The sequence below is a fragment of the Trachurus japonicus genome, chromosome 18 (assembly GCF_045865225.1).
Source record: "Trachurus japonicus isolate A0001 chromosome 18, Traja_1.0".
Classification (NCBI taxonomy): Eukaryota; Metazoa; Chordata; class Actinopteri; order Carangiformes; family Carangidae; genus Trachurus; species Trachurus japonicus.
Window position 1 is genome coordinate 4,708,876 of NC_140924.1, and position 70,909 is coordinate 4,779,784.

The window sequence follows — 70,909 nt, forward strand, 5'->3', positions numbered from 1 at the left end:
ATGACTGGTTATTCCAGATCATTTGACTATGAGATATGGGCAGGGAGTTAGATTAGGATGAGCCAACATTCGAGGGAGTCACGCTGTTTGCAGGGAAACTGGATTGATCAAAGAAATTCCAGCACTTCACATTGTTACTGTAGATTCTGACACTGAAGCTTCTGAAAAGGTAAGATGCTTTATTTCAGTCATTAATAGATACACATTTATTAAGACAAAAAAAAAACAACAGAATGAATTGACATTGAAACTGAGGGCTACTAACTTCCCGAAGTTCCACAAATTACAGTGAATAATAAAAATGTCATTATTAATGATTATATATATATATATGAAGAGACTGTCTGATCACATGTTAACATGATCAAATATTTTTGTTTTTAAAATTTTAAATTCAGTGTTGTCCTTTTCCAATCTACATCAGTCACATGTTATTGATTCAAAAAGAACAGCGACACAATGAAGTACAGTTTTCAGTTATTTTCAGGACATGCACTGTAGGCTCTGGCCCTGACTGAAAGTATAACACTGAACATAAACTGCATTTTATTTTTGAAAAGATACATATTTTTTTAATGTTTTCCCTAAATGAGCTTTTGTGTTGTTGAATCCATTCTGTGTTTGTTTGAATAATAGCATCAGTAAATGGCATCGAGTGTAAATGTGTCTGTGAACCTCAGTAACACACGTTGAGAGAGAAGTCAGGACTTTCTAGGAGCTCTGATGTATTTTTTCTCTTCCTCCTCATGACACCAAACAGCGACGGTTTGGGTCACACGTACTGTTGGAGCAGATGGAGGTGAACCACAAATTCTGTAAGTATTTTACAATTTCGATGTTTATATATTTATCTTTACATTAACTTTGGAATCATGTGAATGTTTTGAGTGAGTTAGAGCTGGAGCAGCTGTGAGGTCGCACATCAGTCTGATCAGTGAAATCTGACAGTGTTTGTAGGAGCCATAATTTATAGATGTAGAAATATGTTGAGATTTAGATTGAATTTCATTATTTCATAGTTTGTATTTTTGATCTATGTGTTGTATATCTATAGTGTAGAATTTGAGGGAGATTACGCCACCCACAGCCTGAGTTGGACGTGAGAGCTGTGATAGGGAGAACATAGTTTTTCTAAGGAGTGATGGATGTAAATTGATTTTTCTTGAAGTAAACTTTTGTTTTTAGTGGAGTAGATAACAGAAAAATCATGCAAATTATGATACAAGCATGAAATTTGGTTTGGTTGTTCTCTAGGGCCTATTGATGAAATCTGTCCGATTGGACATGTGAAAATCCAAGAACCATTTTTCAAGATGGCTGCCAAATTAGCCTCCTGAAGTTTATTTTTTTCATAAAAAATGTGTGTAGTTGACTAATTTGAATGACATAAGTGATACATTGTATTGTATTTGTATATAGACACATAGATGACATCATTCATGGAAAAGGAGAAAAAAGAATATATAACTTTATTGGAAAAGTAACGAAAAAGGACACCAAACCTACTGTGTAGCTTCACACTAAACACAAAAGTTAATCTAGCTGCTACTGTTCACATATGCAGCTGCAGAGTGCTGTGCAAGGAAGCCCTGATTTGAAGCTATTGAACAATATTTGATTTATTAAAAATAAACTTTTCCCGTAGGACAGTCTGAGGACAGAGAGCTTTCAGGTTGAAGTTTAATAATGAAATGCACTGATGAGACTGTGCTAGGTCTCTGCTGTACGTCTTGACCACATGTCAGCTGTTCAGCTGTAGTAGAGGAGAACTTAGCTTGTGCTCCAGTCATTTAAAACAAACAAAAATAAAAACTCTGGTTTAACGACCGGGCTAAAATGTATGTGGAAGGACGCTGTACTACTGGTCCTGCTGCATACCTGACAAGGTGCGACACAACGCTCAGCAGCATACCTGACACTCTTATTTTTTTAACTGGAATAGTTCCACAGCCAACGTAGTGCTACATTCAGCCGAGCCTGAGACCAACATAGCCTACAACACGTAACAGTGTGGCATTGTTGCCTTCTCTTTTCACTGACAGCCCCATCCCCCTTTGTTTGCATGACAAATAATACTAGAGCATAATCGCAGCCTGTGTGTAACAAAATCGCATTTGATCATATTGCAATATAATTGCAAATGCAATTAATAATTTAGTTCTTTTCTTTTTTTCTCACGTCGTGCCCCCCCCCTTTAAAAACTCTGGCGTCCCCCAAGGGGAGGCGCGCCCCACAGTTTGAAAAACACTGTTTTACTAAATTAATTTGTTGGGCGCTACCCTGTATACAATCACAAAATCCAACTCAACAAACTTGAAAAAATAGGAATTGACACCAAGATCAATAAAATTAACTACACACATTAATATAAAAATGGTGATTTATAAGGCTAATTTGGCAGCCATCTTGAAAAATAGCCGCCATCTTGGATTTTCAAATGTCCAATCAGACAAATTTGATCAGAAGCCTCTCAAGAACAAATATATCACATTTCATGCTTGTATCATAATTTGCATAATTCCACTCAAATTTAGCTTTTATCTGCTCCACTATTTTGAAACCTTATATATCTCGTTGTTCATTCTTGTAAGAAACCTTACCTTTCATTCCTCTCATGTGGCTCATGTGTGGTGTTAATTCTGTATATATTGAAAGTCATCACTTCCTGTTCCCTGTCTGCGGTTAACACCCACTCAGTTGGGTTTTACTTCTGCTTTATCACCCTGAGATTTACACTGGTACAGTTTAAATTTAATGACTATGTGATGAAATCAGGAGAGGTCAAATTTATTTATTAACCTTTTTTTTTTTTTGCTGAACCTCACAGAAACTTGAGTGAAACTGGAGGAACTGAATATCTTATTCCTATTCCATTATTCTCCTTATTCACATATTGACAGCATCAGTTAAGTGTCTGTAATTGTGATGCAGAGAAGACCAAATACAGGGTAACACTTTATTTTAAGGGGTCCTTGTTCCTGTGTATCTACCTAATTAATTACAGTGTAATTACCTATGTAACCGTATGTAATAAAATGTACTTACATTGTAAATACATAGTGTATTTTGGTGTACTTACAGGTCCTTGTTACACTTGTAATAAGAAATACCAAAGTGGCCTCTCTCTTTGCACAAGCATTTCTTATTACAAGTGTAACAATGACCTGTAAGTACACCAAAATACACTATGTATTTACAATGTAAGTACATGTTATTACATACGGTTACATAGGTAATTACACTGTAATTAATTAGGTAGATACACAGGAACAAGGACCCCTTAAAATAAAGTGTTACCAAATACAGTGTGTTTGTCCAGACTAAATATTTGTGCATGTTCGACAGTGTAAAGTCTTTTGGTACAAGTTCCTTGTGGCAGTAAACAGCATGTTTTCATTTCATTGTCCCTCCAGTTGCAGTTGCGTTACTGCTGCTGCTGCTCACAGTGCACCATGGTCACTCTGTGTGCATGAACGAACATCTGGCTGATTGTCTAGAGGACAAAGATTACAATGATCTGCTGAAGACGATGCAGCACGGCCTCCCACACATGAACACATCTCATCATGTTGTTGTTGTTGGAGCTGGCATGGCCGGACTGACGGCCGCTAAGCTGCTGCAAGACGCAGGACACAAGGTACAAGCCAACAGGGCAGTAGGAGAGGGTTAGCCTGAAGATCACATAAAGAGGACAGAAACTAGATGACAAACACCACTAGACTGGACTCACTTGTAATCCGTTGTATGTACCCATGTGTTTTCATAAGGTAACCATAGTAGAGGCTGATGATCGCATTGGAGGTCGTGTGGAGACCTACAGGAACGAGAAAGAGGGCTGGTACGCTGAACTGGGTGCCATGAGGATCCCAAGTTCCCACCGGTGCGTTTAATCGTTCCACAGAAACACATAGTATATATGTAAATGATCTGTCACCTCTATTACTAATAACATTATTGATCTCCTGAGCAGGATCGCCCTTTGGTTGGCTCAAGAGCTTGGGGTCAAGTTGAATGAGTTCATCATGTTTGACCCTCAGACCTTTTACCTGGTCAATAGACAGCGGGTGCGGACGTACGCTGTGCAATCAAACCCTGACGTCCTCAAGTACAAGGTAGATAAAAGCGAGAAAGGGAAGTCGGCCGACGAACTGCTGCAGCGAGCTCTGCAGAGGGTACGTAAAACAGATCAGGAAGTTTCTGTTCTGAGTCACAAACCATAGAAACACTCAACACAACTACAATAGTGTGTCATCAGCATAGAATAGTTCATTTTTAATTTTGCCGGTTCAGTATTTTGTGTGTTGCAGATGTCATTTCGATACTGCACATGGACATTTTCAGCTGATAAGATAAGTGACTTCATTATCTCTGTTGAAGGTGAAAAATGAAGTGGAGGCTAATGGCTGCTGGGCTGCATTCAAAAAATATGACCGGTACTCTGTAAAGGTAAAACACAAAGTGATCTCATCATTCAATAAACATTGTATGAATAGTCTCTGGTATTTGAAAGCATTAAAAATAAGATCTATATACTAATGTTAACCAAGTAACAGTTAACCTGACAGACATAATAAGCGACTCCTTTGGTTTACAGCTTTGCAGTTTTTCTTGCAGGTATATTTTTAATGAAAATCAAACTTAGAAATAAGATCAAACAAGTAAATATGCTTCCAATATTGTTATTGGAAAAGAAAGACAGTGTCCTATATCCCGTCATGTCAAATGTCCATAACACCCTGTCAAACATTTTAAACCAGTTGAGCAATAATATGTGTTCAACAGGAGTATTTGAAAGAAGAAGGAAATCTGAGTTCAGGGGCGGTGAGAATGATCGGAGACCTGCTCAATGAACAGAGTCTGATGTACACAGCACTGACGGAGATGCTCTACGACCAGAGTGACATCAATGACAACACCACGTAATTCACACCATGACCTTGTCTTCAGTCTTATCATCAACATATATCAAAAATAGATCATTACAGTAATAGCTTTGTCTTTCTGTTTTCAAGGTACTATGAGGTGACCGGCGGGTCGGACCTTCTCCCCAAAGCTTTTCTCAGGAAACTTGACGTCCCAATACTCCTCAGCTCCAAGGTCAAACGTATCAGCCAGTCAGCTAAAGGTGTGACTGTGTCATATCAGACTGAAAACCATTCCTCTTTGACGGACCTTCATGCAGATGTTGTCCTTGTAACAACCACAGCCAAAGCAGCTCTCTTCATAGACTTTGACCCACCACTCTCCATTCACAAGATGGAGGCTCTGAGGGCGGTGCACTACGACAGCTCCACTAAGATCATCCTCACCTTCAGTGAGACGTTCTGGGAGGAGGACGGCATCCGTGGAGGAAAGAGCATCACTGACGGACCCTCTCGTTACATCTACTACCCCAGTCACAGTTTCCCAAAGAACAAGACCATCGGCGTCCTCCTGGCTTCCTACACCTGGTCCGACGACTCCCTCCTCTTCCTAGGAGCCAGCGATGAAGATCTGAAAGAACTGGCTCTGAGGGATTTGGTGAAGATCCACGGAGAGCGTGTCAGGTCTCTCTGCACAGGAGTGGTGGTGAAGAGGTGGAGCTCAGATCCTCACAGTTTGGGCGCCTTCGCTCTCTTCACACCTTACCAGCATTTAGAGTACTCTAAGGAGCTCTTCAGAAGAGAAGGCAGGGTGCACTTCGCCGGCGAACACACGGCCTTCCCTCACGCCTGGATCGAGACGTCGATGAAATCAGCGATCAGGGCGGCTACAAACATTAACGAAGGAAAGCTACTGAATTCAGACTCAGGCAGTTGTGCAGTCCGGGAAAAGTTGTGTGAATGAGAGAATAGCACCTTCAGTTTATACCAATGTAACCTGTTTGAGTGATTTGAAGTGTTTGTTTCAGTAGAAATGTCACTGTTTAACCTTCTTACTTGTAATCTGACAATCCTTTCTTCCTGCCCTGATCATATGTGTTTAATAAAGAGGAAATAAAACTTAATGGTCTTATTTTTGAGATGTGTGTATTTTTCCTAAGGATGAACCAACTGTCTGCCTGCAACATTCTCACTCTTCACACAAAAAAAGTGTTCAGCATAAATGTTATGACTATCAACAAATGTACACTGCTCAAAAAAAGAAAGGGAACACTTAAACAACACATCTTAGATCTCAATTAATGAAATATTCCAGTTTAAAATCGTTATTTAATATATATTAGAGTGTGTTGAGAACAAAATAACATAGAAATGATCATCCCAGGTTGATTTCACATGGGTATGATATACTTGGAGTTGTGTATTAAACCAGAATTTGTGCAGTAATGATGACCCAAGCTTGTTAATATTATATATACTATATGTGTATCTCACAACAGATGTTGCAACCAAGTATTACAGTTGACCAGTCCTTCATGACTTTTCCAAACACTAAAACAAAATGTCTTCTTGAGAATCATAATGAACAAACATTGAACTGAATGAATTCAGTCATGTGTCACTGCACCAACAACAGCAGCGCTCCATGCATTATCAAAGAATGTCTAATATGCAGATTAAGGTTGCATGTGACACTGTAATACAGTATGATGGAGCTGGTTCCTCTGTGTGGTGCAGACTGACGATCAACCACCATGGGAAAGACAAACATGTGGTTTGCAAAAAATGCACAAGACAAATGAATGATTTAAAAAGAATCCTCCCTTTCCCTCTGAGCAGTTTTACTTTGGGCAAAGTTCCCATAAAATGACCCAAAATTGCGTAACAGTAAACTTTTTATATGTGATCATGAGACCTGAACAGTGATTTACACCTCACTGCCAGAGACAGTGAGGAATAATGAAAGCAAAACCAAAGCCATGGTTTAAAAGAAGGAAGGAAGTCATGCCTTTGGTGGTCATGCCAGTCAGGTGAGAGGAAATCTCCCGGTCACAGAGCTCTATAAGAGAGCATGGTTTCATATCAGGTCACTGAGACATCACAGAAGGTAGGAATCTGCAATTCATCCAATTAATTGAATTACATTGAATGAATATAAATGTATGGAAACACTTAACGTGAATTAACGTTAGTTAGTACATTATTAAGCATTATTATATAAACTAATGTGTTAAATGATGCTGAGTAATGCATACATAATGATAACTAATTACATTATTATTAATTACTTAATAATTTATTAACTAACTTTGAGTAGTAAATATTAATTAACTGCTTATTAATTAACATGTTTCCTAATCCTAAGTAATACATAATAATGATTGTTAATATATCTTAAAACAGTTCATTAATGCTTAATAATGTACTAACTAATGTTAATTAAGGAACCCTTGTTGTAAAGTGTTACCAAATTTATAAATTATGAATAAAAAATGTCAATGTTATATTTCTCTTCCTCTGCAGAGAATTTTCAAAATGTTATATTTTCTTTCTTTTTTTTTTACAGAATGTCGCAAAATTTGTATTCGCATGTGTTCATTACACTGTTACTTAGTTTTTGCATATAACTCTTCACTGCTGCTGTACCTACTGAGTTTGAAGAATTTCATCCATTTTCTTTCTGTGTGTTTTTCTCTCTCTCATCGTCCTCCTTTGGCCACCAAAGACAAAAAGAAGCCGGGTCTTCAAACTGAGATGGAGCTACGTGTGGTGAACTGGAAATTATGTGAGTATTTACAGAAATATTGTAAATGTTTTTGTTTTTGTTATAATCTGGTTTGAATCCTTGTGTCACTTCTCTGTGATCAGACTTGGATCATTTTCCTCCGTCCTTGGTTTGACCCAAAGTTTTATTTTTTGCAGTTCTGCTTTTGATTTGTCAGAGATTTTATTTGACTTACATCACTGAGTGATGAAACAGGGTGTGACCAGTCTGTACAGGAACTGTCAGTCATGGGGGTGACACACTGGCTAAAAGATGGGAGGGAAAGCAGGAACTATTTTTCACCACCTAGTTTACGGAACTGAAACTCCCTTGTTCCATGGATTTTACATAACACGTTGTAGTTAGAGTTCAAATATTAAAGGCTATGCAGGGCATACAAACATTGTTCAGACCCGTTAGACCTTATTCTGCCTATTTTTGTTTTAGTTTTAACGCTAAAATAATTTACATTCATTTTCCTTAAACTGTAGCTCAGATTCATTACATTCTCTTGATCTCCTGATGTTTCTGCACATTCCTTTGTCATTTCATTTTCAAAAGAATCAAAAGTGATTTTCTCTGCTTTGTCATTTAGGGGGTCTAAGTATAAATGAATGAGTAAAAATAATTGATTTAATGATTTTTAAATATCCATCGTCTCCACTCGGAAATTTGCTGAATTTAATATCCCAAGATCAACAGCTGTTTTCATGTTGCTGTGCCTCCAGTTGCTGTCAGCATGATGCTGTTCACCGTGAGCTGTGGCCACACTGCTGCTGCTCTCAGTGTGAAGGAACATCTGGCCCACTGTCTGGAGGACAAAGACCATGAAGTGCTGTTGAACACTGTGAAGACCGGACTCACACCCATTAACAAACCTCATCACGTTGCTATTGTTGGGGCGGGCATGGCCGGACTGACGGCTGCAAAGCTGCTGCAAGACGCAGGACACAAGGTACAAACAACAGGTCGATACAATGAAGCTGTAGGAGATGTTTGTTCAGCCACTAGGGGGCGACTGAACACTGTGGAACTACCTCATTTAGCCTCCTAACTTATTTAACAGAAAACAAATGTATTTAGAATATATTGTGTTTTTGAGCTTGAATTAACTCACAATGATGAGACATAAATAAACTATACAGAACTCTGGATGACATCATGTGTGGTTATTCATGAGGAATGTTATTGCACAGATTTTCTAAATTCACATACTGCTTGTTTGATTGATGCCTTCTCTGACAAAAATATATTTTGAAGATTAGATACCTCTGGCTTATTATGTCATTGTTTTATCTCTTTGATCAAGGTAACAATATTGGAGTCTAGTGAGCGGGTAGGTGGACGTGTGGAGACCTACAGGAATGAAAAAGAGGGCTGGTATGCTGAAATGGGAGCAATGAGAATCCCAAATTTTCATGAGTGAGTCACAGTTGCTCTTAATTTTGTAACTTTTCCCCTTAAAGCAATTCCAATGTCCATTTATCTGCATTGCCGACGTTACACGCAACGTGTTGCTAGTCCAAAATGCTGTGTTGGTTAGTTGGTGCCAGCAGCAAATAGCAATATTCAGAGAATGTTTTAGGAGAGGACAGTTTGAACAACTCTTGTTCACATTGGTGTTTAGTAGCTTTGCTCTCAGAGGTTTCACAGTCTCATGATTTTCTGTCTCAACAGGATTGTCCGCTGGTTTATCAGTAAACTGGGCCTCAAGCTAAATAAATTCAGAATGGAAGACCTCAACACGTTTTACCTGATCCATGGTCAGAGGAAACGGACCTACGCAGTGAAAGCAGACCCCGACATCCTGAAGTACGATCTGCCAGAAGGAGAGAGGAATAGGTCGGCCGAGGAGCTGCTACAGCAGGCTTTGCAGAAGGTAGACTGGCATGAGCAGGGAATTTGAAGTCTCTTGTTTTTTACTGTATAAATGATGGTGATATGGGTCTACAGTAGTGTGTAGTTGTGAGTGTAACTTCTAACTGTAATTAATCTCTTCTGTAGGTGGAAGATGAAGTGGAGGCACACGGTTGCTGGGCAGCGCTGAAGAAATATGACCACTACTCTGTGAAGGTAAAGCCCAGTGAGATTCATGAGAACGTCTTCCAGCACAAACTGAACACTGAATTGTTTCAGTTTGAGTTAACAGATAAAGTACAATTCAAGGAGAGAATTAGACTCCACAAAGACATTTTTGTGTTTGATTTTACAGGAATATCTGAAGAGCGAAGGCGGCCTGAGTGCAGAGGCAGTGAGCATGATTGGAGACTTGCTGAACGAGCAGAGCCTCATGCACCTGGCTCTTACTGAGCTGATCTACCTCAACGCTGACGTCAGTGACCAAACCCAGTAAGATTATTGATTTACTATATTTTTACGTCTTTTAGCAAAAAGGACATAAAACTAGACAAGTCCTGTCAGACCAGTTTCTGCTCCAAAGTGTTGCACTCATTTGAGGACAAGGGATGGTTGTTGAAATCTGACATTCTGGCTTCTGCACTGGATTGTTTGATGCTTTGAGGACCATCAGTTTTATAGTTTTGGGTGTGACAAGTCTCTGTGGTTACTTGGCTTTATCAGAGCAAAGATAAGTCATAGGAGGCAGGTCAATCTTTGGCTAACCTGCATGTATCAGGAAGCACTGCATTTTTTGTTGTTTTTCTACTTTTTATTCCACCCTCACAATGTCTGCCAAGAACCAAAGGAAACGGCAGCCATGGCTTGACTTGCTGTAATTGCCCCAGGCTGAATGGTTCAGTACAAATAAAGATTTGTCTTTTTCTTTTGAAGGTACGATGAAATAACTGGTGGGTCAGATCTTCTGCCCAAAGCTTTTCTCTCCGTCCTCGACGGGCCCATCCTCCTCAATTCCAAGGTCAAACGTATCAGCCAGTCAGCTAAAGGTGTGACTGTGTCATATCAGACTGAAAACCATTCTTCTTTGACGGACCTTCATGCAGATGTTGTCCTTGTAACAACCACAGCCAAAGCAGCTCTCTTCATAGACTTTGACCCACCTCTTTCCATTCACAAGATGGAGGCTCTGAGGGGAGTCCATTATGAAAGCTCCACTAAGATCATCCTCACCTTCAGTGAGACGTTCTGGGAGGAGGACGGCATCCACGGGGGAAAGAGCATCACTGACGGACCCTCTCGTTACATCTACTACCCCAGTCACAGTTTCCCAAAGAACAAGACCATCGGCGTCCTCCTGGCTTCCTACACCTGGTCTGACGACTCCCTCCTCTTCCTAGGAGCCAGCGATGAAGATCTGAAAGAACTGGCTCTGAGGGATTTGGTGAAGATCCACGGAGAGCGTGTCAGGTCTCTCTGCACAGGAGTGGTGGTGAAGAGGTGGAGCTCAGATCCTCACAGTTTGGGCGCCTTCGCTCTCTTCACACCTTACCAGCATTTAGAGTACTCTAAGGAGCTCTTCAGAAGAGAAGGCAGGGTGCACTTCGCCGGCGAACACACGGCCTTCCCTCACGCCTGGATCGAGACGTCGATGAAATCAGCGATCAGGGCGGCTACAAACATTAACAAAGGAGTGCACAAGGAACCAGCTAAACAGCGAGATGAGCTCTAGGCTGTAGAATTGGTTTTGTAGGAAAATCAGTGTTATGGTAACAATGAAATGGTAGGAAATGTTAAAAAAGAAATGACAGCAGAATTGCACTTTTTCTCGTTGATTTCTTATTTTTTAATTATTGATTAATCCACAGATTATTTAAAACAGTTAATTATTTGTTCATCACAATTTCACAGAGCACAAACTGGTGTCTTCAAATGGGCTAATTTATTACTTATATATCTAAAACATTATACTAATCAGATGCATTCCCTGATGTTCTACCATGGTCAAACGTATTAAAGCCTTTGGAAACATGACTTTAAATAGTAAAAATGCTTATATTATATCAAAGTCAAGTGCCTCATTAAACATCCACAAAAGTCTGAGTGACAATAACTATTCAAAACAATAACAGTGTGGGCGTGGCAGATAATGCTATGATTGACAGCTCCCTCGTTTTGATTGACAGCTGGCTCCGCTCACTTAAACACGGCAATGGCGACCGTAAAAAAAAAAAAAAAAAAAGAAAAGTCCTCACTGGAGGACGTGCATTGATCGATGCTATCGATGCTAGTTAGCTAGACTATGACCAGCTTTCGTTTGGGAGCGTCATAACCGTCTTGGTCATGTCTCACAGAAAAAAAAACTGCTTTTAACCGTCACTCATGTCTGTGTGTGAGCGCGACGAGGGACTGACTGACACAGACAGGTCGCACTGGAACGCAAATAAATGCTAAACGCTAATCGCCGATTTACACACACGCACGTGGATTTGGTTTTCCAGGGGCTTTAACTAATCTAACCACTGTTGGTGCAGTGAGAGCAGGACAGTTTCCCCGCTCTGTGCAGGAACAGCAGAGGTAATGTCAGACTCACCGGCAGAGTCAGCCAGTTTGCAGCCATCAGCACAGCACACCCAACATCGTAATTCAGCAGTTTAGATTTGTCCAGAGCGAGACTCACGATCAACGCAATAAACCACAACCAAAGTGCTCCCGTAATGGCTGCAATGGTGTAGAAAGCTCTTTTCTTTGATTGGTCCACCTGCACCCTGTCCCTACCCACATCCCCTGGTCCTGGACGAATCAGAACACGGAGAACACTGAGGCTGCAGAAAGAGACGGTGACTAAGAACAAGGCCACATAGCAGAAATATGGGATGTAGGGCATCTCAGGGGCATAGGTAGCTGTTACACTAAGCCACGAGAAGGTAAACAGCCAGCCGCACCCAATGCTGACATTTCTGATCCTGACCCCCCCTGACTGCTTCAGCCACAAGTAGGTGACAGGTCGAGCAGCGGCCAGGTATCTATCCACACAGGTGAGAGTTTGAAAGAATATCTGTCCAGGGTAAGTAAGACTAGATACATAAGCCCCCAAGTCAATCAGCACGGAGGAACCAACATCCAAACCCCAGAAGTAAAAGACAGCCCCAAACATGTAGATCATCTCCACAGCAATCGTGTTGTAGGTGAAGATGTCCGAGTGGCTCGTCGTTGCAAAGGAGCGCCGCTGCCGCCATCGACGGTGACCCAGGTAGAGGACGAAGGTGGAGAGCGGGAGAAGGAGGGAGATTCTGGTGACGGAGTAGATGATGGAGATGATATTCGCAGCTTCATTGTCTGAGCAATGGTACGTGGTACTGGGAGAGTTGGGGGAGTCTTGAGTGGTGTTGCTTTGTTGGTGGAGACAAAAGATTAAACAGGACAACAGTATTTAGGGACTGAAAACAAAATCACAACAGCTCTTTTTCAGTTGTATTAACGTGTGCCTACATTCACAGATACATTTCATTCAGCATTATTATGTACAGTATATACTACCAATGGCTCACTGGGTTCTTCAGATAAATGCTTATTAGGTGATAAAATATAACATTTGGATTGTCACATGTTACATCTATTTTTATTCACGATTTAAACAGGCATAATATTTCTATTTATTGACTGTATAAAACCTTAATGGGAATTATCTTGTTGCTTCTGTGTAAATGTAAATATTTGATCCAGTCCAAATTAATTTCATTTTGTATTATATCAATTTTCCTTTTATTAAAACACACACATTTTTGTAAAATCTTCATCTCATTCATCTTAATCTTCTTAACCTAAGACTTTTCTTTGTTCAACTTCTTCTTAATTGTTTTTTTTTTATTATTTAAATACCCAGACTGCATCAACTATAATGTTGTATATATCTTTGGTACATCTGACAGGCAATATTGTACTCAGAGTTCTTAAAAATAAAAATGTAAGCAAGGACAGTAGTATTGTTTATTTATTGTATGTAGATTTAAAATCATGTATTTCATCACCTACCTTTTCTGTGTGAATAGCAGCATATTGCTGCCTGCTAAAAAAAAAAGTGATTACAAATTACACAATGTACTTTGATGCAAGGAAAGCTAAAAATTTGATCAAGTAATAATCAAGTAATTTCTTGATGTTAAAAATAAAGTTATTAATATAAGAAAACTAGTCAAGTCAACACAACAATGTGCAAAATTGTAATATTTCAACATTAACAACCATCCTGGGATGGACAGACACCAACCTCGTCAGCAGTGTTTCTTCAAACTCTCTGGCGGCTCTTCACAGTGTCTGATCCTTATACGCTGAAACACTGCGTGAGCGTACAAACTGGACAAACTGCAGCAGGACTGTTGGTCATGGAGTTTTGCATGCTGTCAAACACATGAAAAATACTTATGTAATGTGAATAATGGCAGGCAAATGTACTTTTCCATCACGCTGACCCACTGGGTGACGGTGTTGTCATTGTAGGCAGGGTCCGTGTATTTTTCTTCTATGCTATCCTCCAAACTGGAACAATTTGAATCAGTCATGTGCTGCCGATGTTGGCTCAACAACATCATTTATTCAAACCTGTTTGACAGGATTCAAATGAGCCACAAACAAAGACTGCTGTTTAATCAAATGAGCATCTCTGACTGCAGCACTTCATACTGACCACAGCCATTATACAAATACAAGCTACTGTCATCATCAAGGGTCAAAACTTAAAACTGACTTTCCAGCTCAACTCAATTAGGTCAAAGGGTTCAAGCATTAATAACTCTTCCATTTTTTTTTAAATACAATTTTTCAGAAATACCAGAAATGCAAATTGTTGAGACTCAAATAATGAAGTGGTATATTTTATTGATAAAAAATGTATGATTTATGACAAGGTTAATGGGGAAAAAAAATTGGGACTGGAAGTGATTCCAGTGGGAAAACAAAAAGTTCTATGACACCATTTTATAAAGCTGTAAAATGAAACATATGCATGTGTTACATTGCCATCTTAATACACCCAACATGTCCGATTATAAGTATGATGGTTTTTCAATATGTACATATTCTATCAATGTATATTAAACATGAATTTGAGAGAGCAATTTTAATATTAACTCCTTCGTAAGACACTCCTGATCAAATTAAAATCAAGTAAAACTCTAAAATAAAACTTCTATGACTCTTATTCATTTCTCATGAAGTTCTAATTCCACAGCCATTGATCCAGTTCCTCATTCAGACTCAGTGTTGCGTTTACAGCCTGGTAGTTTTCCTGCTCGGTGCAGAAACAGCAGAGGTAATATCAGACTGCTCGGCAGCTCCAACCAGCTTTTAGCTGCTCCTACCACACACCTCACACCGTAGCTCACTGTTGGAAGGGAAAATAAGATGTTCTGAACCAGATTTGCTCCAAACTTCAACAACAGCACTGCCATTATGATTGTGATGGTGCGGAGAGCCCTTTGCTTCGACCGGTGAATGTGCAGCCTGTCCTTGCCCAGCTCTCCTGGCCGAGGGCGAATCAGAACACAGAGGACAGAGAGGCTGCAGAAAATCATGATGACTAAGAATAAGAACAGCTGGATGACACTTGGTATGAAGAAGTACTTTGGGTAGTTTTGGAGCAGAACAAGAAAAATAGGCCCTGCACAGCCCTGCAACCAAACCAGAGCAGTGCTGATGTTTCTGATGCGGACACCTCTCCCCTGTCTCAGCCTCAGGTAGGTGATGGGGTGAACAACAGCCAGGTAGCGGTCAACACAGGTCAGGACTGGAAAGTCCATCTGGCCAGCCCACAGGACGGATTCAATGAAGTATCCCACTGTTAATACCTTGGGAAGCCTGGCATGGATACCATAAATCTTGATGGTGTCCACTAACACTCCAATTAGTTCTATGGCGGCCATGTTGTAGGTGAAGAAGTCGGAGTGAGGCGTGACGGCCGCTCTGGTGCGCCGCAGTTTCCATCGCTGGAATCCCAGATAGAGGACGAAGACAGAGACAGGGATGACGAGGACAAAGTTGACTAAGGTAAGGATGGTATCCATGTACAGGGCCGTAGCACATAAACTGTCATACTGGGAGACATTGGAGGAAGGAGACTGGTCGTCAGTGAGGTTGGAGTAGTTAGTAACCCTAACCCAACAGGAGAGGCCTGAAGAGGAGAGGGAAATAAAAATAAAGTTGGGCAAATGAGATTATAGAGTTGTGCATTTCTTTCAGTTTCTTTAAAAACAGTCAGCAAAGGTTCTCCTGCTTGGTGTGGTCCAATATAACTCCTTATATCCATTGCTCTCGCTCCTTCTATGGGGCGACCAGATGAGAATGGGTGAAAATTGGGACAGGGGGTTTAGAAAACTGCAACAGCTATAATTAATGTAGGAACAGCTGCAGCCAGTGTGCAACCGGCAGGAGCTGGCCTGCGGGATGACTCAACCACCGCTTTTTAATGGTTTATCAGGCAATAACTACTCTAGACTCTGTTCTCGTGTAATTTTAGCCATATGGAGAACCAGGAGTATTCCCTAAGCGTTTTACAACAAACTGCTGATTTCTTGGCATGAAACACAATATTTTAAATAGGTAGAGGTCATATATTTTTCTCATGGCACAATTCAATCGGATCACAAAATAAAAGTTTGAGTCACTTACATGGAGATTTATTCCGAATTGAGGTCCCATGGCGTGTGTTACTTCCTGCTTCCGCTTAGGCTCTCTATACAATCTGCACGCAACAACGCAAGCATGCATGCATGCATAACAAAATTTACAAAGTTAATCATGCATGCACACACACGTTGCTGCGTGTGTCTCTGCTTATATTGATATCGCTGGAACCCCATAGTGTGGGTTTACTATGGTACTTTGCATCACAAATTTTAATATCAATTCACTCTAATATTAATTGTTATTGATTCATATTGATATTTATAATGAGGCATAAGGATTCATCTACATGTATTTTTCACTTTAATGGAAATTGAAAAAAGAAACAATTGTACATTTTACAGATTATTATTATTATAAGTTTTGTTCACTTTTTTCTTTACAGTATTTTAATAACTGGGAAAGCTGAGGTCAAAATTCAGAGGTTGATTTTCTCAAGTCAAATTGAGCATCACAGACTGTTGATAATTTAGCTAAACAGCATTAATCCAAAAACTGGAAGACACATCTGAAAACCTGGAAACATTTCCAATACTGCCCAACTTCTTTATAACTTGGCTTATGACTTTACAGTTTCTATTTTCCCATTACTCAGCTTGTAATTGGACTATTCATTTTCCATCATATTAAGCATCACAAAAAGAACAATCACCATTTACAGGTAGACTTTTAAACATTACTAAACATGAAGAATGTATCTACATGTTTGGGTAATATATCACTAAACTGCTATTAAAATATTCAACATTACTATGAGTTAAGGAAAAATCTAATAAAAGATTTTGTTTTGTTGCCAATGACAAGAAAATCTCTAATGTTTTTCAACTTCAGGCCAATTGCTGCTTTTTGCCCAAAATTTGTTAGCTTTTTCCTTTAAAAATTATCAATAGTTATTGTTTTCCCCACTTCACATATAATTTTCTCTTTCTGTTGACTGTAATACACAAACAGATGAAACATGAATGACAAATGCTGCCTCACCAAACATGATGGTTTTTGATCTTCTTTCTGCGGTGCCTCCTGATTCACTTCTCACTGTGTGGAGGTCTGTGGTCTGACATATACTGTACCTTAGAGTATATATAGTGTACGTGTGGGGGTCGTCTTTTGCGTTTTTATGAAGACTTTGTAGGCAAGACTAGTAACGTCATCACTGTTCACACTCATTATCATACAGACAAGCTCATTATAATATGTCAAATTTCATGCAAATGTATAGTTATGTCTTCTATAGAAACTACTCTCTGCTACTTAAATAAAAAAGGGGCTCGTGCTTGGCTTTTATCACTGCTCAGTCTGATCCAACCTACACAGAAAGGTAATACATGGCATATATGTCCCTACTGTATATCAAGATGTTACCGTATATGTCACTTAACATAAAATTATAAGACATGAGTTTGATATAGGTTTATAACATGAGATCCTCATTGTAAAACATATTCTAAAAAATCTAAAATACGGGCATTTGTATTGTATGACAAGTTGCAACAATATACATTAATATAATTTGTATAAGCAAGTTTATTAAAGCAACATACATTTAACAGTTTCTTTTCTCACTTACTCATTTCTCATTAAGTTTAAACATTGCATTCTGGGAAAATAGATTATAGCTGTATATGATCAATCATGAATAAACAAATAGATTTTTTTTGTTTTTGTTTTTGCGTAAGACACAACTAATAAAAATGGCAACAAGCCTCGCTAGTAATATACATGCAAAAGACATTAAGCAGATGAATTAGATTTACCACCAAGGTGCTCGATGTCCTGTACACACACATTGGTATTTGAATAAACACCTGTACGCACTGACAGATCATTTGAATCCTGTCAAGCATAATGTAGTGACATAGTGAAGCACAGCTATTGGTTATGGAAATATGTAACCACTGCTGCTGTGTTGAAAAAAATCAATGCTAAGTTTTAATAACTTGCTTTATTTTGAAATTTAACTGAACTAAATTTAAACAATTGAAAGTAAATTGAGAACAACTGCTAATTATTGTATGCAGATGATGTGGTGTTATTTATTTATTCATCTTATCACAATCCTTCACAACAATCAAACATTTAAAAGATTTTAAAATAGAAACTTTACATGAAAACCTGGAGAATGTGACTTGGAGTTGGTTCCCACTGCAGATGAATAGTTTGTACAACTGCAAACAGTGTGGTGAAAAATATGTACATTTAGTTAGCAGTCCCCGCCCTCACCATGGATCTATTGGTCCTCGTCCCTACGTCACCACATTCACGCGCATCCCTTGGCTGCACACACAGCCCTTCATGCCGTTCTCTCTCCTCATTGGATAAAGGTTGTAGGATACAAGGAAAGTTTTCTCCTCGGCTTACAGCAGAGCAGAGTGACTGACAGACCCGTGTTTCAGACCAAACACTAGAAGTGATTGCTGTCGGAAGATATAACTATTTAAGACTTATATTAACACAAACATTCCGCTTACTTCTGCTTTAACTACACTATAACAATGAATGTATGTAAATGTCCCATAGGTGGGCTGCAGGGTTTTGGTAAATGGGCTGATAAATAATTTGCAAAACTATTTTTGTCACTGCAGGAAAACCATTTTAGGAATTTATTTAGGGAACACTTCATATCCCCACACACCTGACTAACCTCCTTCAACTTAACGCTCTGACTCTTAAATCCTCATTCAGGCTCAGTGTTGCGTTTACAGCCTGGTAGTTTTCCTGCTCGGTGCAGAAACAGAAGAGGTAATATCAGACTGCTCGGCAGCTCCAACCAGCCTCTAGCTGCTCCTACCACACAGCTCACACTGTCACTCACTACTGTTAAGGTATATGACACACTCTGAGCCAGATTTGCTCCAAACTTCAACAATAGCACTGCCATTATGATTGTGATGGTGCGGAGAGCCTTTTGCTTCGACCGGTGAATGTGCAGCCTGTCCTTGCCCAGCTCTCCTGGCCGAGGGCGAATCAGAACACAGAGGACAGAGAGGCTGCAGAAAATCATGATGACTAAGAATAAGAACAGCTGAATGACACTTGGTATGAAGACGTACTTTGGGTAGTTTTGGAGCAGAACAACAAAAATAGGCCCTGCACAGCCCTGCAACCAAACCAGAGCAGCGCTGATGTTTCTGATGCGGACACCTCTCCCCTGTCTCAGCCTCAGGTAGGTGATGGGGTGAACAACAGCCAGGTAGCGGTCAATACAGGTCAGGACTGGAAAGAGCATCTGGCCAGCCCACAGGACGGTCTCAGAGAAGATCAAGGCGTTTATTATCACCAGATTCCTGGTGTAGGTACCATAAATCATAACGGTGCCCAATGACACTCCAATCAGTTCTACGACGGCCATGTTGTAGGTGAAGAAGTCCGAGTGAGGCGTGACGGCAGCTGTGGCACGTTGCTGCTTCCATCGCTGGAATCCCAGATAGAGGACAAAGACAGAGACAGGGACGACGAGGACGAGGCTGACTAAGGTTTGGGAAATGAAAATGATGTTCTCCTCAGAGCATGGAAGTGGAGCGGTTAATATGGGGGAGTTGTCTGTCATTTTCAGGAGAGATGACTGAATTCAGATGGTCTGACTGCAGCAATGATCGTTCTGAAAAAGGAAAAAAAACTGTTTGATATTCTCTATTGTCTTGGATGTCTCCTGAGTCCAGGATACAGCGACAGTGGCCCTTTGGATTTTTGGTTAAACATATTGGTGGACTGGCAAGAAAATACCATAAAACCAGTAAAAACATACTGTATATTATAGATCATTACATCTGTTTTTAATCCCCAATCCATCAAAGTAGTATCACATGTATCTCTAGGATGATGAAACAAATTTGAATAAATGTGAAATTGTTAGTTTCTGTAACTAAATTGTGTTCTCAAAGTTTATCTTTTGTATTATTATCCATCTTGATATTGTCTGGCAACTTTAGTGTTTCAATATTTAAACGAAGAGGTTACATGTCAACATGTTTTGTAACATTATTTCAGGTAAATACTACCATGAATCCTTCATTTATCTGTTCATATTTAATATTTGTTATGCAAATTGTTAAATATATTGTGTTTTTATGTACATGCATTGTTTTCTCCATTGATTTGAGCTGTATTAAAGGACAATTCCAGGCGAATTTAACTCAGGGGTGTATTTTCATATCATTTTAGGTCTAAAAGAATGAATCTGAAGATTTTCAGTTTAATCGCTCCTGTTTTGCGGTAGTTGTGTCTGTCCCTGCATCACCACGGCAGCAATGAATGGGAGTGGATGTAAGTTCCGCTGTTTAGGCTGTTTACACCCCTCAAAGCCGCAATTTTTTTTTCCACAGAAAGCATCAGATGGAGACTCAAACATGCACCGAGAAGTTTATTTACTTCAAGCAAGCCGACATGTTTGTAAAACTAGATCTAATTCAAAGTCTCCCGGAGTCTCGCGCGAGCCCGAAGTTGCAGCGCTGGTGTATTCAGGCGCAGTCGGAGCTACCACTTGTGTCATAAACACAGGAATATCAACTCTTTACTTGCTTGAAGTGTACATTTATTTCCACAGACAGCGTCAGGTGGCTACTCAAAGATGCGCCGAGAAGTTTTTTTTACTTGAAGCAAGTAAAGAGTTGATATTCCTGTGTTTATGACACAAGCGGTAGCTTTTCCCACTGCTCCTGAACACACCGAGCACGGCAACTGGGTCTCGCGCGAGACTCTGGGAGACTTTGAATTAGATCTAGTTTTACAAACATGTCGGCTTGCTTGAAGTAAATAAACTTCTCGGTGCATGTTTGAGTAGCCATCTGATGCTGTCTGTGGAAAAAAAATGCGGCTTTGAGGGATGTAAACAGCCTAAACAGCGGAACTTACATCCACTCCCATTCATTGCTGCCGTGGCGATGTGGGGACAGACGCAGCTACCGCAAAACAGGAGCGATTAAACTGAAAATCTTCAGATTCATTCTTTTAGACCTAAAATGATATGAAAATACACCCCCGGGTTGAATTCGCCTGGAATTGTCCTTTAAGTTTTGTATGTCTGTACTCAATGTGTATTCCACAAATTTAAATATATGACTGAATACATTTAAAAATATGTGTCCACATACTTAAATTGTTATGTGGTCGTTCACTTTAAGCATCCATGGGATGAAAACTCTAAAAAGATTGATTATCTCTTTTCCTCATTACTGATTAATAATTAACTCCCTGATAAATGTTACCTCAACACACGTTCCTGACCTTGTTTCTCCAGCGTCTTCACAGTCACTCCTCTGTTTTTGGAGGTTTGTTGTCCCAATATGACCGTGCCTTTGTACGTTTGTGTGTATGTGTTGTATTGCATTTGTTTGTTTTTATGTATGGAGGCAGGACCACACTCTCTTGCAATATGGAAACCACAGAGAGGTGTGCCAAACATTCCCTCATGAAAAGTGATGGCTAACAAACATTTCAATAATATTTGCAAATATGCCAGTCATGCTCATAACCATTTTTGTGTTCAGTAGGTTCTGTGAAAATAGATTTGGTGGTACTTGTCATTATCCTGTTGACGGTATTTTTCCGCTGGAAAGTTTCCAAGTTTTTTTTTAAAGTATATTTTTTGGCTTTTTGCCTTTATTCGATAGTCCACAGTATAGATTGACAGGAAAGGGGGAGGCAGAGAGAGGGGGAATGACATGCAGGAAAGGTCTGCCCGACGCGGGATTCGAACCGGGGATGCCTGCGTTGAGGACTGTAGCCTCCACATGGGGCGGCCGCTCTACCCACTGCGCCACGCACCGCCCCGGAAAGTTTCCAAGTTGCCTGATCAATCTTACCTGACCAACTTATGACTCAACAATCATTCTCCAGAATTGTCTGTTGCACCTTCAGTGGAGAGATGCTTACTAAACCTTGATTGCTTCTCGGTTGATAAAGCATGAAACCTTTATTAATTTGCCCGTCAGTGTCTCTTCTATTGGCCCATTGGCTTTATAATGCAATTAGAAGAACGACTGGGCAGCAGCATCTGATCCAGGTGCACCAACACATCTATAATCTCCACACTCCAGTCTTTTTCTGATCAAGCTAATAATAAAAACATTTTGTGATGTACTAACTTGTTGTACCAACTCCACTCAATAAACACAGTTCGTGCCGATGCCCGTATGTGGCTGAGATCGTGTTTGCCTGTGATGGAATAATGCAAAAATGACATTTGCCTATTTGGATTATCGGTGTAATTTATTATCGGTTCTGTATTGTGGGAAGAAAAAAAAACACTTCTGACAGCTGTCAATCAGAACACACCCTCACCAAGTAGGACTGAAGCAGGTTTCAGTGAGCAGCAGTTAGCTACAGGAGAAGGAAGGTGAGTGTCAACCACAGCACAGGTGCAAAGGATGTGTGGGTTTTATCAGGTTTTATAACTCTCATCACTTCCTCTTTCCAGGTTTCCAGACAACATGATGTCTGTCAACTCGTCCTTCAACTCCTCTGATTCCTCCCTCCATCTTTTACGCTCTCGCTGCTCAGATTACACACCAACCATTTTCAACTTCACCGCCTTCACCGTGGCCAACGTTCTCCTTCTGCCTCTCTACGTCCTCGTCCTCAGCATGGGCTTCCAACGCTCTGCTCTCACAACAACTCACTCAGATGTCTTCACCTACAACGTGGTTGCCTTGGAGATGATGAGCATCCTGGGGTGTTGCATCTACTGCACAGGTGCCTTCACAGGTGATGTGAGCGTGGGACGCTGGTTGCCAACATGACGCACGTTTCGGCCCCGACCTACGTGATGTGTTTCATGGAGTCGCTGACGATGTGGTTGCCCAACAGTCTGGTGCTGCCGCTGCTGTTTCTGCACAGAGCAGGAAAACTACCAGGCTGCAGGGTCGACACACAACGAGCAGCATGAAGATGTTAAAACATATTTAAGATGTAAATGAACCACGGCTTTTTCAATAAAAGAGATTAATCTAATCTGTATCAAGTGACATATTATTAAAGATAAAGAAAAAGATAAGAAAATAAATCAATAAGAAGGGTTAGGGTTTGGCCCTTCACTTCAGGGGAATTCCGGTCATTTTTGACCCCTAAATCATTTTCTTTCAACCACAACAAACACTCAAAAAACAATCAAATATCTATGGTACATGACTGGAATCCTTATGACACACCACTGAACTCATATAGTGTACAGTATAAACAGTATAAACTTTGTGTTTTTGCATGTAGTCACTCACCTCAGATAGCCAAACTCTGAAACATCCTGGAAAGACATTACTATCCTATCACAGAGCGCCTGCTCTCCCCGCCACAGAAACAAACACTTTGTCCTTGTTGTGATGATTTCTTTACAAAAATAAACAGTCGAGCAGTGCAGTGGAAATTTGCCTGCATCAATTTTAGTCGTGTTGTTTTGCTCCCCCCAACACTGGGTGAACATCAGGAAAACGATTTAGGGGTCAAAAATGGCTGGAATTCTCCTTTAAGATACTTCACTATAACTGTGATTGGCGGGTCACATGAGATCATGTTGTGTACACAGTCTGTATGATGCTATTTGAATAAACACCTGTCTGTGTTCATACATCATTTGAATGAACAAATTTGAATGTCAAATATAATGGACTAATAAAATATTTGATATGTTATTTGAATAAAATTCTCCTCTTGAAATAAGAATTTATGTTGTTTTTACACTTCTGGAAATTAATTGATTTAAACACTAATAAAACAGTTGTTCAAATTCTCATCTGTTTTTCTGATTAGTTTTTCTTTGAGTGAAGAGCTCATATTGTTTTTATTAAAAATAGTAAGTAAAATTAATCTTCTTTCTAGATCCACGATAACTCTGGTAGATGTTGTTTTAGATGTTTTAGCATTTCAAACATGAGAATTAAATGTAAAGACAGTTTGTCTGTGGTGATGATTAACAGGTTGTAGCCACAGTGACTGCAGAGTCAAACAAAATCCTGAATTTGTGTTGCATCCGGCAGAAACGCCTCAGTCCCCTGACGTCTGCTGCGTCTCATCAGTATCGTTGCATCAGCAGCTCAGAGAAGCTGCAGACCGACCAACTCTGTCAACGAGGTAGGTGCTCTTAGATCAATCATTAAACATTATTTTACATTTGCAAATCTGAATATTGTGCTTTTCATATCCATATTTTACAGATCATAAATGCGTTGCTATTGCTCACAAGTTTATTGGTCGAAAGTTGTAGAATTACATTTTTTTTCCAGTTTTCTCAATTTTCTACAAAAAGTCTTATTATAATATTTGAGACGTCCAATGATCCCATGATGCTTAAATGCTAATTCAGTTTATGACCAGTTCTTGCTTTGGTGTCCAACATCTGCTATCCAAACAAATGGTCTTATCGTTTTAAAATGTAATGTCATATTTGTAATTTGGCAAAACTGTTCTTACCAGGCCACATACTAATTATCTTATCATATACTATAATATAATTTACTACAAACCCTGGTAGGTGTCACTGAAGGAAAATATAATAGTATGCACTTGTTGTTCATACTCAGATTGAGATTAATGAGTTTGGTTAGTAAATTCAAACAAACAAACGTTAAACTTTCCACAAAAAAAAAAGCTTCAGCTCTCAACTTTGTGTTATGTAAGACTTTGCATCAAAAACTGGAGGAATTTTAAACGTTTGACCAATAAACAGCTGAGGTATAGAAACATCTATACCTTTATGGAGCTTTAACACAAACATCTACCTATTAGTCCAGTAATTTTAAGCCAAAATGGGGGTCAACCTTGAACAAATTGCAACAGAAGCAAACTCAACTGATTTTGTATCCTCAACTTGTCCTGAGTGAGGGAAAAAAAGCCCTGAAGAATCCCATTAGGGGAAAGTTTCGAAAAAGACCAAATTATAGCTCATTCATACAGTATGTCCATTAATCATTTTTCTCACGTGAATAGGGTACAATTTTTAACCTTTAGATATCTCCATGAAAATTACCCAGTTAATTACTTACATTAAGACAAACTTTTTTTTTTTGCAAAAATCCCTATATATCCCTATATACTGTATAAAGGTGCTGTGGTGGTACCAACATGAAAATTGGGATGAGTTGACTCCATTGGTCACTCAACAAGAAACCACTTGAAATTTGAAGATGGCTGCAATTTTTCAAGATGACTGCCACCTGCTTAGAGGTGACTGCTGCTGAGATCAGGGCGCTCCAGGAGAAGGACACTTATCTTCTGATGGTTGTTTTGATTGAACAGTTCTTTAAAAAATATATTCTTGGCATTTTCACCTTTAAAGATAGATAAAGAGATATTTGTGAAAGGGGGATGGCGAGATGGAAGGACTTGCAGCAAAGGACATGGACTGGATTTGAACCCGTCGCTGCAGAAAGCATTCGTTTTACATGGTAGCCTAAGCGCCAGCTACTGTGTTCCTAACTGTAATATGTCAACAAGATTGAAAAAGACATTTTCACCTGCTATACCAAATGTTAAGATCTGGTGTTGTATGTATGCAAATTAGCCATACATAATTAGAAGAATTTCAAAAAACTTGTAATACATTTTTTGTTTGTCTAAATGCAAGTAATCAACTCAGTAATTTTCATGGAGATATCTAAAGGTTAAAAAAAATGTTTACCCTATCCATGTGAGGAAAATAATAATAGGCGTATGAATGGGCTATATTTTGGTAATTTTCAAAACTTTCCCCTAATGGGATTCTTCTTGGCTTTTTTTACCCTCACTAAGGACACGTTGAGGATACAAAATCAGTTGAGTTTGCTTCTGTTGCAATTTGTTCAACCTTTTTTCATAAAATGACTATTTATACTGTATGGAGCTTTAACACAAACATCTACCTTTATAGGACTGTATGGAGCTTTGATAGAAACTCTATTTTCCTACAGCTCCTGTCTGACGTCTGTTCTTCCACAGGCTGCTGCTACAAACCGTGGACATGTCGGTTAACAGCTCTTTCACCTTCAATGACACGTTGATGGACTGCTTCAACATCACAGCGGTCTTTCACATGATCATGGCCAGCTCTGTGGTGAGAAGCGCCCTGCTCCTCCCTCTCTCCACCTTCGTCCTGTACCTGGGTCAGCAGCAGTGGCAGCGGCAGCAATGCTCCTTTAAATCCACCAGCCACTGTGACTTCTTCACCTACCACCTGGCCGTGATGGAGCTGATCTGGAATGTGTTTAACCTCTGCTCCTACCGTGACCTAGCATCAGCTCAGCTCACAGAAATGACCTCTGTAGCAGCATATGCTTTATCACTGATCTTCTATGGACAGAACTTCTTCCACCTCCTCACCAGTGTGGACCGCTACCTGGCTGTTGTTTATCCCATCATCTACATGAGGCTGAAGAGCAGCCGTGGGGTCCAGATCAGAAACATCAGTGCTGTGTGTGTGTGGCTGCTGAGCTTCGTACTCTCAGGTTTATCATGTCTGCCCATCCCTGACTTTACCATCATTATGGCTGTCTGCTTTTTGGGTTTCTCCATTATAGCCATATCCTTCTGCAGCCTGTCTATTCTCTGCGTTCTGATTCGCCCCAGGCCAGGGGAAAGGGCCAAGGGCCGGCAGCAGTTTGACCAACCAAAGCAGAGGGCTTTCTACACCATTACAGCCATAATGGCAGTGCTGTGCTTCTGGATCCTCGGGTTTCTTGTGTTGTTCGCTCTCAAAAGTTCAACACTGCTCAGCCAAAGTGTCGCTTGTTTTTTGGTGCCGTCTGCAGTTTGGTTTAGCCTGCCCAGCAGTTTGCTGTTACCTGTGCTCTACCTGCACAGGGCAGGAAAACTATCCTGCTGCTCGAATCAATAAAATCTGAACAGCTGCAGAAGGTTTTGAGTCCTTTGTTAGATTAATTTTGGTTGCTGAAGCAAAGAGTTGCTTAGCTTAGCATTCAGTATGCAGTATATAGTACATGCCTACAATTAACACAGTATGTAGTAGGCATGTACGGTAGTAGGCGGCGGCACTGCCCACTCTCTTGTCCAGAGCTCCTGCTCAGTGGGTGGTGGTAATGATCCCTGAAATGGATAGCAACCTGCCATAAAACACAAAAGAAGAAGAAGAAGAGTGAGGAAAGTCCTGTACGACTGTTCAGTAGAGGGCAGTAACAAGAAGGCACTTTTATAGCAAAAGCAAGTGGGGGGAGGATAGATGTTGGGCACGAGCTGTAAGACAGTATGACCACCACCCTGAAACATTGTCTCTGAAATGAGGGAAGTTTTTCCCGAGACTGGATGTAACCACTTTGTGTATCATACCCTTTATTAGTTATTAGTAATTGAATCAGTCATCTATGTTAGAGTTATACAATTTGATGACTGCCTCTAATCACTCTGAAGCTTTGCCTAAACGCCTCATGTCCCCCTGACTTCCCCATGAAATGTTGCATTACTGATGGTCTCAGTGCAAGAAGTACAAAGGTGTAAGTGATTCGTTGTCATATGAAAAGACCCCCAGATGATCAAAGGTCTCCAGATGTGAATGGTGTCTCCATGCAAAGTCCCATTTGGTACAGTAGTTTAGAAGTGTCTTTGTTCTGGTTGGATATTTAAGGGAAAGAGCAAGGACTTCACTTTGAGTTGATCTGCTTACCAGAGCTCCCACACATCAAGCGTGTTGCATTATCTGTTTCTTAAGTATTGTTACTATTGGCTATAGTTTGTTCACTGTGTGCATCACAATAAACTGGAATGTTAACCCTTCATTTCAAATATTGCCTTGTTGAGACTTTTGTTCTATAGTTAAGAATCTGTTACTGGATATGTATTTGCTCTTTAGTTATATGGTAAGTTTTATTTGGTAACAATCATACCCTTAACCTCTGAGTGGAATAGAAAAGATTGAGTATCATGTTCTTTAACTATTGCGTTACGTTTTATGATCTCTGAATATCTCAACCCAGGTGTCAGGGCTGTTAATAAGGTCACTGAATAGTTTAAGTTTATATCTACCATCCCTGAACTAAGTTAGTCTAAAAGATCTTAGTTATATGGTAAGTTTCACTGGACGCTATTCACACCCTTAACCTCTGAGTTGGACAGACAAGATTGAGTATCATGTTCTTATACCTCTGAATACTTCAACCGAAGCATCAGGGCTATTTTTCTATGTTAAGAAGGTCACTGAGTGGTTTTAATAATCTATACCATCCCTGAAATAAGACTAATGCCAGATTTTGTAACAATAGAATTTAATTCTTAAAAGTTTTCATTTTTAATGATTGATTAACTTTTAGTTCCCAACAATACTTAAGAGTTATTTAAAAACAGAGTCAGATTAAGTAAATATTTACTTTACAAGATATGTATTGGGGAGATTGCTATTGCTATGGTTATATGTCTATACCTCGAAAACAACTCGTAATGTTCCGTCATTATCTGTATAGTAATATCTGTATAGTATCTGCATAGAGAGCACCTGAGTCAGGTTTGAACAGTGAAGCTGTTCATGTAAATGATGAAGAATGTAACACTGGTAATAAGTCTCACCGCTGCTCAGAGTGTGGGAAAACATTTAGCACAGCCTGGGTTTTGAAGAGACACATGAGAATTCATACAGGAAAGAAACCATTTGACTGTCCTACCTGTGGTAAAACATTTAGACATAAAGGGAGTCTTAGAGACACCTGTGGTAAAAAAAAAATTCACGCAAAAATGAATCTTAAAAAACACATGATAATCCATACAGGAGAGAAACCATTTCACTGTCCTACCTGTGGTAAAAAAAAAAAATTGTCATAAAAGGAATCTTAGTGTCCACATCAGAATCCATACAGGAGAAAAACCATTTGACTGTTCTACCTGTGGTAAACTATTTATTCGAAGGGCGAGTCTTGAAATTCACATGAAAACACATTCAGGAGAGAAACAATTTGACTGTGCCACCTGTGGTAAAACATTTCGCACAAAAATGAATCTTAAAAAACACATGAGAATCCATACAGGAGAGAAACCATTTGACTGTGCTACCTGTGGTAAAAAATTTGGCACAAAAACTATTTTGAAGGGACACATGATGATCCATACAGGAGAGAAACCATTTGACTGTTCTACCTGTGGTAAAAAGTTTATTTGAAGAATGGGTCTTGAAATTCACATGAAAACACATACAGGAGAGAAACAATTTGACTGTGCTACCTGTGGTAAAAAAAAAATTGCCACAAAAACTATTTTGAAGAGACACATGACAATCCATACAGGAGGGAAGCCATTTAGCTGTGAAAATTTAGACAACGAGAGAATATTATTAAGCACTTGAGAGTCCACACACAGGAGAAACCATTTGTTTGTGCTATTTGTGGAAAAGAGATTTACCAAACAGACACATTTTCTTTCACTCAAGTGTCCAGTCAAAATTGAAGCCATTTGGTTGCAGTGTTTGTGGGAAAACATTTATGGAGCTGGAGAATTTGGCGATGCACATGAAATCCCATAAAGGAGGGAAAGTTCAGGTGTTGTCATTAGAAAAACATAAATGTCCATACAGAAGTGAAACCATTTTCTTGTAGTGTGTGTGTGTAGTAGATTTATAGCAGTAGGAGATGTATGAGTATGTAAACTGTGTGTATGTAAAATGTTACTGAAGGCAGCAGCAGTGTGTGAGGCTGCAGTTATTGAACTGTAACAGCTGAGAATGAATTTGACATGTAGTATTTTGTTATGTTATGTTTATGATTTTCATGACATTAATGTTACCAATACATGTTAGTATCTGGAAACACGTGTATTGAAGGCAGCAGGAAGTGAAGCTGCAGAGTTGTTGGTTGAACTGTACTGTACCAGGTCATTACAAGTTGATAAAAATAAATGTTATTATGTTTTTAGCAAAGTGTCACAAATTCTTTAAAATCTCTTTCTGGTATTGTTGTACTTGGTGGACACATTTAGTTTTGTTACTAAACAAATTGAGGGTCATTAATAATTACAAATTGGAATACCATTTTCAAAACAATACAGGCGTGACAATATGTTGTCATGGTGATGTCGTATTGTTTACCTGACCCACATTTATACCGTCTTTCTCTCGTCCAGTAAAATGACATCCGGTTGGTTTGCTGACGGCCGATGGGAAGATGGATGGAGGGCAATCCTGGAAGAAAACCTGTTAGATTCAGCAAAGGACTTGACACTGGGATGGAGGTTCACCTTCCAGTAGGAAGAACAACCCTGAACAGAGCCAGATCTACAACGGACTGGTTTACATCAAAGCATATCCATGTGTTAGAACGGCCCAGTCAAAGTTTACACCTAAATCCTATACCGAGAATCTGTGGCAAGACTTGAAAACAGCTGTTCTCAGACGCTCTCCATCCAACCTGACTCGACTGGAGCTGATCTGCAATGAAGAATGGGTGTCTACGGGCACCGCACGTAGACACACCCCAAAAGACCTTTAGCTGTAACTGCAGTGAAAGGTGGTTTAACACGCCACACACAACAGATTTTTATTTATACACCCATGTATCATCTTTCACGGAACAATTTTGCGCTACTTTGTGTTTGTCTATTCCTTAAAACCCCAATAAAAAGAATATAAGAGTTGTGCAAAAACAAAGAAAAACTCTAAGGCACTCTCTTGAGTTAATAAAAATGCCTTTAATTATTCTGGCATTGTCACTATGACATGTTAAAAATGACTACAACGCCTTTCGGCATCAAGCCTTCATCAGGGAGTCAAAAAGAATATAAGTTTGTGGTTGTAACGTGACAAAATGTTGAAAAGTTCAAGGGGTATGAATCCTTTCGCAAGGCACTGTAGCTACAAGGAGACAATGATTTGTGTCTCTTTTGTTGCAGTGATGTCTCATCACAATCTTTAGCCTGAATAGTTTTTCTGTAACAGCTGTGATTGTGTTTTGGGATGTGACTGCTGCCAAATGTTGTTGGTGTTTCCAGCCACTAGAGGGCAGTGTTGATTAAGGTTGAAAGCGCTCACCAGTCCAGTCCAGACAGCAGCTGTATCAGCCGGCCTGTAACAGGACTCAGGAGGTTTTAGGTCAAAGGAGCTGTCAGTTATAGCAGCTTCTGGTGAAGTCCAGATTCCTCCAAAGAAGGCACCAGACAGATGTTCATCTGATCTTAGTTATGGTTAATGCTTAATCACCCTAATTTATACACATCTGATACATTTGATGTTACGTTCCACCACAGGCTGCTGGGTTTTTGGCTTTTACTCTGACACCAAGTCATTATCCTGGTGGGCACAACCTTCATACCTGTTTGTCTCTTGCAGAGGAGCAAGCCTCCAACCAGGAATGAAACCACAACAACCAGTGACGACAGACCTGCTACAACCGGCAGGAGGACTGAGGAGACGGCTTGGAGAGGTTGGAAGTGGTGGGAGGAGGAGGATCTGTAGCTGGAGAGTGGAGTGGGGACTGAATGAAACTCACAAATCACTGTTACAAATATTTTTACGTGACTCTAAACAGCCAATCGGACACATGAAGGAGACTTGGCTGTTTCTCACGTTGTGCTCAAAGAGAAGAAAAGTGGACACTGAAAATTCGACTTCCTTAATGGACGCAAAGCTACGTGCTCATCCTCCCAGAGTACGGCTCAAAACTTCCACGTCTCTTATTTTTTGAGACAGTGGTCATTATTAAAAAGCAGCAGTATTAGTTATTTGATGTGAAATTAGGTTTAATGTCTTAATTTTCTAAAACTTGGCACTTTAAGAGACACAACCAAAAACTTTCTGTAATGCACTATTTTGAAAAAACATCTTTATTTGATACAAGAAAAGAAAAATGTATTTGGTATGTGTGTTCTTTTATCTATTATTTACTTAACAATCTACTCACTAGACACAGATTCTGATGAAAGTACAATTCTACTTAAAGGCCCTGAAAAAAACAAAAAATAACAAACATTATAATGTTCCAGACATTCACTGGAGGAAAGTTTCACAAATGGACCTTAGTGAATTTTAATTGAACACCCCCCGAGTGATGATTTTTTTGTATAAATTTGTGGGGGATTCACAAGAAACGTGACAATTATATCTTAAAATGTAAAATCTGATCCTCAACCAGTTTTAAGCATTAAACCCAAAACTTCAGAGAAAATGGTATTCCAATTTAAAATTAATGAACCTTAAATTTGTTTAGTAACAAAACAAAAGATGTTTCCAAAGTACAACTATTCCAGAAAGAGATTTTACTTTAATTTGTTACCGTTTTATAAATAAAGTTGAACACACGATTCATTTGTGTCAACTTCTGTTACAGTTCAAGCCGTTTCATACAAATTTAAAATCATAAACTTAAACAAATTCTTTACATGTGAAATTCATTTTCACTATATTGTAATGAGCTGTTATAGTTCAGTAACTGAAGCCTCTCACACTGCTGCTCCCTTCAGTAACATTCATGAGTTTACATACACTCTCTGAGAACTGACAGTCACACGTGTACACGTAAAGATCTTCCTGTTGACAAAATGTCTCGTCACAAAAACTGTCATTTAAGACTACCTACTGCTTTATATCTAATCCACACACGCTACAAGAAAATGGTTTAACTTCAGTATGGACTTTCTGAACTTAAGTTCCCCCTTTATGGGTTTTCATGTGAATCGCCAAATTCCCCAGCTCCATAAATGTTTTCCCCAAATGGCGTCACTTTTGAATGAACTCTTGAGTGAAAGAAAAGATCTATCTGCTGGGTAAATCTTTTTCCACAAATAGCACAACTAAATGTTTTCTCCTGTGTGTGGACTCTCAAGTGCATAATTAAACTCCCTTGACGTCTAAATTTTTTACCACAGGTAACACAGTCAAATGGCTTCTCTCCTGTATGGCTTCTCATATGTTCATTAAGATTACCTTTAAGATTAAATTTTTTACCACAGGTAACACAGTCAAATGGTTTCTCTCCTGTATGGATTATCATGTGGTTCTTAAGACTAACTTTATGACGAAATTTTTTACCACATGTAGCACAGTCAAATGGTTTCTCCCCTGTATGAATTATCGAGTGTGTCCTCAAAATCCCTTTTGTGTTAAATTTTTGACCACAGATAGCACACTCAAATGGTCTCTCTCCTGTATGGACTCTCATATGGTCATTAAGATGACTTTTATGTATGAATTTTTTACCACATGTAGCACAGTCAAATGGTTTTTCTCCTGTATGGACTCTCATGTGTACCTTCAAATCCCAGGATTTTTTAAATGTTTTCCCACACTCTGAACAGCGGTAAGACTTCTTACCAGTGTCACATTCTTCATCATTTACATGAACAGCTTCACTGTTCAAACCTGACTCAGGTGCTCTGGTTTCTCTCCAGTCATCATCACGGTCTTCAGTCACACAGGACGACTCTGAGACCTCATCATCTGTACCTGGTTGAAGATCTTCAGGTTGATCTGAGTTCCTGGCTGGTTCAGATCCTCCACAGTCGTCTCCATCAGCCTCCATCTGTTCAGCTGAGCTGCTGGATGGAGGCTCTGCCTCAGTTTGTCTTTGATCAAGTTGTGATGATGACTGAGGTTTCTCCTCCTCATCCTCACTCTTCACATGAACATAAGTGATGGGGAACTCTGGAGTGGTCAATAGTTCTTCCTTTTCTTCTTTAATATGTAGACTCTCTGGGTTCTGCTGATCCAGACTAGTGGTCAACTCAGGAGGATCCTCTACTTTAATCATCAACAGCTGCTGGTCACCTGCAGAAACAATGAAACACACATTATGAACAACATTGTCTTCATACTGTCACTTATAACTGGTGTCTTTATGCACCCCAATCATCTTCTCAGTGGACACCAACAGCATCTCCTGCAGCCATGTGCATCCATTCATCAATCAGTAATCCATAAAGTCACCCTGATCAAACTGAACCCTCCAGTTACCACCATCAGAGCACACCTCCATAGAAAATGACTAGTAGTAATTAAGTATTGTTGGACTCTAACCAATGCCCTGAGAGCCCTGAGCTGCATCAAAGCTTTCAGACGTAGTACCATCAGTATTGTTACTCTGTGTGTGATGAAGACACAATTCAACACCTGAACCTAACAATGGTGTCTTATTGTAAATTTGGTTTGAAATTAACTACAACACAGAAAACCATGTGTGAAAAATAACCACTCTGTGATTTTGCCGATGACTCCAAAAACAGGACAATGGGAATTAATTCAAATGGGAAAAAAAGATGAATAGTTGCTAGTCAACAACAGCAATGTTGTTTTACAGAGGTCGCCTCAACAAAAAAGACCTTCTTAGTTTTTCTAACTTCTGTCTCGTAAAATTGTTGATAGCCACAGAAAAGTTAAAAGACAATACAACAAGTCCTCTTTCTCTACAAACCAGTGTCGTGCCAGAACTTGCTCATAAAGATATTTGGCATCCAGAGTGTTTCTTTTTTGCTTACTAAAAATTACTTTATATCACTCAGTGGAGTAAGATTTACAAGATTTGACCTCAACCAGTACTTTTTACCACTTGAAAAATGAGTAAAGGGACATTACAATGTAAAAATCGGGCTATTTCGCCTGCCAAAAACTGATTCATGCCTCTGGTATTGAACACAGAGGGATATTTTGCCCAACATTACTTTATATCACTCAGCAGAGTACGATTTGCAAGATTTGACCTCAACCAGTACTTTTTACCACTTGAAAAATGAAGAAAGTATTTTAACCTGTAATGAAACGTAATCATCAGAATGTAATAACAAGACCTCGTTTGACATCTTAATATGAACATGATCTGACCTGTGTCCATTTGTGATACATAATGATTGAATTCATACGTTTTGAGGGAAAAAAGGAATTTATTTTTGAACAGACAGACAGACGTACAAAACCAACAAGAAGCTGGAACAGATGCTGCAGAACCTGGACCTCTATTTCGCTCTTGTAATTAACGTAGATCGACCTGGGTCAGTGAGAGTGTGAGTCCTTCCCTTTCATTCTTGTGAATTTAGGACTGTGAGTCACTGACTTATTGTTTTACAACTGAGTGACTTGGAAGGAACACATTGATTCAGCTGCATTCAGGGCTGTAAATGAGTGACAATAACACTACAAACACAGAAGCTACAGAGGCTGATTTGGATTGGATTGGAATGTCTCTTTACACATTTTTCAAGTGGTAAAAAACTACTGGTTGAGGCCAAATCTTGTAAATCTTACTCTGCTGAGTGATATAAAGTCATTTTGGGCAAAATATCCCAATACCAGAGGCATGAAGTTTTTGGCAGGCAAAAAAAGCAGATTTTTACGTTGTGACGTCCCTTTACTCATTTCATTTTTCAAGTGGTAAAAAGTACTGGTTGAGGTCAAATCTTGTAAATCTTGGCCTACATTCTAAACAGCCAACGCGCATCACCGCCAAATCTGTTAACATCTGTTTTATTGTATGTACCATCGATATAAGCTGTGGCATAGCCTACTGGCTGTTTGAGCCTGATGAAGGCAGCCAATGGGCTCTATGCACAGCTCCACTACTTCCTGAACTTAAAGCAGAAGTAAGCGATCCGGTCGTTTTGGCTAATGCTGCGTTCCAGGCAGGCTTTTGAAACCGTAAGTTACAGCTTCAAGTCACGACTTTGTAGCGTTCCAGGCGTTTCTCCGTCCTGTTGCCTGTGAAAGTCACTATAACGGCCACTCGTAACTTCCGACCCGTGAACTCGCACCAGATCGAGCTGGTACCACTTCACAGGTCGGAAAAACACGAGTTACGGGCTGCCTTGAACGCACCATAACTTCTTGTCAGCCGATGGAGTTAGCAGCCCCCGCCATCATCATCGTCCCTACGTCACCACATTCAGGCGCATCCCTTGGCTGCACACACAGCCCTTCATGGCGTTCTCTCTCCATTGGATAAAACTTGTAGGATACGAGAAAAGTTTTCTCATCGGCTCAGAGCAGAGCAGAGTGACTGACAGACCCGTGTTTCAGACCAAACACTCTATGTAAGTGATTGCTGTCGAAAGATAACTATTTAAGGCTTATATTAACACAAAAATATCGCTTACTTCTGCTTTAAAGCTGCTCCTTTGTTTCCTGTCTGACATTATTGGACAAACTGATTAATCCAGGTGTGTCTGACCATTGTGACTATTCAGACACACCTGGATTAATCAGTTTGTCCAATAATGTAAGACAGGAAACAAAGGAGTAGCACTGGGTTCAGGAAGTAGTGGAGCTGTGCATAGAGCCCATAGAGACACAGAGAAGCTGCGCTCTTCTACACAGACCGTGCGCGCTCCCGCGGACCGGAAATCAGTTCCTGGCAGCAATAAACTTCTGGCACGACACCTGGACTTCGGGGTTTATTGACTTATAACTAAATCACCAACCGGTTTTGTTGAGAGCGACTCGAGGCAGCAGGAGAACATCTAACATGTTCCTCTGCCGCTCGATCTCCTGTCTGAAGCCCGAAGCCTCCGCCTCGTAGCCGGCTACGACTCTGTCCACGGCCGCTAAGATTTCCTGGGAGGCGGCGGTGAGTCTCTCAGTAACGAATCCTCTCAGAAACTCCACCTCAGACATTTTACTCAAACTCTCGGTTGTTTCCGCCAATCCGGTTTGGGTGCGTATATCATCCGAGTAGCTATATAGGCTACAAACTGCGGTAACTTCAGCAAACACTTCGCCAGCCACAGACTCGGGTTATCTGCTCTGTTCAGGACGCCGTGCTATCTCTCATCTCCTCCAACCAGACCCGCTTATTGCTCCTCCTCTTCCTCCTTCCGCTTCTTCTCTGTTGTTTCCGGAAGTGTAGACGCGTCCAGGTTTATTATTGCCCTCTACTGGACAGTCTTACAGGACTTTCTTCACTCTTTATTAAGAACAAAGCGGAGAAGTTCAAGGGGTATGAATCCTTTCGCAAGGCACTGTTGCTACAAGGAGACAATGACTTGTGTCTCTTTTGTTGCGGTGATGTCTCATCACAATCTTTAGCCTGAATAGTTTTTCTGTAACAGCTGTGATTGTGTTTTGGGATGTGACTGCTGCCAAATGTTGTTGGTGTTCCCAACCACTAGAGGGCAGTGTTGATTAAGGCGCTCACCAGTCCAGTCCAGACAGCAGCTGTATCAGCCGGCCTGTAACAGGAGGTTTTAGGTCAAAGGAGCTGTCAGTTAGAGCAGCTTCTGGAGAAGTCCAGATTCCTCCAAAGAAGGCACCAGACAGATGTTCATCTGATCTTTGTTATGGTTGGTGCTTGATTGCATTTAATTTGTACACATCTGATACATTTGATGTTACGTTCCACCACAGGCTGCTGGGTTTTTGGTTTTTACTCTTGACACCAAGTCATTATCCTGGTGGGCACAACCTTCATACCTGTTTGTCTCTTGCAGAGGAGCAAGCCTCCAACCAGGAATGAAACCACAACAACCAGTGACGACAGACCTGCTACAACCGGCAGGAGGACTGAGGAGACGGTGTGGACTTTCTTTAAGAGGCACAACCAAAAACTTTCTGCAGTGCACTGTTTTAAAATGCCATCTTTATTTGATACAAGAAAAGAAAAACATATTCAGTAAGTGTGTTCTTTTATCTATTGTATTATTTACTTAATCTCACTAGATACAGATTCTGATGAAAGTACAATTCTACTTAAAGGCCCTGAACAAAAAACAAACAGAGATTATGATGTTCCAGACCTTCATTGGAGGAAAATTTCACAATTGGACCTTTTTAAATGAACATCCCCTTGTATACATTTGCAACTTTAATTTGGTAAAAAAAAAAAATCAAGAGTGGGGGATTCATAAGAAACAATTCCATCTTAAAATGTAAAATGTGATCCTCAACCAGTTTTAAATATTAAACCCAAAACTTCAGAGAAAATGGTATTCCAATTTAAAATTAGTAAACGCTCTATTTGTTTAGTAACAAAACAAAAGATGTTTCCACCAAGTACAACTATTCCAGAAAGACATTTTACAGAATTTGTTACTGTTTTATGAAAACAATAAAGTTTAACACAATTCATTTTTATCAACTTGTAATGACCCATTACAGTTCAGTTCAACCACACTCTGCAGCTTCACTTACTGCTGCCTTCAATACATGTGTTTCTACAGACTTGTACCATGTACTGGTAGCATTCATTTCATGAACAATCTGTTTCATACAAATTTTTAAATCATAAACTTAAAAAAAAAAAAAAAACTTTACATGTGAAATTCATTTTAACTATGTTGTGATGAGCTGCACCCAAATTTGATTTGATTTGACGAACTAAGAATTACATGAAACTCAAGATAAACAATAAGAAGTCTTCATGTCTAATTTCCCTTCACAGGGATTAACAAAGTAAACCAACCAACCTTGTACAACATAGAAAAATTCAAGATAAACAATAAAATGTACAGTCCAACATTATCAACAGAAGAAGGAAGATGAATGGCTTCACTTTTGAATTAACTCTTGAGTAAAACAAAAGATTTGTCTGCTGGGTAAATCTTTTTCCACAAATAGCACAGCTTTCTTCTGTGTGTGGACTCTCTTGCATAATACATTTCCCTCAAAGTCTAAATTGTAGCACAGTCAGATGGTCTCTCTCCTGTATGGACTACCATGTGTCTCTTCAAAACCCATTTTGTGCCAAATTTTTTACCACAGCTAGCACAGTCAAATGGTCTCTCTCCTGAATGGACTATCGTGTGTTTCTTCAAAACCCCTTTTGTGCCAAATTTTTTACCACAGGTAGCACAGTCAAATGGTGTCTCCCCTGAGTGGATTTTCATGTGGACTTTAAGGTTACCTTTGAGACAAAATATTTTACCACAGGTAGCACAGTGAAATAGTGCCTCTCCTGTATGGATTCTTGTGTGCTTTTCAAGACTACTTTTATGTCTAAATTTTTTACCACATGTAGCACAGTCAAATGGTTTCTCTCCTGTATGGATTCTCATGTGTGTCTTCAAATTCCAGGCTTTTTTACATGTTTTCCCACACTCTGAACAGCGGTAAGACTTCTTACAAGTGTTACATTCTTCATCATTTACATGAACAGCTTCACTGTTGAAACCTGACTCAGGTGCTCTGGTTTCTCTCCAGTCATCATCAATGTCTTCAGCTTTGGAGAACGACCGTGAGACCTCATCATCTGTATCTGGCTGAAGATCTTCAGGTTGATCTGAGTTCCTGGCTGGTTCAGATCCTCCACAGTCGTCTCCATCAGCCTCCATCTGTTCAGCTGAGCTGCTGGATGGAGGCTCTGCCTCAGTTTGTCTTTGATGAGGTTGTAGGGACTGAGGTTTCTCCTCCTCATCCTCACTATTCAAATGAAGAAAAGCGAGGGAGAACGTTGCAGTGGTCAATAGTTCTTCCTTTTCTTCTTTACTATGTAGAGTCTCTGGGTTCTCCTGATCCAGACTAGTGGTCAACTCAGGAGGATCCTCTGCTTTAATCATCAACAGGCGCTGATCACCTGCAGAAACAATGACACACATCATGAACAACAGTGTCTTCATACTGTCACTCATGGTGTCTGTATGAATCCCAATTATCTTCTCAGTGGACACCAACAGCTTCTCCTGCAGCCATGTGCACCCATTCATCAATCAGTAATCCATAAAGTCACCCTGATCAAACAGAATCCTCCAGTTACCACCATCAAAGTACACCTCCATAGAAAATGACTAGTAGTGATAAAGTATTGTAGACTATTGGACTCTAACCAATGCCCTGAGAGCCCTGAGCTGCATCAAAGCTTTCAGACTGAGATAGAAAATGTACAGAATGAGAATAACAGTTACAAGTACCATCAGTATCGTTACTCTTTGTGTGTGATTAAGACATGATTCAACACCTGAATGTAAAACAATGGTGTCAAATAAGGTTTAAAAATTAACAACAGAACAGAAAACCATGTTTGTGTGTGTATGAAATGTGGGAATGTATGTAGTGTGGTCTAAGATACACTCCTGTAGTCCTGTAGGCGGTATGTATGGAAGGTGGAAACAATTGTCCTGAAAAGGACAAATAAATCTAAATCTAAAATCTAATCGATGTGGGAAAAATAACCACGGTGATGACTTCAAAAACAGGACTATGTGGATGAATCCAAATGAAAAAAGATAAACAGTTAGTCAACAGCAATGTTGTTTTACAGAGTAACCTTGCGTTCACACCACAAGCGGCGACCAGCTGCCTTTCATTTTCAAGGTCCTGTTAGAACTCTTTCCCTACAATCCGGGACTTCGGCGTTCATGGATTCAAAGTTATGGTCTTTGAAAGATTGATGATGATTATTAACGTAATTTAGACGGTGGAGCAAAAGGAACAAAAAAAAAAAGCCATTCTCTCTAGCAGCTGCAGACCTGGAGAGAAATTGACCAATAGGAACTATGCAGGCCTCACTTGGATTCAGAAAAGGAGAGTACATAGACACAGAATTTCGCCGTTACCTGTACCGGTGCCGCGTCGCCGGGTAACAGCGGTCCTGTTGCCGGTACCGGAGCCAGAGCCAGTTGCTGTTGCCCTGTCCGCTACCAGCAACGGCGTCAGTACCGGTACCGAGCAAAGCTCCAGAGCTCGAGGGAAGCTGGTTGGCTGCGCGGGCCAGCACAGGGCGTTGGTGTGTGGGTTAGAGGAGCAGGGAGAATCGGGCTCTGGAGCTCAGCGGAGTTGCGGTGTGCAGCAGTTTCACCGACGTGACCCACTAAGGCTGCAGCGGCGGCACCATTCATCCTATTAGCCATTTCTCTACCACTCCAATGAGTTTAGAAAAACTACGTAATGGGGATTGAAGACAGCGAGGAAGACTCAACTAAACAACAAACGACAAAACTAAAGTAATCATCGGATCGTTCGACAGATGGAGAGAAAGCTCCACCAAGATATGAACCTGAGAAGCGATGCTGCTGATACAGCAGAGTTTATGTTGAACACGTTTGGTTTTTATTGTGGAAGTTGTGACTTGTGAATCGGACATTGTCAGTCCGCGACTACGCGTTCAAAGCTGGCGCCGTGTTTGGTTTCTGCTGGCAGGCTTGAAGGGTGTGTGTCGTTAGGAGGCTCCGAGGGGAGGGACATAAGCTTTTTCAAATCTTTCTCGTCGTCTTTGTAGTCCATAGCTTTAAAACTAAATCACCAACCGGTTTTGTTGAGAACGACTCGAGGCTGCAGGAGAACATCCAGCAGGTTCCTCTGCCGCTCGATCTCCTGTCTGAAGCCCGAAGCCTCCGCCTCGTAGCCGGCTACGACTCTGTCCACGGCCGCTAAGATTTCCTGGGAGGCGGCGGTGAGTCTCTCGGTGACGAATCCTCTCAGATCCTCCACCGGAGACATTTCCCGCCAACTGACTCTATTGTTTCCCTAACCGCGACCAAATACAATCCACAGACTCAGGGTTAGTGGGAGATTCTTTGCTCTGTTGACATGAAGACGCCGTTGCTCGTCCTCTTCTTCTTTTTTGTTGTTTCCGGAAGTGTAGACGCGTCCACGTATTACTGCCCTCTACTGGACAGTCTTACGGGACTTTATTAGGGCCACGGGCAATCGCACCGGGCACTGGTCCCAACAAGCCCGGGCACTACTGTTATTGTGTGGATTTTTTCCTGGTTTTATTTTTTATCTTCCGGACGATTTTCGATTCGCTACTAGCTACACAGCAAATGCCAGAGAGTTAAAATCCCAGAGTTTTGATGACGAGAGTAGAAATTTTACACTTTGGTGTCAAATGGGCACAAAGTACACTTCTCAGGTTGCACCGTCACTACAGCAGCACAACTAAACCCAGGGTTTCTGCTACATGTAATTGATCGTGGCGCACCGCCACGGCAAAATAAAAGCCGCCACACCTTCAGAATGATGATTTTTTTTTTATTTAAATTTTTTAATGTTAAAACAATGTTAAGCAGGGTTTCCACAACCAGTTACCATTAGGTAGCTACTTTGCAGCCCTTTCCACTACACAGTTACAACTTTCGACTCATGCTTTTCAATCACAGCTGAGTTCTTTATTTCCTCCTCATTAAAAACGAAACGTATCAACCAGCCATCCAGTGTTATACCATTAATAACGACTCTGTGGCGGCCAGGGGACAAGCGCTTCGCATCTCAGCTCTGTGTGTGTTCATCTGTCGCGCTCTGTTTCGATTATTAAATAGGCTACAAACGTACACACATTGGCCTCACGTGTTTGTCATTCGCGGTGTTTTATTTTGAAAATTGACCGGATTCTCTCGTGTTTCTTTGTGTGACTTCCTGCCAAGATTGACACGATGGCTCGCGGCTCGGGCACAAAATAGACCAAACGCCGAAATGATGATGATGATCGCTGCATGCCGCGGAGGATTGGACGCCGAAATGCCCCCGCCTCTCCGCGCAGCCCGCCCCCCCCCCCCCCCCCCCCCCGTTGATCAGACCACCCTCGCCGCCACTCTTTTAAAAAATCCTGGAGGAAACACTGCTAAACCTTTCTACAACACAACACATACCAAGAAGAAGAGGTGCTCTGGTCGCATTTTGCTCTGGTCCGTCTCTTTTTGGCTGCAGCCTGACATTTGTCACGCTGCACGATGTACTGAATAGCGTCGTCCATTCTGTTCCTGCTGCAGGATGTTTTCTTTCCCCGCAGGAATGCAACATAACTGCGTACAGAGGGTGAAGCAGTGGCCTTTAATCCCTGCTGACGTACTAACACCCAGATCTAGTGCAATTCACTTTTGATGACTCAACTTTATCATACCTGATTTTAACTTTATCCTTGGACTCGTACAGATCCTTCAGTCTCTCAGATCTGTATTTACCGAAGCCAACAAGAGCCACTCCTGACTGTCTTGGCTGCTGGGATTCCTCTTTGGCTTTCTCATACACGCATTCAAATTTGACTTCTTTCAAAACCTCTGGGTAAAATTTCCCATATTGAGTCAAGGAATCCTTCAAAAAAGAAAAAAAAAGAGTCTGTTACAACTAAAGCTGCAATTCAATTACCTCAACACCAAATTCACATACATATGAGCTGAAAATACAAATGTAACAATGGAAGAAAACAGTTGAAAGAGTTAAAGACACCATATCACACATTTTTGACATAATGTCAAAAGATGAAAGCAAGTGTATTTATAAACCTGTATACACGCAAATCTTTTTTTTCTTAACTGTGGCTGTTCTTTTATTACATTTACCTTCTTTTATTACTTTTACCTGTGCATGGTATTGCTGTATTGTCACAATAGTTGACAGTAGAGGTGCAATTAATAAGCCTTGCACTCAGTTCTTGTTCTTTTGTAATAGCATTGTAAACCAGCAAATAAATAGAGAATAAAGAAATCCCCAGGCCACAAAACCAAAAAAACAGCTATTAAAAAGGTTGTCTGACCACTTAGATTTGCAAGCGCCAAAACATTTCAGCCTACAAGGTCTTTAACTGTGTTGGTCAATATGAAAAAAAAATCTCTTTATGAAAATCATTAAACACCAGTTTAATTTCCTTTATTTTCTCTAGAATATGTCTCGTGATTATACCAATGTTTCCTTTTTAAATAAACTTTCTTCAAAAAATAAAAATAAAAAATAATAGAAAATGTCTTTTACAAGCTACATTCTTCACCTTAGGAAATGTGTTCCGGGGTTTTACGGGGGAAAAAACGGCGTCGCCGTCACACCGACTGCACGCGGATACGCGCCGCTTTATTGAGCGCGCACGTCGCGCGTCAACATTGGAGGTCGGCTGTTATCAGTATAATCAGAGACAACCATGAATGAGTTCACCTCAGTTTCACGTGATTGTCACTGTCAGCCTGTTAGAAAAACATTTTACATTTTACCCCCCCCCCCCACCCATAAGGCTTGTTTCGTTTTGATATGTTTTAAGGACTTTTTGAAAATAAACATCTCATTTAAAAAAAAAATAAAAACAGTGGTGTGCTGTTTGAGAATCTACATGGATAAAATATTTCGCCAAAATAATTAAAGTGTTATAAACAGAACTAATTAACTAATTTTTCTCATACAACCCAGCAGAGTGCATGAATTTCGACACTGCCCTCCCAAAGGAGTCTGATTTTGGGTGTGTTTCACACCTGGGGTATCCTGGTTTTACAAATGGTTAAGGAACGAAAGGAGACCTGATATCTTGGGTGAAAAGTAGGGTGTACATCTGATTGAAAAATAGAAAGATTGAAATTTACCATTACAGCACTTACTAAGCAGAGTCCAGAGGCAGTAGAAAAAGACTTAATCATGTCAATGACTAGCCTATTGAACGTTTGAATTCTATCATTCAAATTAAAATTGTGATTGATAGGCTATGTCATATGTAATCATCTACAAATTGCATGGCCAAGACCTATGTTTAATCTATCAATGTTTTGTGAGCCTAGTCCAAATCTCTGAGTAGCTAACTGACAAAAATGTGAAAAGTGAACTACAGCTGTCCCCAGTCTCCCTAACTTAGGGAACTTTTGTTCTGTTTGTATCTATTTGAAATAGATACAAACAGAACAAAAAGAAACTGTCACAGAAATGTGAGAAATACTTCGTACACCATACAAGTGCAAAGTGAAATTAAAAACACTATTAGTTGATTATAGAAGTGATCGTCACATTTCCTACGGCATTTGAAGGCATCATAACTCCCTCCCTTTTTCTCAGTATTGGCTCCAGTAACAGGAAGCTCGAGGTGGGGAGGGAGGGGCTGAACCAAAGCGATATCGCTCTGGGCTGAACGACGTCGATAGCAGGAGGACAGTGGAGATCACTTGGTGAGAAATGGCTTCAAAAACCATCAAATCCCTCATCAAGGACACTCTGGCCGATCTGAGTAAGGAGCAGTTTGAAGCCTTTGTTGAGACGCTTCTTGACCGCAGAGAGGGCCCGCGTGTCAAACGCAACACCGTGGAGGGTAAAAACTACTTGATGGTCACAAACGTGCTGGTCTCGACTTTTAAGGAGTGCAAGGCCCCGGAGGTGGTGGCGGAGATACTGCGGCAGATCGACTGCAACGACGAGGCAGAGGAACTGGGTAAATTGACGGCTTATGAGGGTTACTGTCATTTAAAAGCAGATCGTCTTTGTTTTATTAGGAGATAATAGTGAAAAACGTTCGAAACTTTCTTACTTTCACTTTCACAGGAAGGGCGCCGGCCCGTCTATGAGTTGCACAAATTTTGTTTGTGTAGTTTACTTCTTTTCTACTAGCACACTCTGTTCAGCCTCTGGTTTCTACTAGCACACTCTGTTCAGCCTCTGGTTCAGCTCAGTTATAAATATGCTTGAAAGATAGAGAAAGAAGTAAAAACTGTCTGAAAACAAGCTACTTTTTAAAGTGATGTTTCTTATTTTAAGTATAATGATATTTGTTTTGACTAGAAATAAGACAAATATTCTTAGATATTTGAGTTTTTGCAGTGTAGAGGGTAAACAACCAGCTTCGACAGAGAGGCCCAGTGGGCCTAATAATAATGATAGTAGAGAAAAAATAACACTTTGTCCTACCAGTCATAGCAGTTATTAAGGAATGATAGTGGCCAAACACTGAGCTGAAAGGAGCTTTAACCTGAGCTAAAGCTGTAGCCGGGAATGGGTGTGTAACTTCTGTGCCTGGAGCACAAATGGGGAAAAAAACATTGAAAGATTGAATTTAATTGGATTCATGATTAGCATCACTTGCTCTAGGTCTCTTCCCATACCTAGCTACTTGTTGAGTTATTGTGCTTCAGATTAACCCTGTACCTCTCATTTCATTTTCTCCATATGTGATATACCCCTCTGAATCTGACTGACCTGTCTTTTTGTTTGGCAGTCAACGAGGCCGCTGCACAATGCTCAAATCCTGGTTCCAGTAACGGTGAGCCTCTTCTCTCTGTGTTTATTAACGTCATTATTAGATATTATTAGATCCATCTACTGCTTTGACATAATGTTATTTTATGTTTTATCTTTCCCCTTGTAGTTGTTGTGCATCATAGTAGCACTATACTGTAAAACTGCACGTGACCATAGAAGGCCATAAAACAGTCAGACATATCTACAATAGATTATTTATCTAGAGTAGAAGAATATTATCAGGGATGCAAACAGCGCGCCGAAAAGCGAAACTCGCTTTTTTCATGACCAATTAGGTGACTTGTGTGAATCGTCCAGATCCGAAGAGTTTTTGTTTTTGAGGGGAGGGGGGGTCTCAGCGTCTCAGCTGGGGTCAGTAAATGTTTTTCTAACAGGCTGACAGTGACAATCACGTGAAACTGAGGCGAACTCATTCATGGTTGTCTCTGATTATACTGATAACAGCCGACCTCCAATGTAGACGCGCGACGTGCGCGCTCGTTAAAGTGGCGCGTATCCGCGTGCAGTCGGTGCGACGGCGACGCCGTTTTTCCCCCCTTGCATGTCCGTGGAGCTGTGCGCCGCGGACGTGCACGGTTCCCTACGTTGCTGTGTCAGGCAGGTGTCTCCCACGGAGCTCTGCCCCGTTTCAGAGGTGAAGGAAGCCCTAAAGACGTCGCCTCCGCGATGTAGAATGTGTTCAGTTAAAGTGAAACTAACACATTATATAGGCCTATATGTCCATTACACACTGAATGAAACAATTCAGTTTATTTTAATAGTAATAATTATGACTAACATTCAGTGAAGACCTAAAATTCAGTATCTCCAAAATTGAGATATTGCAAAGGATGTTTTTTTTTTTTTTTTAAGCATTTTTAATATAGAAATGTCGGCCTTCTGAAAACTATGTCCATCTATATGCACTCAATACTTGGTTGGAGTTGAACTACTGGAAATTGACTTTTCCATGATATTGTAATGTACTAATTTGTTAATGGTGAGCCCCCCCCACGCCAGACAATTCCTCTCTTTTTTGGTCCTGACCCGTTTGCATCCCTGATTATAGAATTTTATTTTCCACTAGAGCACAAAAGTTTCTTCAGATCACAAAAACATAAAGTCAACATGAGAAGGTTTAAAATATGTTATCAAACACAATCAGACTCTTAAATGCAGAAATTAGCTCATCAAGAATACAGTTCTATACAATCACTATTAACACATTATATTGTCTAACTTTGGTCAGGCTAGCTGTTTTCCCCTGTTTCCAGTCTTTATGCTAAGCTAGGCTAAGTGTCTCCTATCTTTATATTTAGTATACAGACATGAGAGTGCTTTCAGTCTTCTTATCTCACAGATGGAAAGAAAACAAATAGCTGTTTCTCCAAAAATGTTAAGAAAAAAAAGACAAAAATTATAATTGTAGAAGACTTAAGCTGTATAATTGTAAAAAGGAGATCTTAATCTTTAACATGTAGTTTGATTATAAAATCTACTCTAATTTGAATGTTCTGTAAAAAAAAAAAATGTGGGTCTTGTTTGTGTTTAATTTTGCCACAAGTACTCAACCTCTTGCTTACATGCAATAAACAGTGTCATAATTAGAGTACACGGTAACGCCATCTTCCAAGGCACGAACTGTGCAGCATAAGAGATGGTTTTCAGTCTTCCATGTAGAAAGTGCATTTTATTCGAAAGAAATGTGGATGTGGAAGTTGGATTTAACTTTATGTTCAAATCCAGTCAGTCATTGTTTTCTCCTCTTTCCTCAGATGAGCACCCTGTGGACAAACATCGAGTTACGCTGATCAACAAAGTGATCAATGTTAGCCCGATTTTGGACGAGCTCTTATCCAAGAGAGTCATTGGCGAAGAAAAGTTTTCAGAGATCAGCAAACTGCCCACTTCTTATGCCAAGATAAGGGAGCTGTGTTGTTCCCTGAACAGCAGGGGGAGCAAAGACATCTTCTATGAATTGCTTAACAAACACGAGCACTATCTCATGAAAGAGCTCAACAAGGCCTGAAATTTTATGGTTAAACAATTTTTAGACCTACCGACTCAAATATTGACCAAAATATTTTTCTATGTTGTTTTTTATTTTCTATTTTTTACATCAACTGTCCTTGATTTTATACCTAAAGCTGATTGAATTTGTATGATGATCAGTGCCTCCCTGTCCTTACCACCTAGGGTCTTTTTAATGCTTCATTTAAAAAAAAGTATGTTTCAGGCTTTTTGTCTTTAATTGACAGTTGAGAGAGACAGGAAATGGGGAGGTGGAGAGAGGGGGAATGACATGCAGCAAAGGGCCCTGGGGGAATTAAAGTTGCAGAGAAGGTTTATCACACAACCATGTAAGAAGTTAATTATCCAACATTTAATATAGAACAAAAGTCTTGAATGAAAGTTGTTGTTTTGTTGTTGTTTTTATGGAAACGGATGTTTGGATGATGATTTATCATGAGCTTTTAAATTAGATAAGAATAAAACAAAATCCAATAAGAATATGCTGTTCCATTCAAAACATTTTCTAATTCCAAATTCATAATCAAATCTCATGATCTCTGCTTGTGGCCTTTACATTTTGAGTGAATGTAACATCTCAAATAAAATATGACGCAAATGTACAGTAACTCTCTCTTTTCTCTCCAGGCTGAATGTGGTGTTTTGTTTAGTCAGAAAAAACAAACAAACTTATGAATATATTATTGAATATTAATGTATTCTTGTATGAGTTAACTCCCCTGGCTGTTTTGTAGGCTATATATAGTTTGTGGCATTGTATCATTATGTAAGTGTAATAATACCTCATTGTAAAGACAGATGTTGTGTTTGATACTGAAGCAGGTTAATTTTCTCCTGCCTTGTGGGTCTGAAACAGTGACGTCAGGTTATTTGGTGGATCTGTGGTATGAGAAAAACCTATCCAAAGTTTATTACAGTGGGGATTGTGTGAAGTAGCCTAATGAGAGGGAAGTAATTAATCATAATCTGAGTCCACGTTCACTCCTGTGAACGGACTCTGTTTTTCCTAAAAGCATGGGAAGGTGTAATCAATGACGTCACATAGGAAGTGATTGAAAGTGACCGCTTTTCTGTTACATCCATGCTCTGCTATTACTGTGGCTCAGTTATTTATTAATAATAACGTATTCTCATAAATATTTTTATGTCTTGTGACCAGGACAGAAGTTCACCGTGTATTTTAAGATGTGACACCTGAATCCGATTCACAGAGTCACAGTCACAGCAAGTCTGGAACAATCTGGTCCAGACTGAGTCCAGGGCTGCGTTCCACAAGCAGATCGCCCTCGCTCACTTGCCCTCAGCAGTCAGCATTTGCCAGCCGCCATCATAAGAGCTGTTCCATTTCTCTGAACAGCTTAAGTGAACTTGGTGAGATTGACCCTTGAGGGCTGAGTGATCGAGTCAACATCGATGGTCACTCCAGAGCTATGTATCACCCACAATGCATTGCAGTGGTGCACCGAAAATACATCCATGTGTATAATATAGTATAACTAGAAAATTTCCTCTCGGGAAATTTTGAATGGGCCACGGGGCTACTGCCGGTTGTGCCATCTCTGTCAACATGGGAATCAAACCCACGATCTTAAGGTCAAGACAGAGCTGATCAGACAGACACATGATCATCTTTCTATAAGCACTGATATGGAGGAGCTGTAACCACATTAGGTTACCTGTGTGTGTGTGTGTGTGTGTGTGTGTGTGTGTGTGTGTGTGTGTGTGTGTGTGTGTGTGTGTGTGTGCGTGTCTTGTGTAATAGGGCCAGGAGTCAATTAAAACAATTAATCTAATTAATTAGAGGCTTTGTAATTAATCAATCGCAATTAATTGCATTTTAATCGCATATAAATATTTGACCTGAGAACAGTGAGAAGCATTTTTTTCACATGGATTTTAGTATACCATTGAATGACTGAATAGCTTAAGCAACAAAACATTGTTTTTTTTTTCAAGGTGGTACTTAACCAAGACCAACATGCAAATTATCGATTAATTCATTAATCGATCGATTAATTCATTAATCGATATTTGATACAGATTTAAATGGTCTTTCCTGCCAATACACTATGATGATTACTGTAGTATTTAACTAGGCTACATAAATCACAGTAGCATAAACTGATTTGTTGAACGGACCAGGTGATGGGCTGACTGGTCCTGTCTAACTTCTGTGTAGCCTACTGGGTGCCATTGTGCAGGGTGTTAAGGCAGCCTTCCTCCACTGCAGTCCCTATGGTCCTGGACCCTCTGGCTGGTGGGGTGGGCTGCTTTCAGCTGGGGGGGACTCTATCAGCTGCTCCCACGAGAGGCATTTGACGCATTTGACACCAACAAATGTGTTTGTGTGTTTGTGTGTGTGTGTGTGTGTGTGTGTGTGTGTGTGTGTGTGTGTGTGTGTATCACTGTGTGTGTGTGTGTGTGTGTGTGTGTGACTGTAATCACATGAAGCTGGCTCTAGAGTCTGTCTGTGTGTGTGTGTGACTGACTTGACACATAGTTAGTTAGTAGCTGCATCCTGTGTCAGTCTGATTTAGCTGTGTGTGTGTTTATAAACATTTAAACGAGCGCCAGGTGGATTGTTTATGAAGTTAACGAGCTCTGGCCTGAGGATCAAAGAGGTTACCACGGCGATAGGGGCCCCCGCAGGCTGAGACAGACAGAAACGTGGAGAAAAAGAGCCATTTTCTGCCTGTGCGCCGGTCTCACATTTAGGCTTACCCCTTGGACGCACTGCACGCGGAAGCTGGGCGCACGCACTGCGCGCGGCTTCTTGGGCACTTGGGTGGTCGCACTGGGAGCATACTTCTCCTCCTCTCTCCGCGCCAGTCAGACATCGACTGCAGTCGTTCATACTCGTATTCACTCGGTTTTCCACACACACGTCATTTTAAACATGTGTCTGTGTGTCTCATGTGCAGACGCAACGGTCAAATATGTATAGATGGATAACTGATAACTTGCTTCATGTTGAAACTGCTGCTCTCAGCCTGAAATTCACAGAAATTTTCATTGTAAGTCATTCAAGCTTGACTCTCAAGCTTTCTTGGTGTTGACACAGTGTGTTTCCAACAGGTGCAGCTTTGGGCTCGTTAACTTCGGAGTGAGACAGAGTGCAGCTCATCAACAGACAACAGTCTTTGCAACAGTGTGTACACTGTGGCCCAGAGGCAAAGTCAAAATCTTCTGACCATGAGATTGTGGGTTCAATTCCTACCTTGGTCAACCATTTGTATGGTCATCACTGCTTGCACTATTTTCCACAAAAGAGTCCTCTACTTACTTGTTGTGGCTAATTTCTGCACTTTCCTTACTTTTTTTTTTAAGCAGAAGCCAGTGATCCTCTTATCAAAGGTTTTCTTTGCCCCTCACATACTGTCTCTGTCTGTAGCCTAGTGGTTAGCTTGCTGGTCTGAAGACCTGAAGGTTGCTGGTTCAAATCTTGCCTCAACAACAATTATAGTGAATTATTTTCCCAGTCGTCCTCTGTTGACTTCTGATAACTTGCTTCATGTTGAAACTGCTGCTCTCAGCCTGAAATTCACAGAAATTTTCTTTCTAAGTCATTCAAGCTTGACTCTCAAGCTTTCTTGATGTTGACAGTGTTTCCAACAGGTGCAGCTTTGGGCTCGTTAACTTCAGAGTGAGACAGAGTGCAGCTCATCAACAGACAACAGTCTCTGCAACTGTGTGTACACTGTGGCCTAGAGGCAAAGTCAAAGTCTAATAACTGTGAGGTTGTGGGTTCGATTTCTTCCTCGGTCAAACATTTGTTTGGTCATCACTGCTTGCACTATTTGCTAATTTTGCAACAGCGTTCAGCTGCTTTCACCATTCACACCATTTCCATTCTTGGAAATGCTTTTCATCTTCCGGACGCTTTTTCGATTTGCTACTAGCTAGTTTATATATCAAAACGTGCGTCTTGATCGGGATCGGTATGCTATTACTTTTCTCAACAGTGTACGAATTTTTCGCGACGTAAGTGCATGTGCATGTAATGTGCATGTTTGCATGTAAGTCAATGGGACGGGCGGAAAAAAAAGACCGAAAAAGACCAATCATTGGAGTTTAACAAACGTCTACTGCTCAGGCATACTTTCACCTAGAGACTCCATTTAAACTTTAAACAGTAGACACAAGTCTTGTGTATTGTCGTATTACTCCACGTTTCAATAGGTCATATAGTTTTTGATCAATCCATGATCAATGACCATGATCATTTTTGGAGAAATTATGAGATTATAATGGGTGTGTATTGGACGGAATGTTCGTGTCAGAGTGGGTGACATCATCGGTTAGAGTGGGAGAGATGCCAGAAAAACTCCAGATTTTTTCTCTATCCAAACTCCAAACGGCCACAATTTTCACTCTACACACATAATTTCCGGCACGTTTGTAGATAAGCTCATCCTTGATCTCTTAATCTGCTCAAAATGTCAGAGAGACTTACAGAATTTAAACTCTGAGCCTCTAAGTGCGGCCACGTCTGTCTCTGCTCCTCATTGAGTCCAATACAAATATTTTCTGAGAGAAGCAGAACAGCCTGATGTTTTAAAACTGCCAGCGTCGCCAAAATATTTACTGTAGAAACACCAAATCGTACCAAAATTTTCAGGAAGTCCTTAGAGCAATGTGATCTGTGTTTTGTTCTGATAGGAGTTACCGTTTTCTCACCCTAAACCTAAATGTGAGACCGGTGCAGAGGCAGAAAATGGCTCTTTTTCTCCACGTTTCTGTCTGTCTCAGCCTGCGGGGGCCCCTATCGCCGTGGTAACCTCTTTGATCCTCAGGCCAGAGCTCGTTAACTTCATAAACAATCCACCTGGCAGAGATGGCACAACCCGCAGTAGCTCCCGTGGCCCATTCAAAATTTCCCGAGAGGAAATTTTCTAGTTCACTTGTTGTTCCTCTACTGTGTGTAGTGTGTTCATCTTCCGTTGGTAGAAGATATTAAAATTTAAAGGCGCATATGTGGCTGACGAAGCGTTTGACAAAGTAGTCGCAGTTTCTACTCGGATGATATTTGTGCACACGACCCAAACCGGAAGAGAGTCGCGGCTGGGGGGGAAACAACAGAGTCGCTCGGCGGGAGCAACCGAGAGTTTGAGTATTACATAAAATGTCTGAGGTGGAGGATCTGAGAGGATTCGTTACTGAGAGACTCACCGCCGCCTCCCAGGAAATCTTAGCGGCCGTGGACAGAGTCGTAGCCGGCTACGAGGCGGAGGCTTCGGACAGGAGATCGAGCGGCAGAGGAACCTGCTGGATGTTCTCCTGCAGCCTCGAGTCGTTCTCAACAAAAGAGGTCGGTGATTCACTTTTACATCCATGAACCTCAGAGTCTCGGTTTGTAGAGGAAGAGGACATTTAGGCTATCTTTTAACTTTTCTGTGGCTATCATCAATTGACCATAAGCCCCGCCCATGGCAAAAGAAATAGAGTTTTCAGCAATATTGGCATTGATTTCGCAGGAAATATCAGCAGATTTCTGGGTAAACTGTTTAGAGATGTCAGAGAGAAGCAGTGAGAGAAGCAGAGAGATCATTCATAGTTTGTGACACACACAGCTAGAGGTTTTAAAGGGGACATATTATGCAAAACTCAACTTTTTCATTGCTTTAGTATGTGTATTTGCATATTATCTGGAGTGCCTCATCACCCCTTAAACGTAAGTTTTGACAACTATGTCAATATTTTGTAAACTGCCATAGTCAGAATATATGTCTCTTAACAAGCCGTTTTGATTTCACCCGGCTTGTTACATCACAAGCCGGGTGATGTGAATATTCAAGCCCTCGCTCCCATGGTTACCATGGTTACCTCAGCTACCAGAGCAAAGATTCTAAACCGACCGTTCAGAGCAGGGCTGTGAAACTGGTGTGTAGAGAAACCAGCTGTGCTCAATCTTTTGGTTTTTCTGACCAAAGCATGTTACTAACATTACTTTTAGACATCAAGGTACCATGTCAAGAAGCAGAAATGAGCATAATATGTAACATCTGTTCAATGGCACAACTGGACAGCTTAGCAATACTGTTAATTTCAAAGATCAACTTTTGCTGCGTCCGTTCTCCGTTGTCGTTATGAACTTGTTGCTAAGACGCTGTGCAGCATGGCAACGGGTGGCCAAGCTTTTACTGTGATATCCTCGGCGGCGAGCAGCGGTGATGTCCTCCCTTCATAGTGGCCAGCAGTGGCGATTTCCTCCCTCAGTGGTGGCAAGCAGCGGCGTCAACCTCATACTGTAGCGTTGCCCGGTCAATCGATGGTTTTTGCCTTACAAGTATTGATGAGACATCAGTAGATTTTTAGCTGTTTTGATATAGTCAACCATTCCATTGCCTTTTGCAATGGTAAATTTGAATATTCCTTTGTTTTAATCACTTGTGACGTTCCCACCCCCTGCTTTCCCTCCAAGGTATCAGATCTTCTTTTGTTTGTGTATTTTAATGTCTAAACCTTGTAATTGCAAGTTTCGGAGACACCCAACCTCTCACTTTCTCATGATATACTCAAACCCTTTTGTATTTTAAATTGTGTTAATCACACTCCAGGATGTCAGTGCCGATACCTGTGAAAGACAAGAGTGTGAATAGACATCCTGAGTAGGGGGGCTGACCCCTCAGACAAAAGATGTAAATCACACCCCAGAAGTGGACCTTCCCTCAACTATAAATGTTTAGGTTTTCCCCATGTTCAGGGTCTTTCGTTTACCATCTCCACTCGGGTGAGGACTGACCTTTCTTTGCAAGGAAATAAAAAGCTTGTCGGCCGACAAAGTCTCTATTTTATTATTCACCAACAGCAAAAGGCTAAAATTTCCACAACAATTCCAACATCAACACCTTAAGAGCTGTTAAACACAAAATATATACAAATCAATATATTAACACAAATCACTGACACAATCACAGTCACTAAAATATCAGAAGACACATCAGTGTTGTTTTGCTACAATACTTTATTACTACTAGTCATTTTCTATGGAGTTGTATTTGACTTTATGGATTACTGATTGATGAATGGGTGCACATGGCTGCAGGAGATGCTGTTGGTGTCCACTGAGAAGGTAATTGGGGTTCATACAGACACCAGTTATGAGTGACAGTATGAAGACACTGTTGTTCATGATGTGTGTTTCATTGTTTCTGCAGGTGATCAGCACCTGTTGATGATAAAAGCAGAGGATCCTCCTGAGTTGACCACTAGTCTGGATCAGGAGAACCCAGAGAGTCTACATATTGAAGAAGAAAAGGAAGAACTATTGACCACTCCAACATTCTCCCTCGCTTTTCTTCATGTGAAGAGTGAGGATGAGAAGGAGAAACCTCAGTCCCTACAACCTCATCAAAGACAAACTGAGGCAGAGCCTCCATCCAGCAGCTCAGCTGAACAGATGGAGGCTGATGGAGACGACTGTGGAGGATCTGAACCAGCCAGGAACTCAAATAAACCTGAAGATCTTCAACCAGATACAGATGATGAGGTCTCAGAGTCGTTCTCTAAAGCTGAAGACAGTGATGATGACTGGAGAGAAACCAGAGCATCTGAGTCAGGTTTGAACAGTGAAGCTGTTCATGTAAGTGATGAAGAATGTAACACTGGTAAGAAGTCTTGCTGCAAGACTCACCGCTGTTCAAAGTGTGGGAAAACATTTAGCACAAATTGGGTTTTGAAGACACACATGAGAATCCATACAGGAGAGAAACCATTTGAGTGTGCTACCTGTGGTAACAAATTTAGTCTTAAAAATAACCTTAAACGCCACATGAATATCCATACAAGAGAGAAGCCATTTGACTGTGCTACTTGTAGTAAAAAAATTAGCACAGAAGGGGGTTTGAAGACACGCATGATAATCCATACAGTAGAGCGACCATTTGAGTGTGCTTCCTGTGGTAAAAAATTTAGCACAAAAGGGGGTTTGACGAGACACATGAGAATCCATACAGGAGAGCGACCATTTGACTGTGCTATCTGTGGTAAAACATTTTCTTTTAAAGTTAATCTTAATGAACACATGAGAGTCCATACAGAAGAGAAGCCATTTGACTGTGATAACCTGTGGTAAAAAAAAAAATGTAGACGTCAAGGGAATTTTATTATGCACTTAATAATCCACACACAGGAGAAACCATTTAGTTGTGCTAATTGTGGAAAAAGATTTACCCAGCAGATAAATATTTTCTTTCACTCAAAGAGTCAATTCAACAATGAAGCCATTTGGTTGCAGTGTTTGTGTTTGTGTGTCAGGTGTTGTCTTGAGAGGAACATGAAAGTACATACAGAAGAAACCATTTGCTTGTAGTGTGTGTTGGAGTATATATAATTCAATTCAATTCAATTCAATTCAATTCAATTCAAAAAACTTTATTCATCCCCAAGGGGCAATTAAAAAGCACGCTGAGCAGTTCAGGTAAGATCACAATAAACAGCAAACACTCACACACACACACACACGCACACACACACACAAGTATGAGATAAATAAATAAATAAATAAATAAATAATAAATAATGCAACTTTAAAGTGCAGTGCATTCATGTCCTTCAGGCCAATCAAGTCCAGTCCAACCCTCCACACAACTTAGGAGGTGAGTGGTGGGTGGAGGGTGATGGGTGGTTGGGTGGGGCTGGGTTGAAGTGACTGGATGGGGATGGGCTGGGGGCATTGGGTGGGGCTGGGATTGGGTGGGGCTCCACACAGTTCTTTGGCCAGCGATGTGCGAAGGCTGTAGGTAGTCTTAAAAGACACCTTAAATCATTTAGTTGCAGATTTTGTGACGAGACATTTTCATCATTGAAGGAGAGTTAACGTACAGTTGAAGCTTTAGTGGCCGGCGTCAATTCTCAGATTTTTCTGGTATGAGACGTATGTAAACTTAGGAATGTTACCTGAAGGCAAAAAATAAAATAAATTTCACATGTAAAGAATTTTCTTTAAAGTTTATGATTTTAAAATTTTACGAAATGACTTGTCCATGAAATTAATATTACTAATACATGTTACAAGTCTGTAGTACATGGAAACACGTGTATCGAAGGCGGCAGTAAGGGTGTATTCAAACCAGGCTCATTTAGTTCACTTGAAACAGACTTTTTCTTTGGTGCGGACCTTATGGGTAGGTGTGATTATACAGTATATCAGTGGACTCTGGTGCGGACCAAACAAGTGAACTGAGACCACCTCGGTTCACTTGTTTGGTCCACGCCAGAGTCTGAAACGAACCCTGGTTTCAATCGTTCGTTTCAATCAATCCGAACAGTTTTAGAACCAAATATTCATCACATAGTCCGTCTCTGTCCATTCTCTGCTGATAAAGCCTGCTGTAATCATATCATAGGCATTGATGCATTGATGAAGGCTCCCTTCCGTAGCCGTCTTGCACCAAAGTAAAAAGGCAGCGTGAAACGCATGCATGACCTCCATTGTGTACTTTTTATGCAATATTTTCTATCAAATGAATGAATGACTGCAGGACACATGTGCTTTTGGTTACAAAGTTGGTCCGCTTGTAAAAAAAAATGCAATGTGAATACAAATCGCACCAAGTAGAAAAAAATTTGGTCCGCACCAAACCATGTGAATACGCCCTAAGTTGAGCCTAACTGTAACAGGTCATTACAAGTTGATAAGAATCTATGTATTAAAGTTTTATTGTTTTTATCAAAATGTAACATATTCTGTAAAACGTCTTTCTTGTATCATTGTACTTGGTGGAAACATCTTTTGTTTTGTTACTAAACAAATTGAGGGTTCATTAATGTTAAATTGGAATACCATTTTCTCTAAAGTTTGGGGTTTAAACCCCCTGCACAGACTTTCATTTAGTGTTGATTTTGGTGGCCCCTGTGGACGAAAGTGGCGGTGTTTTGCCGGAATGAAGAACTGCATTTCCCACTGTCGAGAAGACGTTTGTCTGGCCGGCGTGTGTAGATTTGTTTTGCAAACATCGGAAAGAAGACGGGACTTGCTTTGAAAACTTTTTAGCAGCTATCTGCAGCGTGCATAGTAATGTATCTATTTGTATCGTTTCGTCAGAGGTCCGACCCGACCATGCCTTCCAGAGGAAATAGAGGAGAAATAGCGTATCTTCACACTGATGGGCTCATTTGCTGTTGTAGGTAACAGAGGCACATCAGCAGAAACCAGAGACTTTTGCACATCCAGTTAAAAGCTCCGTACCGGGGCTTTAATGTTTAAAACTTGGTTGAGGATCAGTTTTTACATTTTAAGATATAATTGTCGCTTTGCTTATGAATCTTCTACAGTTGCTTGTTTACCAAATTAAGGCATCAAATCCATACAAAAAAAGGAAAAATCATCACTGAGGTGGTGTTTACTAAGGTCCAATTGTGAAATTTTCCTCTATACTTGCAAAATCTTGCTAAATACATTTTCAATGTTGATAAAAGAAAATGACACAATTTTGGAGTCATGGTAGATGATGTAATAATAGCTATGTAATAAATTAAATGAATAAACTATCAAACACTCGAAATATAGATATTTTCTTTGTTGCCAATCATCTTTCATTAATCTGTAATAACTATTTTACATCATTCATTGTTGCTCAAATCAAAAGTAGCACATGAGCCAAAGTAACAATTACTGTATGTAACAGAGAAGATGCAAATGTGTTTTCCAGTAGAGGGCAGTGATACACCTAGAATAGTCTACACTTCCGGAAACAACAAAGAAGAAGCAGAAGGAGGAAGAGGAGGAGCAAATAAGTGGGACTCTCGCTGGAGGAGATAAGAGATACCACGGGGTCCCGAACAGAACAGTTAATCTATAACCAGAGTCTGTGGCTGACGAAGTATTTGTTGAAGGCGACCCAGTTTTACTCGGATGCCATCCACGTGGCTTACATAACCGGAAGAGAGTCGCGGTTGGGGAAACAATAGATTCATTCGGCGGTAGCAACCGAGAGTTTGAGTAAAATGTCTCAGGTCGAGGATTTGAGAGGATTCGTTAGCGAGAGACTCACCGCCGCCTCCCAGGAAATCTTAGCGGCCGTGGACAGAGTCGTAGCCGGCTACGAGGCGGAGGCTTCGGGCTTCAGACAGGAGATCGAGCGGCAGAGGAACATGCTGAATGTTCTCCTGCAGCCTCGAGTCGTTCTCAACAAAACAGGTCGGTGATTCAGTTTTAAATCCATGATGAACCTCTTGAGAAGTCTCGGTTTGTAAAGAAAGAGGGCATGTTGTACACAATACACTTACCTTGCCTTACAGTTACAGATCATTTTAAGCTCTGTCGTTAATTTTCAAGTTGATCTTACACCATATGTTACAGGTTCAGATGGCGACTCGTGTCTTCATCACTGAAAGACCTAAATCTAAGAGACATTTGAGTAGCAAATTTTATGATTTTTTTTTTTGTGATCAACTTTTTATTTATTTATTTGTTACTTCATTTGCTTTGGTGGCAAATTTTATGATAGAATTTTATTTATTATAATAAAGGATTAAGCGCCACTAATGTATTAGGACATGTTGGGCACACTCAACAAGTTTATTGATAGTACTACTATTTTTTCCTCATTCTGTACCTTTTATAGGCTATTTTAGTCTGAAAGCTTTGATGCAGCTCAGGGCTTTCAGGGTATTGTTGGAGTCGAATTATGTACAATGGCCTACTTTATTACCACTAGTCATGTTATATGGAGGTACTTTGATGGTGGTAACTGGAGGGTTCTGTTTGATCAGGGTGACTTTATGGATTACTGATTGATGAATGGGTGCACATGGCTGCAGGATATGCTGTTGGTGTCCACTGAGAAGATAATTAGGATTGATACAGACACCAGGTAAATGAGTGACAGTTTGAAGACACTTTTTTTCATAATGTGTTTCATTGTTTCTGCAGGCGATCAGCAACAGTTGATGATTAAAACAGAGGATCCTCCTGAGTTGACCACTAGTCTGGATCAGGAGAACCCAGAGAGTCTACATATTAAAGAAGAAAAGGAAGAATTTTTGACCACTCCAACATTCTCCTTCGCTTCTGTTCATGAGAAGAGTGAGGATGAGGAGGAGAAACCTCAGTTCCTACAAACTCATCAAAGACAAACTGAGTTGGAGCCTCTATCCAGCAGCTCAGCTGAACAGATGGAGGCTGATGGAGACGACTGTGGAGGATCTGAACCAGACAGGAACTCAGAATCATTCACTAAAGCTGAAGACAGTGATGATGACTGGAACAACAAAAACGGTTAGTAATTCAGTTTTAAATCCATGAACCTAAAAGTCAGATTGTATGATTGGAGTTTTGCAGATTAGTTTTTAACCTCTAGAGCAGTGGTTCTCAAACTTGTTACACTAAGTACCACCCCAGAAAACACTAGCCTCTCCAAGTACCACTGGGGGAGGGGGGTGCAGTGATGCAGCACTTCTTTTAAAAACCTAAGTGCAGGAACGGTGTGTGTGTGTTTTCATAATAATAATAATAATTAATAACTATAATGGCGGTATGCAGTCATGTGTTGTTTCATTTTATAGCTCATACACACGTTTGTTTTCCCTCGGGTCCAAACGGAAAAGATGAGCAGTACATCATGTTTACATGACCCCCGATCATAAAAATAAAACTCTGAGAAGTAACACTAAACTTTAACATCAGAGACACTACGCAGGTTATTTGAAGCGCTGCTCATTTCACTTTATATAAAGGGGCTGCGTCTGTTCAACTTCAGGCTAACGGAGCTAACAGGTAAACAGATCATGTAATTGGATCTGTGCCTGGACTCTGGTACTTGTTGATAACCATGTCGGCATTTTCGGCAGGTTTTTGCTTGCATCATCACAACATCCTGCAAACACATTTTTGGCCATTTTCAGCCGAAAATATGCGGTGGCCGAATTTTCGGTGCATCTGAAATTTATTTTATTCATGTTTAATTCAGTGAATCTTTTGTGTACCACCTAGAAGTACGCGTACCACAGTTTGAGAATCACTGCTCTAACAGCACACTAATCATGTAGAAACATATTAATGCTTCACATCAAATTAAACAGAAGAAACTCGGCTACAAGCTCATACACATAATTTTCAAACACAGCACCAACACCAAGCAAATTAATTCACCGCTAGCACTATGCTTCTTCATGCTACATCCACAAATGCTGTGTCATATGAAAGCTGAGACTCTACGACCAAAACTCTGTAAACCAGCAGCCAGAAGTGAGCAAAAAAAACAAAACACTTTTATACAGCCACCCTACCCCTGATATCTTACACTTGCTGTTTTGTGATGAAAAGTTGGTGATGCTTGCCTCCTGTCACTCGATTCTGCTGGCTCTGACGGTTCGATAGAGGTGTCAATCATCCAAATTGACCGATCTACACCTGCGTTACCGCCGTGCATATCTTACAACCAGCTCGGTTTTCGCGGAATGAGCCACCCTGGGACGCATTTCACTGCAGTTCTTGACAATTTTAGCAACATTTTTTTGCCTGTGCCAGACCCACGTTTCAGAAGAGTCCTTAGGACCGAGGATGTTCTGGGACTACTTGCAGAGGACGCCGGGGCTCGAGTTTGTCCTGTTGACTCTTCTTCCGACGACGAGGATCTTGTTCATCCCGAGACGAGACAGGACAGCGACGACTCTGATTACTCTATTCCATTACCAGAAAGGTATGTAATGTTTGTTTTATCAATTACATATTGATTAGGTGTCTACCTTTGTTACACTTTCAAAATAAATGTATATGTATTTTGAACGTGTAATAGTCAGGGATGCAAACAGCGCGCCGAAAAGCGAAACTCGCTTTTTTCATGACCAATTAGGTGACATGTCTCAACTCTCTTCTTTTTTTCAATATCTTCCTCATCAAATGAGTCAAAACTTTCAGCCTCTGAAGCGCCTTCATCCTCCTCCAACCCAACCCCTCCTCACTGCTTCTCTCTCTCCTAACGATTCTGCGGGTTCGAATCGCTTCACAGCTGTTCTTTTGATTGACAGGTCGTCAAGGGCGGCGTAAAATGACTGAAATATAAACAAAAACATATCGAGACGGTCGCGCAAACGAGCTGGCATTTGCGCCGACTTTGAGGATTAATGCAACCAAGTATCCACACATCTAATTAAAAATGTGGCGTTTCTAACAAGAAAACGGCTTGAAAGCATTCCCACTGCAGACAGGTACCTCTGCTGTGTGTGACTGCGGGGAGAGCGGAGGGCACGTACCAATGGGCATGTGGGGGAGAGGGGGGGGGGGGGCGACTTAGTAAGTAGCCTAATGTTGTAACATATTATATTATTACTTTTTAATAGGTATTGCTTTGCATTTAAATTAACGTGGGATTATTTTTTGTATTAAGAAATAATAGTACCAAGTCAACTAGTTATAAAAAATAGTGAAAGTTACACTTTTTTTTCTTTTCCATTTGTGGCGCTGGCGCCCCCTGGATGGACGGCGCCCTTAGCATTTGCCTATACGGCCTATGCCACGGGCCGGCCCTGAGCGCCACAAAACTCCTCCCTCCCTAATGATCTGATTGATTACACCTGCGTGGCAGCCTGCCCTCAGAAGTTACCATGGTGACTTTTAACTGCTTACATTTTACTGTGTGGAACAGTGTTGTGTTTGTCTGTTTGTCTGTTCGTGTATGTGTGCATGTGTGACTGTGTGTGAGCGTCTGTGTGTGTGTGTCTGTCTGTGTGAGTGTGCATGCCTGTGTTTGTGCGTGGACATCCTCTGTCAGTCTGGTTTATCATGTGTGTGTGTGGGGCTGTGTTTAAAAACATCTTAACGAGCGGCCAGGCTGCACCTGCACTGTTCTATTTATAGACATGATAACGAGCTGGCCGCTACAGCTGGACCAACTGCACACAGAGCAGAGCAGAGCAGAGAGATTTGAGCTCAGTGCAGCTCCCAAAAACAGCCCATAAAAAGAGAACCGTATACCTCTTATCAGAATGTGGTCATGACTACTGGGGCAAGGAGACCTTCCTGAGCGAGCCAATGTGAATTAAATGTTTGTAGGGCAAAAACTTTTCTTGCCGTCGCAGGGTAGAAAAGGGGGGCATTTTCTGTTTTTCTAAAAACGTTTTCTACGTTGTTGTGTCAGTCAGGTGTCTCCCACGGAGCTCTGCCCCGTTTCAGAGGTGAAGGAAAGACGTCGCCTCCGCGATGTAGAATGTGTTCAATTAAAGTGAAACTAACACATAATATGTCCATTACACACTGAATGAAACATCCCATGTCTTTATTTATTCAGTTTACTTTAATAGTAATAATTATGACTAACATTCAGTGAAGACCTGAAATTCAGTATCTCCAAAATTGAAACATTGCAAAAGCATTTTTAATATAGAAATGTTGGCCTTCTGAAAACTATGTCCATCTATATGCACCCAATACTTGGTTTGGGTTGAACTACTGGAAATTAACTTTTCCGTGATATTGTAATGTAATCATTTGTTAATGCGCACCCCCCCCCCCCCGACAATTCCTCTCTTTTTTGGTCCTGACCTGTTTGCATCTGCATTTGCATGTGTATGTCTAAACACAAAAGCAACGTTTTTTTCCTGTGCTGTCCTATACAACCCAGTTTGAACCGCTTTGAGTGTGTGCATTTAGTAAATTCAGTACAGTAAAACACACACACAGGTTTGTTGTTCATTGACATCCCCAGCACAGTGTGTGTTTATTGGTTATCGTGGTTTTTGCTTGTGTGTTTAGCCGTGTTACACTTTTAAATCTAGGCCAGTGAGTAATTTGTTTTTCTTCCATGTTTTGTTTTACAGTAATAACGATGAGGATCATGAGCCAGCTTCATCAAATGACACTGCATCACGACCTGCTGCAGCCCCACAGTCAGCTCCTTTGACAGAGGCAGGTTCATCCAGTCATTGTTCAGCTCCAGGACCTCTTCCCACCACCCAATCATCAACACCTCAGACAGGCCCATCAACACCTGCACCCACCACTCAGCTGCAGAGCACAACATCCGCTTGCCAAGTTTCTGACCCGCTTCCTCCGCCTTCGTCTTCATCTGACTCGGACTCACCTGAAGAGAGGCAGACCAAGCGCAAAAGAAAAGCCATATACAAAAAACCAAGTAAGCGTGGTCGAGGTGGGTCTGCCACGGAAGAGATGGAAGATGAAGAGGAGAGGTGGCATGACCGACAGGAGAGTGACAAAAGACCTGACCCTCTGCAATTCAATTCACAGTCAGCTCCTTTGACAGAGGCAGGCTCATCCAGTCATTGTTCAGCTCCAGGACCTCTCCCCACCACCCAATCATCAGCACCTCAGACAGGCCCATCAACACCTGCACCCACCACTCAGCTGCAGAGCACAACATCCGCTTGCCAAGTTTCTAACCCGCTTCCTCCGCCTTCGTCTTCATCTGACTCGGACTCACCTGAAGAGAGGCAGACCAAGCGCAAAAGAAAAGCCATATCCAAAACACCAAGTAAGCGTGGTCAGGGTGGGTCTGCCACGGAAGAGATGGAAGATGAAGAGGAGAGGTGGCATGACCGACAGGAGAGTGACAAAAGACCTGACTCTCTGCAATTCAATTCACAGTCAGCTCCTTTGACAGAGGCAGGCTCATCCAGTCATTGTTCAGCTCCAGGACCTCTCCCCACCACCCAATCATCAACACCTCAGACAGGCCCATCAACACCTCCACCCACCACTCAGCTGCAGAGCACAACATCCACTTGCCAAGTTTCTGACCCGCTTCCTCCGCCTTCGTCTTCATCTGACTCGGACTCACCTGAAGAGAGGCAGACCAAGCGCAAAGGAAAAGCCATATCCAAAACACCAAGTAAGCATGGTCAGGGTGGGTCTGCCACGGAAGAGATGGAAGATGAAGAGGAGAGGTGGCATGACCGACAGGAGAGTGACAAAAGACCTGACCCTCTGCAATTCATGCCAGCCAGGACCCCTGGGCCTACTTTTGACACTACTGCATCCTGGTCTCCCCTCACCCTCTTCCAGCTGTTTTTCTCCTCTTCTGCTGTCCAGACTGTGATAGACAACACAAACGCCAATGCTGCCAAGAGATTGCAGGCTGGAAAGAAGTACAGGTGGAAACCACTGACAGTCGAGGACTTCTACACTTTCTTGGCTATTGTGATCTACACTGGCCTTGTGTCAGTCCATCACAGGTCGGACTATTGGAGGAAGAAATGGCCTTACAACTTCCCCTTCCCCAGTGACAAAATGGCACGGGACCGCTTTGAGGCCATCCTGTGGTCGCTGCACCTGAGTGACCCTAAAGAAGACGAGGAGAATGAGAAGAAGAGGAACACCGCAGAGTATGACAGGCTTTTCAAAATAAAGCCGCTGTACACAGAGATAGTGAATGCTTGTAAAGCACACTTCCAGCCGTACCAAAACATCTCAATTGATGAGCGGATGGTGGTGCCCAAGGCCCGAATTGCCATGAAGCAGTACATAAAGGACAAGCCCACAAAGTGGGGCTACAAACTTTTTGTGCTGACGGATGCTTCAACGGCCTACACTTGGAACTTCTTTGTGTACACAGGGAACGGTGTGCTCACCACAGGCCAGGGTCTGAGCTACAATGCAGTGATGGACCTTTTGCCATTCCCTCTGCTTGGTCAGGGCTACATTGTGTACACAGACAATTTTTACACAAGCCCCACCCTTTTCCAGGACTTGGAAAAAAAGCACATCGGCTGTTGTGGAACCATTCGGAGGAACCATGTTGGTTTTCCACAGACTGTGGCCAATGACCTGCCAAAAAAGGCTGAGAGGGGAGATTTGAGGTGGATCCGGGACAACAAACTCCTCTTCGTCAAATGGATGGACACCCGTGAAGTGACCATGTGCTCGACAGTGCATGAGGCCTTCAGTGGACACACGGTGAGGAGAAAAGAGAAGGAGGCTGGTGTGTGGCAAACAAAGTCTATCCCTGTTCCAGACGCTGTAGTGGACTACAACCGTCACATGGGAGATGTGGACTTGTCGGACGCACTCACCGGCTACTACAGTGCTCACCACAAAACCATGAAATGGTATAAAACTTTTTTTTACCATTTTGTGGACGTCGCTGCGGTGAACAGTTTCCTTCTCCACAAGGAGCTGTTCAAGCGAATGGGGGGTGGGAACGACCCCACCCAGACAAAGCCACACACCCAGAAAACCTTCAGGGAGCAGCTGGCTACAGAGATGCTGGAGTTTGCTAAAGGCTCTGCACCCCCCCAACCCCCATCCCCTCCTCCCACCACCTGCATGCCCACCTTCTATGACGGTGAAGGATCCAGACCCAGGAAGTTTTGTAAGAGGTGCCAGGATGCTGACGTACCGCGGGTGAAGACAGCTGTTTATTGCAGGAAGTGCCAGGTCCCTCTCTGCCTCAGCTCAAAAAAGAACTGCTTTCTCTTGTGGCATAATGGACAGTAGCCTGACACACCTCCAAGCAGGCTGTTCTCGCCAACCTTTGCCTCACTTGAAAAAAAACAAGCAAGGACAGTGGTGTATAGTTGTGTTGTTTTTACCTGTGTTGCAGTTGTTTACAGTTTGCTATTATTATTATCATTATGATTATTTTCATTATGAATAAATCTGCTCCACTTGGAATCAAACTTCAGTTCCTTTGTTTGGTTTTCTTTGATTGGGAAAATGTATTTAGATGTCATGAACACCTATGGTGACATATGTGAAATATATAGTTTGGTACCTGAAAAATTTCAAATGGCACATATGGAGCCAAAATGGCACATTTTGAGATTCCACCTGTACTAAAACTTATGTAATTTTTCTCTATTTCACTTTATTAGCATACATTTAGCGTGGCTCAGGAGGTAGAGCAGGTTGTCCACTAACCGGAAGGTCGGTGGTTCGATTCCAGGCTCTTCCTGGCAACATGTCGAAGTGTCCTTGGGCAAGACACTGAACCCACACTTGCCCCCCAATGTGTCCATTGGGTGTACGAATGTGTGTGAATGGTTAGATTTCTGCGCTGCCAAGCGCTGTGTGAATGTGTGTGAAAGGGTGAATGTGACCAACAGTGTAAAGCGCTTTGAGTGGTCCAAGAGACTAGAAAAGCGCTATATAAGTGCAAGTCCATTTACCATTTAACATTTTGGAACGGGTAATGTTCAGATGTTTTACTAGCAACTTCAGTATCCCGGTTTTGATCTGGGTTTGCTTTTACCGCGAACAGGTTTTAATTAAGCAATATTACCCGAGAGTGACAGTGATGTTTGTGGACCTCGGTCCTGACTGTATCACTGTTGTGCTCAAATTATGTTAAAGAACACTCTCAAGGGAAATATTGCGATTATATAATCAGTCACGTCAGTAGACTCCTATGTGTAATGGAACATATTTACCACAACAGCAAATAATCCGACCCTTAGGGTGCACTCACACTAGGGCCAGTTGTTCCGTACTGTGCTGAGGCACAAATGGGTGGTGTCGGAGAATCTCAATATTGAGGGCTTTTCAACTTATACTTATCAGGGATGCAAACAGCGGGCCGAAAAGCGAAACTCGCTTTTTTCATTACCAATTAGGTGACTTGTGTGAATCGTTCAGATCCAAAGAGTTTTTGTTTTTAGGAGGGGGGGGGGGGTCTCAGCGTCTCAGCTGGGGTCAGTAAAATGTTTTTCTAACAGGCTGACAGTGACAATCACGTGAAACTGAGGCGAACTCATTCATGGTCTCTGATTATACTGATTACAGCCGACCTCAAACGTAGACGTGCGACATGCGCGCTCATTAAGCGGCGCGTATCCGCGTGCAGTCGGTGAGACGGCCACGCTGTTTTTTCCCCCGTGCATATCATGGATGTATTGTATTAACGGTGCATGTCCGTGGAGCTGTGCACCGGACATGCCCCGTTTCGGAGGCAAAGACGTCGCCTCCGCGATGTAGAATGTGTTCAATTATATAGGGCTATATGTCCATTACACACTGAATGAAACATCCCATGTCTTTATTTTTTCAGTTTATTTTAATAGTAATAATTATGACTAACATTCAGTGAAGACCTAAAAATCAGTATCTCCAAAATGGAAATATTGCAAAGGATTTTTTTTAAAAGCATTTTAATATAGAAATGTTGGCCTTCTGAAAACTATGTCCATCTATATGCACTCAATACTGAGTTGGGGTTGAACTACTGGAAATTGACTTTTCCATGATATTGTAATGTACTTATTTGTTAATGGCGAGCACCCCCCCCCACCCCGGAAATTCCTCTCTTTTTTGGTCCTGACCCGTTTGCATCCCTGACTTATATATGACATATTTATCCTAATTTTTTCAGAATCTCTTGGTAGGACTCTCTCGGGGAACTGTTCTAGGCAATGTCCCTATTACACAACTTTGCAGCAATTAAAGGAGAGAACCAGGGATTACTTCTATTCCTGACTCTAAGTTTCTTAAAAGGTGTGTGTTAATCAGCAACAAAATTAAAGGTATTGACAAAATAATTTAAAGCTATGTTAGGGTCAGGGATAGCATTTATAGAAAAGATATCACTAATATTAGTCACATAAAAAGTCATGCTCCACAAAATGCTTAAAAAATGATTGATATCATTGGCTTGGCGATGAGTTTCATATTTTGTTAGAGTGTAAGAATACATGTATTGCACATCTCAGTGAAAAATCTCTTCCTAAATATTATGTTTGTAATCCATCCATGTTTAAACCTATTTTGTTACTACAGTCCAATAAAACAAAAGTTATTTATATGTTTGGTGCCTTTCTGAAGTGTCCTTCCTTTGTTTAAGTGATACATATTTATTATTGGTGTTGTTATTATTATTATTTTATTTTACAATATTTTTATTTATTTATTTTTCTACAGTATGTCCTCCATTTGCCAGAGATGGAAAGTATGTACAGCTGTTAGTCCCGATTCTTTGTATTGGAAGCCCAAGAACAGACCAGAGAAGTCTTTCGTACAAAAGTAGTAGTGTTTACTCAGGTCACAGATAAAGTACATCAGCGCTGGACTCAAAGTGACAGAGCTCTCGCAGGATCTCGGTCAGGAGTGAGTCCAGATTTCAGGAAATGGGTCACATTTATCTTCTTGGGCTGGGCCTGCCCCGTACAGAGGTTGGATGTTCTCAGAATGTGATAAGCAACATGACGTGTGTGTTGTTGTTCAGGCGTGTATCTAATGCAACAGACCTAACTGACAGACTAAGAGAACTCAGCAGTTACATTATGTCCTTGGTTATAAGGCTAGAGTCACAATATCTGGCTTCATGTTCACACACAGGTTATGTGCGTTCAAGTACTAAATTGGAACACATGATGTCAAAACATACATGACGTCATTGAAGTATAAAAACAAAGTACGTAACGTCCCAGAACATGTCCAATTGTAACAATCCCCCTTTTGACATGATTTTATTATGTCAATCAAATAGAAGTAGGGATGTTATCCCTGTATTGTATCACATCTACTGGCAGTAGCCATCCCAGCAGGCCCCCAAACTGCAGGTGACCACATTCTTTAAGATGTAACACAACCAGGCAGGAGATTTTTATGTATCCCCCTTTTGATATACATCATTCATATCAACAATCACCTAAATCAAATATTGTGCATAAGAAGGTCTTCATTGCAAAATAGCAGCCTATATGTGAGCGACTATGTGTAAGCTGTTCTTCTTTGCAATTACCAGCAGCAAGCATTTCTTCATTGCACACGCATGTGGAAATATTTAAACAGTCTCATGATTGGTTAAAGCAGATATCAGTGGAATGTTTTTGTTAATATAAGTCCTAAATAGTCCTATTTTCCGTCAGCAATCACTTACATGAAGTATTTCAGCCTAAACACGAGTCTCTCCGTCACTCTGCTCTGCTGTAACCCGAGGAGAACATTTTCCTTGTGGGATACAAGTGTTATCCAATGAGGGGAGAGAACGGCATGAAGGGCTGTGTGTGCAGCCAAGGGATGCGCGTGAATGTGGTGACGTAGCACGAGGACCAATTGATGCCTGACAATGGCGGGGGCTGCTAACTCATGGTGCGTTCAAGGAAACTCGTACTTTGTGTTTTTCCTTCCTGTGAAGTCATACCAGTTCGATCTGGTACGAGTTCACGGGTCGGAAGTTACGAGTGGCCGTTATAGGGAACTTTCACAGACAACAGGACGGTAAAAACACGAGCTACGGGTTACCTGGAACGCTACCAAGTCGTAGTTGTGACTTGAAGCTGTAACTTACGGTTTCAAAAGCCTGCCTTGAACACAGCATTAGCCGAAACGGCCGTGCCGATGATATCTGCTTTAAGTAAAAAATATATATATTTTTTTCTTTTTAACAAAACACATAAAAAACACAGTCTTTAAAGCCCTAGCAGAACTCGGCACTGAGTATCCTAACTAAAAAGAAAAACTATAAGTCTCACGCCTCTACGTGTGTGCAAGAACTATATGTAAAAATGTAATAGGCATTAGCAGCTTGTCATGTATAGGGAAAGGGTTCAGGTGTACAAGCAAGGGTCTTCATCATCCTCGGATTTGGGTTATTCAGTCTCGTCCTCTCCGGGCTCAGAGAGGGAGACCAGCGGCATCACTTCTCCAGGGTATTGTACTAACTGGTAAGGAGGTGGTGTAGGGAATTTATCATTAATAGCTGTAGTAATACATTTTAGACAGAGGTGCCTGATGCATGGAATGCAGCAACATCCACATAATGTTAACAGGGTCACTGCTGCAATCAGTGAAAGAATTACTGATGAAATCAAAGATTTCCATTTGCCAAATGTTTTGTCTAACCAGTCAGCTAACGGATTCTCTATCCCTGAGTGTTCTGCTAACTCTTCAGACATAGTTTTGAGGCCAGAAAGGGCTCGAGTTATAGAGCCGTCTGGAGCAGTGTTATTAGGAATGAACACACAACAGTCCTGGCCAAACATGGAGCATACACCACCTCTCTCAGCTAAAAGAAAATCCATGGCTACTCTATTTTGGTAAGTCCTCAGACTCCTCAGTGAAGTTGCAGACAGTTGTGCAGGCCAGCTATGGCATCTCTGGTTAAG

The 70,909-nt window shown here is 41.0% G+C and overlaps 7 protein-coding genes across 7 annotated transcripts; 5 read left to right on the plus strand and 2 right to left on the minus strand.

Moving 5' to 3' along the window:
* The first annotated feature begins 1,836 nt into the window (after window positions 1-1,836).
* Window positions 1,837-5,901, plus strand: LOC146968430 (L-amino-acid oxidase-like). Its single transcript, XM_085760512.1, has 7 exons — window positions 1,837-1,855; window positions 3,414-3,637; window positions 3,768-3,880; window positions 3,971-4,172; window positions 4,378-4,446; window positions 4,783-4,919; window positions 5,013-5,901. The coding sequence occupies exons 1-7, from the start codon at window positions 1,837-1,839 to the stop codon at window positions 5,824-5,826; spliced, it is 1,578 nt and encodes a 525-aa protein (XP_085616638.1). The 3' UTR covers window positions 5,827-5,901.
* Window positions 5,902-7,550: 1,649 nt separating this feature from the next.
* Window positions 7,551-11,490, plus strand: LOC146968431 (L-amino-acid oxidase-like). Its single transcript, XM_085759600.1, has 7 exons — window positions 7,551-7,647; window positions 8,355-8,581; window positions 8,936-9,048; window positions 9,304-9,505; window positions 9,631-9,699; window positions 9,839-9,975; window positions 10,417-11,490. The coding sequence occupies exons 1-7, from the start codon at window positions 7,617-7,619 to the stop codon at window positions 11,210-11,212; spliced, it is 1,575 nt and encodes a 524-aa protein (XP_085615726.1). The 5' UTR covers window positions 7,551-7,616; the 3' UTR covers window positions 11,213-11,490.
* Window positions 11,491-11,995: 505 nt separating this feature from the next.
* LOC146968432 (uncharacterized) lies at window positions 11,996-14,042 on the minus strand. The gene is made up of 2 exons (XM_085760513.1): window positions 13,936-14,042; window positions 11,996-12,872 (listed from the first exon to the last, which is right to left on the minus strand). The coding sequence occupies exons 1-2, from the start codon at window positions 14,040-14,042 to the stop codon at window positions 11,996-11,998; spliced, it is 984 nt and encodes a 327-aa protein (XP_085616639.1).
* Window positions 14,043-26,086: 12,044 nt separating this feature from the next.
* LOC146968433 (uncharacterized) lies at window positions 26,087-31,507 on the plus strand. Its single transcript, XM_085760514.1, has 2 exons — window positions 26,087-26,926; window positions 31,382-31,507. The coding sequence occupies exons 1-2, from the start codon at window positions 26,087-26,089 to the stop codon at window positions 31,505-31,507; spliced, it is 966 nt and encodes a 321-aa protein (XP_085616640.1).
* Window positions 31,508-31,921: 414 nt separating this feature from the next.
* Window positions 31,922-41,401, minus strand: LOC146968434 (uncharacterized). Its single transcript, XM_085759229.1, has 2 exons — window positions 41,209-41,401; window positions 31,922-33,814 (listed from the first exon to the last, which is right to left on the minus strand). The coding sequence occupies exons 1-2, from the start codon at window positions 41,399-41,401 to the stop codon at window positions 32,706-32,708; spliced, it is 1,302 nt and encodes a 433-aa protein (XP_085615355.1). The 3' UTR covers window positions 31,922-32,705.
* Window positions 41,402-44,776: 3,375 nt separating this feature from the next.
* LOC146968435 (apoptosis-associated speck-like protein containing a CARD) lies at window positions 44,777-48,502 on the plus strand. The gene is made up of 3 exons (XM_085758892.1): window positions 44,777-45,080; window positions 45,861-45,905; window positions 47,659-48,502. Exons 1-3 carry the CDS (start codon window positions 44,828-44,830, stop codon window positions 47,910-47,912), a joined length of 552 nt encoding a protein of 183 aa, XP_085615018.1. The 5' UTR covers window positions 44,777-44,827; the 3' UTR covers window positions 47,913-48,502.
* A 10,170-nt stretch (window positions 48,503-58,672) lies between these two features.
* On the plus strand, window positions 58,673-66,364 carry LOC146968436 (uncharacterized). Its single transcript, XM_085760355.1, has 4 exons — window positions 58,673-59,054; window positions 59,790-60,134; window positions 61,386-61,557; window positions 63,674-66,364. Exons 1-4 carry the CDS (start codon window positions 58,862-58,864, stop codon window positions 66,303-66,305), a joined length of 3,342 nt encoding a protein of 1,113 aa, XP_085616481.1. The 5' UTR covers window positions 58,673-58,861; the 3' UTR covers window positions 66,306-66,364.
* Window positions 66,365-70,909: the final 4,545 nt, after the last annotated feature.

Coding starts and splice junctions, on each gene's coding strand:
- LOC146968432 (XM_085760513.1), bottom strand. CDS start 14,042: ATGACTGATTCAAATTGTTCCAGTTTGGAGGATAGCATAGAAGAAAAA. Junction 12,873..13,935: donor TGGGTCAGCGTGATGGAAAA/GTACATTTGCCT, acceptor CCACCAACAAAG/CAACACCACTCAAGACTCCC.
- LOC146968433 (XM_085760514.1), top strand. CDS start 26,087: ATGTCGGTTAACAGCTCTTTCACCTTCAATGACACGTTGATGGACTGC. Junction 26,927..31,381: donor CTGTGCTCTACCTGCACAGG/GCAGGAAAACTA, acceptor TGTCTCTTGCAG/AGGAGCAAGCCTCCAACCAG.
- LOC146968431 (XM_085759600.1), top strand. CDS start 7,617: ATGGAGCTACGTGTGGTGAACTGGAAATTAT. Junction 7,648..8,354: donor TGTGGTGAACTGGAAATTAT/GTGAGTATTTAC, acceptor CTGTGCCTCCAG/TTGCTGTCAGCATGATGCTG. Junction 9,976..10,416: donor GACGTCAGTGACCAAACCCA/GTAAGATTATTG, acceptor TTTCTTTTGAAG/GTACGATGAAATAACTGGTG.
- LOC146968436 (XM_085760355.1), top strand. CDS start 58,862: ATGTCTCAGGTCGAGGATTTGAGAGGATTCGTTAGCGAGAGACTCACC. Junction 59,055..59,789: donor AGTCGTTCTCAACAAAACAG/GTCGGTGATTCA, acceptor TTGTTTCTGCAG/GCGATCAGCAACAGTTGATG. Junction 60,135..61,385: donor TGACTGGAACAACAAAAACG/GTTAGTAATTCA, acceptor TGCCTGTGCCAG/ACCCACGTTTCAGAAGAGTC.
- LOC146968430 (XM_085760512.1), top strand. Junction 3,881..3,970: donor AGGATCCCAAGTTCCCACCG/GTGCGTTTAATC, acceptor TCTCCTGAGCAG/GATCGCCCTTTGGTTGGCTC. Junction 4,920..5,012: donor GACATCAATGACAACACCAC/GTAATTCACACC, acceptor TCTGTTTTCAAG/GTACTATGAGGTGACCGGCG.
- LOC146968434 (XM_085759229.1), bottom strand. CDS start 41,401: ATGTCTCCGGTGGAGGATCTGAGAGGATTCGTCACCGAGAGACTCACC. Junction 33,815..41,208: donor AGTCGTTCTCAACAAAACCG/GTTGGTGATTTA, acceptor TTGTTTCTGCAG/GTGACCAGCAGCTGTTGATG.
- LOC146968435 (XM_085758892.1), top strand. CDS start 44,828: ATGGCTTCAAAAACCATCAAATCCCTCATCAAGGACACTCTGGCCGAT. Junction 45,081..45,860: donor CGACGAGGCAGAGGAACTGG/GTAAATTGACGG, acceptor TTTGTTTGGCAG/TCAACGAGGCCGCTGCACAA. Junction 45,906..47,658: donor AAATCCTGGTTCCAGTAACG/GTGAGCCTCTTC, acceptor CTCTTTCCTCAG/ATGAGCACCCTGTGGACAAA.